We start from the raw sequence: 72,089 nt of genomic DNA on the forward strand, positions 1-72,089 counted from the left end.
TGAAAACCTAAGTGAAATGGACAAATTTCTAGAAACATATAATCTTCCAAAACTGGATGAAGAATAAGCAGAAAGCCTGAACAGGCCAATAACACCTGATGAAATTGAAACAGCAATTAAAAAGCTTCCCACACACAAAAGCTCTGGGTCAGACAAATTCACAGGAGAATTTTACAAAGCTTTTAAGGGAGAGCTAACTCCCATCCTCCACAGATTATTTCAAAAAATTCAAGAAGATGGAAGACTCCCAAACTCTGTTTATGAAGCCAGCATCATCCTAATCCCCAAACTAGATATAAGCATAACAAAGAAGGAAAACTTCAGGCCAATATTGCTGATGAACATAGATGCTCAACAAAATATTGGCAAAGTGCATCCAGCAATACATTCAAAGATCATACACCATGGTCAAGTGGGATTCACCCTAGGGATGCAAGGATGGTACAATATTTGCAAATCAATAAACATAATACAGCACATAAATGAAATGAAAGACAAAAATCACATGATCATATCAATAGATGCAGAAAAAACATTTGATAAGGTACAGCACTCATTTATTATAAAAAACACTCAGGAAAGTGGGAATTGAGGTAGGATTTCTCAACCTAATAAAAGCCATGTATGAGACACTTACAGCCAACATCATACTTAATGGACAAAAACTTAGAGCTTTCCTACTAAGATCAGGAACAAGACAAGGATGCCTGCTTTCACCACTTCTATTCAACATAGAAGTAGAAGTCCTAGCCATAGCAATCAGACAAGAAAAAGAAATAAAAGGCATCCAAATTGGAAAGGAGGAAGTAAAACTGTCATTGTTTGCAGATGACATGAAAGTGTACATAAAAAATCCTATAGACTCCACCAAAAAACTATTTGACCTAATAAATGAATTTGGCAAAGTGGGGTACAAAGTCAATATTCAGAAAACAAAGGCATTTTGGTACACCAACAATGAAATATTAGAAATATAAATCAGGAAAAAATCCCATTTGATATAGCAACAAGAAAATAAAGTGCCTAGGAATAAACCTAACCAAGGAGGTAAAACACCTGTGCTCAGAAAACTAGACAACACTGAAGAAAGAAATTAAGGAAGACACAAACAAATGGAAGTGTGTATCATGATTATGAATTGGAAGAATTAACATCATCAAAATGGCTATAACTACCCAAAGTGATTTATAGATTCAATGCAATCCTTATTAAAGTACCCATGACATATTTCACAGATGTAGAACAAACATTTCAGAAATTTATATGGTACCATAAACGACCCCGAATAGCTGCAGCAATTTTGAGAAAGAAGAACAAAGCAGGAGGGATCACAATACCTGTTATCAAACTGTATTATGAGGCCACTGTAACCAAAACAGCCTGGTACTGGCATAAAAACAGACACATAGACCAATGGAACAGAACAGAAAGCCCAGAAATAAACCCAAGTCTCTATGGTCAATTAATATTTGACAAAGGGGGAAGAAGCATAAAATGGAGTAAAAATTGCCTCTTCAACAAATGGTGTTGGGAGATCTGGACAACTACATGCAGAAAAAAAAATATGAAACTCAAGCACCAACTTACACCATACACAAAAATAAATTTGAGATAGATAAAAGACTTTAAGTTGTGACACCATAAAAGCCCTAGAGGAGAACATAGGCAGGAAAATCTTAGACATTTCATGCAGCAACATCTTCACTGATATGTCCCCTAAGGCAAGGGATATAAAAGAAAGAATAAACAAATGGGACCTCATCAAATATCTGAGGTTTTTTTACTGATCAGACTGGGGTTATTGTTTTGGAGGAAAAGACCACAGAAGTAAAGTGCCATTCTCATCATACCTTATGAACAGTGTATGTTATCCACATGACTTACCACTTTTGATGTTGATCTTGAGATAATATTTGTCTGGTTTCTCCACTGAAGTTACTCTTGTGTTTCCACTTTCCACATGGTCCTCTTTGGGAATAAGTCACTGTGCAACCCACTTTTACGGAGTAGAGAGTTATGCTGTACCTCTAGAGGATAGTTCAGTAGGTAAAATAATACTCTCCCCAGAGATGTCCATGACCTAATCCCCAAACCTGTCAATATATTACACAGCAAAGAGGAATTAGGGATGTGAAGGGGTGGTGAGAAAAAGGAAGAACCAAAGTTGACTTTTAGGTTTCTTGCTGGGACTGCTAAATAAGTGCTATTTATTGAAATCAGGAAGCCTGGGGTAGTGATATGGGGAAGGAGAGAATTAGAAGAGAATATCAAGGCTTTTTTTCAGACTTAATGGGATGTTTAGGAGACATTCAGATGGAGATACCATGTAAATACCTGGATCCAGGGGAATCTGGAATCTCTTAAGGAAGGCATAGGTTGTACATCTGACTTTGAAGGTCATAAAATTTAACACTAAGGAATGAGTAAGACCTCTGTGGAAAAGAATGCAGATATGGAAGATGAAAGAAGCCAGAACCAAGGGCTGAGGAAGAGCTGAGAACAAAAGCCAGGCTGTAGGGGGTTCCATGAAAGGAAGAGTGAACAGAAAGTTAAGTGTAGGTACACATAGTAAAGTACGTATTGTGGTTCTCAAACCCACATAATTATCAGAATCACCTGCAGGTCTTGTAAAACCTCAGTTTCTGAGTCCAGAGTTTCTGACTCAGTAGGTATCTCTAGGATGGTGCCTAGGATTTTGCACTTCTAAAAAATTTCTGGGTGATGCTGATGCCTCTAGCCTGAGGACCAATCACACTTTGAAAAACACTACCAGAATAAACAGTTTTGATATGGTTAGCTATAAATAGGCATCAAAAAACTGGAAGAGGGTGAGGATAAAGGAGGATTTCTAAGGATGAAAGGTAATGGTATACTTGCTTCCTGGTGGAAATGATCTGATAGAGGGGAAGATGGATGATGCAGAAGGAAGGGGGAAAGATAAAAAGACAAAGTCCTTGGCAATTCAAAGGGGCTGAATTTGGCGCATCATGGCAGCTTTCGCCTCTGCTGGAAGAATGGATATTTGCCCCATGGTTACAAGTGTTCATAGGTTTAGAGGTTTAGAGGTAGGAGATTGCACAAGCTTCTATATTCTATATTCTGGAAGCTTCTATATTCTATATTCTGGAAGCTTCTATATTCTATATTCTCAAGGAAGAATGAGGAAGGTAGAAAAAATGGAGGATATTTGAGGCAAAGGAAGAAGGTATGAACTACTTGACTTAGAGAACAGGAAGTCAGATTTACTAGACCAGCCTAATAGCACTCTCTGTAATTGGGAAAATGTTCTATAATTTGTCCTATCTAATATGGTGGCCACTAGCCACCTGAGACAATTATACTTAAATGAATTAAAATGAGCCCTGGCTGGTGTAGCTCAGTGGATTGAGCACGGGCTGCAAAGCAAAGTGTCGCAGGTTTGATTCCCAGCCAGGGTACATGCCTGGGTTGCAAGCCATAACCCCCAGCAACCGCACATTGATGTTTCTCTCTCTCTCTGTCTCCCTCCCTTCCCTCTTTAAAAATAAATAAATAAAATCTTTAAAAAAATACAAATTTAGTTTCTTAGACTCACTTGTCACATATCAAGTGTCAATGGTACACTCCTAGAATAACAGAGCTGGGTGGGCTCTAGAGCAATGTTGAGGGTGTGCTCAAGGTTTATGAAACAAGCCAGACCTGGTTTGTAATTTTTCTTCAGCAACAGTTACCAGCTCAGCAACAGGCCCAGAGGAGGTCAATGATGCAGCCCTTTCAGGGTTGGATTTTTCTGAGATAAGTAGGAAATAAGGAGAAAGGGCCAACGAGTCAAGGGTACTGGGGATACTGTGCTATAATGCAGGACTATGGGATGTCTAGTCCATGACATGAAACAAAAAAGTAATGCAGTCTAAAGGACTCACAAATTGTCCTCACTGTTAAATGACACTTCCAGAATAAAGCATTATCTACTTTTTTATCTCAAAAATAAATCATTGAAAAGGGGAAGTTTCTCTTTATACAGTATTTCAGATAATAAAGGAGTGGTAGAATTAGAGTATTAACCATCTGTAAGCCCCTAATGAAATAATAGATGTAGGCAATGCTCATCAATGGCTGCTAGAACCACTAAAAAAAAGGGACAAAATATTTTGTGCCTCTTGATAGAAGAACTCAACATGACCTGATGTATCCTTGCCTCCTCCCCTCCAAAAAAAATCAACCCTTAGTCTGATCAAGCTCCTAGATCCAACAACAAATTTACAAAACATGTTAGCATCAGGGAGATAGAATCAGTAAAACCTAGATTGTACAAAATTGTACCAGATAAACAACTTGGTTTCTTCAACAAATTAATTGCAAGGAGGAAAAAGAACTGAAGAGGGAACCTAAAAAAGATTTATAAGATAGATCAACAATAATGACATCGTCGTTATGTATTTTAGGTGTCCTTGTATTTCAGTAATATACACTGAAATATTAACAAGTGAAATTATATATGTGGGATGTATTTCAAAATATTCTTAGTGGTGGGGGCATAAATGATAGAGGAAAGGGCTATTTGATGATTGAGTGTGGCTGATGATGCATATCTGAATCTTCATTCTGCTAACTTTTCTTCTTTATGTATATTTAAAATTTTTCATAATAACAAAGTTAAATAAAAATAATCCTGCCCTGACCAGTGTGGCTCAGTGGTTGGGAGTTGTCCTGCAAAGTGAAAGGTTGCAGGTTTAATTCTGAGTCAGGGCACATGCCTGGTTGTGGGTTTGTTTCCTGGTTCAGGCGTGCCTGAGAGGGAACCAATTGATGTTTTTCTTTCACATCGACATTTCTCTTTTCTTTCTCCCTCCCTTCCCTTCTCTTTAAAAACAAGTAAATACAATATTAAAAAAAAATTCTTCCTGTCCTGATTGATGTGGCTCAGTTGGTTGTAGCATTGTCCTTTAACCGAAGGGTTGCATGTTTGATTATCAATCAGAGCACGTACCTGGGTTGCAGGTTTGATCTCTGGTCCAGGTGAATACAGGAGGCAAACAGTTGATGCTTCTTTCTTGCATTGCTGTTTCTCTCTCTGAAAGCAGTGAAAAATGTCCTCGGATAAGGATTAAATAAAATTAAAAAATAATAATCCTACCTACTCTGGATACCGTTTCCAGATAAGAACCTGCCTCTCCCCTTCCTTTCATAGTCAAACATCTTGAAACAATTATCTCTGTTGTTGTTTCACATCCTTACTTTCCATTCGTGCCTCTAACCATGCATCCCTGCATTTGCTCAGGTTTCTTCCCTAGAGTCGATCAGGCTAAATTCCTAGGACTTCCATAGTCAGAAACACCTTTCTGGCTCTCACAACAAACACCTTTGGCAATTTTAGCCACATCCACCTTTTTCTCTCCGTTCTGTGCCTTCCGTTCGTCCTATGTTGTCGGTACGTCTATTTGCTGCTTGTTCTTTCGCTTTCTTCTTTCTGTTCTTTCTTTCGTTCTTTTTCCTTTCTTCGTTTCTTCCGTTCTTCTCTCTTCCTTACTTCCTTCCTTCCGTCCTTCATTCCTTCCTTCCTCCTGCAGTCCGCCTTCCGTCCTTACTTTCTTTCCTTTCTTTCTTGGCTTTTTATTGGGTTGAAATTGTTGTTCAAGTACAGTGTTCTTTACTCTCATCCCCGTCCACACCCCCCAGTGCTCCCCACTCATCCCACCCATTTCAATCCCTCCTAGTTGTGTTCATGCGGTCCTTTAGTACTTTCTCTGTAAACCCTTCCTCTTTCCCCCTGAAATTCCCTCCCCTCTCCCCTCTGGTCACTGTCAGCCTGTCCTCTATTTCAGTGTCTTTGCCTATAATTTGCTTGTTTGTTTGTTTTGTTGTTTAGGTTCCTGTTAAAGGTGAGATCATATGGTATTTGTCTTTCACTGCCTGGCATATTTCGCTTAGCATGATGCTTTCCAGTTCCACCCATACTGTTGCAAAGGGTAGGAGCTCCTTCCTTCTTTCTGCTGCATAGAATTCCATTGTGTAAATGTACCATAGTTTTCTGATCCATTCATTTACTGATGGGCACCTAGGTTGCTTCCAACACTTGGCTATTGTAAATTGTGCTGCTATGAATACTGGGGTGCATAGGTCCTTTTGGATTGGTGTTTCAGGGCTCATAGGGTATAATCCCAGCAGCAGAATTGCTGGGTCAAAAGGCAGCTCCATTTTTAGTTTTCTTAGAAAATTCCATACTGTTTTACATAGTGGTTGTACCAGTCTGCAATGCCACCAACAGTGCACTAGGGTTCTCTTTTCTTCACAACCTCTCCAACACTTGTTTGTTGATTTGTTTATGATGGCCATTCTGACTGGTGTGAAGTGGTATCTCATTGTGGTTTTAATTTGCATCTCTCTGATAGCTAGCCATATTGAGCATCTTTTCATGTGTCTCTGGATCCTCTGTATGTCCTCCTTGGAGAAGTGTCTGTTCAAGTCCTTCGCCCATTTTTTAATTGGGTTGCTTGTCTTCTTAGAGTGGAGTCATGTAAGTTCTTGATTTATTTTGGAGTCAAACCCTTGTCTGAGGTATCATTGGCAAATATGTTTTTCCATATAGTTGGTTCTCTTTTTATTTTAATACTGTTTTCTTTAGCCATGCAGAAGCTTTTTATTTTGATGAGATCCCATTTATTTATTCTTTCCTTTATGTCCCTTGCTCTAGGGGACATATCAGTAAACATCCACCTTTTCAAACTCTCTTCAAACCAGGACGACTGGAGTCAGATAACAAGGGCTCACATCAGCCTGGCCACATCTTGGCTTGATCTTACTAGAAAAGCACTCTCATTCTCCATCTCCCATCTCTAAAATGACAGTAAGAATAGTGTCTAACCTCTCCTGGGTACTGGTATGTAACAATCCACCCAAAACTGAAAAGATTTAAATACAGTAGTAGTTATCTCCTGTGATCCTGAGGGGTTGATGGTCTCAGCTGGGTAACTGTTCCTTGGTGTGCCTTGAATGTTCCCTGTCAGTTGGTTGCCTTCAGTTACATGTTGGACTCTAGTCTGGAGTTTCTGCAGGAGCTGGAGCTGGTCAAGCATCCCTCTCTCTCCATGTGGCCCCAACCTAATAGCTAGCTTGGTCTTCCTCTCAGGATACCTGGGACTTTGTACATTACAGCTGGCTTCCCCCAGAGTGAGCATTCAAGGAAACAGAAATTGGAAACTTCGATCTCTTGCAGCCTGGAGCCTGGCACATCATTTATTCTATTGGTTAAAGCTGTCACAGAGCCTGTCAGGATTCTGAAGGAGGGGACTTGGTGAAGTACCAGGGAGAAAGTCTCAAAGTCATTCAGTTTGCATGCAGCTGTGTTCTTTTCATCGACTTTTCCCAGTGGTAAAATTTTCAGAATTAGAGTATAGTGTCATCAGCAGGATGTCTTATTCTGATTTAACTAGTTTTGCTTGTACTCATTTGTGTGTGTGTGTGTATTTAGTTCTATACAATTGTATCATATACATAGGCTCATGTATCATCTACTACAGATACAGAACGGTTCCATCACCACAAAGATCCTTTTATATGTTTCCCTTTTATAATCCTTTTTTAAAAGATTTTATTCATTTATTTTTAGAGAGTGGAAGGGAGAGAGAGAGGGAAATATCAATGTGTAGTTGCCTCTTGTGCACCCCCTACTGGGAACCTGACCAGCAACCCAGGCATTTACCCTAGACTGGGAATTGAACTGGCGGCCATTTGGTTCATAGGCCAGCACTCAATCCACTGAGCCACACCAGCCAGGGCTCTTTTATAATTCTTAATTTGTGACAGCCATTAATCTTTGCTCCATTTTCATGATTTTGTCATTTTTAAAATGTTATTGAAATGAAATCATACAATCAGTAACATTTGGGATTGCTTTTTTTACTCAGCAGACCTCTCTAGACACTCTTCCAAGTTGTTGCTTGTTGCTTAATGGTTCTAATATATGGGGTTATATTCCTAAACAAGATACTGCTTACTTTGATCTGTTTTTAAAATAGTTTGAATCTCATAGTGCAGTCCTGTAGCTTGTTTTTTTTTTTCATTCAACAATATGTGTTTGAGATTACCTTTATTAATGGGTGTGGCTGTGGGACGTGTATCATCACTGCATGAATTTATCACCACATATTAATTCAATTAGTTATTGATGGGCATTTGGGTTGTGTTGAGGTCTTAACTGGTATGTGTGAGGAATGATGCTACTATGAATATCCTTATTTGTGAGTCTTGGTGCAAAAGTTCAAGATTTTTTCTAGATTACAAAACTCGGACAGGAATTTCTGGCTCATTTAATATGTATATACCTAATTTTACTACATAAAGTTAAATTCTTTTCCAAAATGGTTGAGTCAATTTACATGCCCATTAGGAATGTGTGAACAATCTCATCTGTCCATATCCTCCTCAACACTTAGTATTGTCAGACTTTAAAATTTTGCCAGTCTGGTAAACACAAAATAGTATTTCTTTGTTGTTTTAATTTTCATTTTCTTGTTTACTAATGAGTTGAGCATCTTTTTATATGTTGATGAGCCATTCATGTTTTCTCTTCTGGAAAATGCTTATTTATGCTTCTTTGTCATTTTTATATTGAGTTTGTCTTTTTCTTATTCATTTATTAGACTTCTTTATATATCTTGGATTCTAATCATTTGTAGGATAAATTGCTGCAAAGATTCCCTCAGTTTGTTGCTTAACTTACTCTCTTTAATGTTTTTTATTTTTTAGAGAGAGAGAGAAAGGAAAGGAGAAAGAGAGGAAGAGAAACATCAATGTGTGGTTGCCTCTCATGCACCCCCTACTGGGGACCTGGCCCACAAACCAGACATGTGCCCTGACAGGGAATTGAACTGGTAACCCTTTGGTTCCCAGGTCTGTGCTGAATCCATTGAGCTTCACCAGCCAGGGCCTTATTGTGTTTTTTGATAGTCATTTTAAATTTTTTCTGTAGTCATACTTACCAAATTTTTATGTTTTTTGTGTGTTTTAAGAAATTCTCCTCTATCCTATGCTCATAAAGATATTCTACATTATCTATCTACCATCTTTTTCTTTTTCTTTTCTTTTTTCTTTTGGTATACACACACATTTAAGTGTTAAATCCACCAGAAATTGATATGTGTGTGCATTATTTAATTTCTTCTCATCACTCAGTGGATTACCAAGCTTTCCAGGGCTACATCCACATTATTGAGTAGCACATCTTTCCCCACTCTCTGCAATACTCTCTTTCACAAATCAAATGTCCATACATGTGTGAGTCTGATTCTGGGCTTTCTGTTCTGCACTGGTAGTTTAGCTGTGCACAAATGGCACATTATTTTGATTACTAATTTTTTCTTTTTTCTTTTTTGTTCTTGTATTCTTGTTTTTTTTTCTTTTTCTTTCTCCCCTTTATTCCTCTCTGCCCTGCACCCCTCTCCCACTAGCATCCCCCCCCCTTAGTTCATGTCCATGGGTCACATATATAAGTTCTTTGGCTTCTACATTTCCTACACTATTCTTAACATCCCCCTGACTATTTTTACCTACCATTTATGCTTTTTATTCCATGTACTTTTCCCTAATTCTCCCTGCTCCACCTCCCTGCTGCTAACCCTCCATGTGATCTCCATTTCTGTGCACCTGTTCCTGTTCTACTTGTTTGTTTAGTTTGTTTCTGTTTTTCTTTTTTTAGGTTTGATTGTTGACAGCTGTGAGTTTATTGTCATTTTACTCTTCATAGTTTTGATCTTATTATTTTTATTAATAAATCCCTTTAACATTTCATATAATAAGAGCTTGGTGATGATGAACTCTTTTAACTTGACCTTATCTGGGAAGCACTTTATCTGCCCTTCCATTATAAATGACAGCTTTGCTGGATAGAGTAATCATGGATGAGGTCCTTGCCTTTCATGTCTTTGAATACTTCTTTCCAGCCCCTTCTTGCCTGCAAGGTTTCTTTTGAGATATCGGCTCATAGTCTTATGAGAACACCTTTGTAGGTAAGTGTCTCTTTTTCTCTTGCTGCTTTTAAGATGTTTTCCTTACCTTTCATCTTAGGTAATGTAATTATGATGTGCCTTGGTGTTTTACTCCTTGGGTCCAGCTTCTTTGGGGCTCTCTGAACTTCCTGGAAGTCTGTTTCCTTTGCCAGATTAGGGAAGTTCTCTTTCACTATTTTTTCAAATATGTTTTCAATTTCTTGCTCTTCCTCTTCTCCTTCTGGCACCCCTATAATTCAGATGTTGGAATGTTTAAAGTTGTCCTGGAGGTTCATAAGCCTCTCCTCGTGTTTTTGAATTCTTGTTTCTTCATTCTGTTCTTGTTGAATGTTTATTTCTTCCTTCTGGTGAAAAGTGTTGATGTGAGTCCCGGTTTCCTTCTCTTCACCATTAGTTCCCTCCACATTTCTCTTCATTTCACTTTTCATAGCCTTCATTTGTTTCCTCTAATTTGCAACCATACTCAGACATTTGTGTGAGCATCCTGATTACCAGTGTTTTAAACTCTGCATCTGATAGTCTATCTCTTCACAGCTTAGTTTTATTTTTGGAGTTTTGATCTGCTCTTTCATTTGGGCTATATTTCTTTGTCTTGGCACTTCTGTTATGTTATGGAGGGTGAAGCCTTAGGTATCCGCCAGGGTGGGACAATCCACCTCACTACATTGTGACAAAATCTGAATGTTACATTGGTTGTCAGACTTCTTCATAGTTTGATTTTCTGGCAGTTCTGGTTATTTTTTGTTTTTAAATTTGTTGTCCTTTTGGTTGTGTGAGGTGGCCTATTTTGATTACTACTGATATCTGATAGAACAAATTCCATGCCTTGTTGATCTTCAGGAATGTTGGGTTGTTCTTTCATATAAATTTTAGAACAAGTTTGTCATATCACACAAAGATATATTTTTCAAGTATTTTTAAGAGTTGTATTAAATTTACAGAAGAATTTAGGGGTTTTAACTTCTTTTTCATTCAGAGTCTTCTAATCTATTAACGCAGTAAAATTTCCATTGGTTAATGTCTTTTTTAATGTCTTCCAATAGTATGTTTCCTAATGTAGTCCACGAAGAGCTTGCACAATATTTTAAAATTTTTATTTCAAAACACTTTGGATTTTGCATACAGCTGTAGGTCATTTTTTCATTAGACTTCATTCTTCTTACTGTTACAGACATGTAGAAATACAATTGACACACAGAGTCATGCACACAGATTTTCTACACAACCTTGCTAAGTTCTTATTAATTCTAATAATTTATAGACTCTTTTGAATTTTTCACTTAGACAATCATGTTAACTACAAATAATGGGAGTTTCATATTTTCTGTGGTAAACTTTATATCTTTCTTTCTTTTTTTGTCTTGTCATACCTGCAAGGAAGCCAGTATAACACTGAAAGGAGTGATGAGAGCAAGCAGCTTTGTCTGGTTTTGGGATGCTTCACAGGTGAATTCAGTTTGTGGAAATTTACCTGGCTGTGTTCTTATGATTTCTGCATTTTTTCAAACACTATGTTATACTTCAGTAAAAAAGGTTTTTTAAATTTTATTTAGGAATATTTCCTGAACCCTAGCCTTTTTTAGGTTTATTTACTTTATTTTTAAAATAGTTTGTATTTTTCAATTACAGTTGATCTAACATTTTCTTATAACTGTATGCTGTAAGGGTATCACTGAGCAGGTTTGTACCTGTCTATTTTCAACCTGACTATACATTACTGGAGAAAACAAGTCATAAGTGAGAACACAGATGGATACTTTCATGCATTTCAAGAACTACCAGGGAGAGGGGGTCCAGGCATAATCTCAGCAGTCCCTGAGGGTAAAATGGGGATCGGAGATGAAAATACAGGGAAACAGGTTTCCATAAGGAATGAAAAAGCTTTTAACATCATTGTTTTCTAATCAGAGAATAGTCTGCTTTTTGAAAAAGTGAGCTCCCCAGCACTAGAGTATTCTAGCAGGACTGGACACAGACCTGTGAAGGATACTATGCAGGGCCATCTTCTCTCCCCAGTAGTGGGTGGGGTGCGGTGGTGTCAGCTGTCTTCCAGCTCCAAGATTTGAGATTTTTAAAGAATTGGGTTGATTTCCTATCCCACTTACCCCACTTTTAGAGGGTGTTCTATGAACTCCTCTCATAATACTTAAAAAACTAACTTTACAGAGAAAAGTCAAAGACAAAACAGGTTTTTTGAAAATGTTAATAATATTGATAAACTCCTATCAAGCTTGATCAAGGAACAAAAATATTACATTCGAATTCTTTTTGTTCAGAAACACACAACAAATAACATAATTGGTGTGCATCCAACAATCGTTGAATAAAAGTGTAGTTATCCATTTTTTCATCCTCAATTCCCTAAATATTGCATTTTTGAAGTGTCTAGCTTTGTATCTCAGTGCTCTATAATCTTTTCAAATAACGGACAAAGTGATTCTGTCACTCATCACTTTGAAATTCAGTAAAAAAAGAAACTGTGTAATGGAGTTGATGTGTCTGTAAAATAAAGAATTTTGAACAAAGTGAATGAAATTTTAAAGCTTTTTATGAGATAAGTGATAATTCTGATTTTGTAGTTTGCTTTATTTTTACTTTCATTCAGTTAAACTCCTTTCTAGGAAGTCTCCAGTTTTTTTGGCGGATAAAAATACATTAGAGTCTCCCAGAAGATGCGCCATCAGCCTCATTAGATTAGAAGGAAGCCTCATTTTCTTATGCTGCAGTACAAATGTCTTCCTTCTCCACCCTTCCGCTCCGTCCCCCCCCCCCCCCCGCCCCCCGCCCTTTCCTCTGCGCGCACCTCCACCCGGGTCCGGCTACCCAGATCAAAATCTTTTTTATTCTTGGTTGTTCTCAGAGAAAATCTGGAGTCCAGACAGGATTCAGCCCAGAGACAGCGACCCCTTGAGGGCAGACCCGGAGGCAACGCGTGTCTGTTGCCTCCGCAGTCTCCAGAGAGCTGCGCCTCTTCTACAAGCACGGGTGGCACGCCTGGGGAGACCAGAAATCCGTTACCGGGCGGCTGTGTCCCTAAGGGCTATTCCAGGGCGGAAGAGGACGGGGAAACCGCTGTGTACATTCCCCAGGTCTGTGGGCTGGGCGCTCAGCGGCTCAGGTTACAGACAGGTGAGTCTGGCGGGTGGGCGAGCTGAGGGCGCCAGGGAACCCCTGGGCAGACGCACCCCAGCAGTCCCTGGAGCTGGCACACGTCTGACTACCACCTGGAGAGGCGCGCCGACCACCGCGGTGGAGGCAGTGCTGTGCTTCCCTGGACGCACCAGAGCAGGGGCCGTGGGAGGGTAGTGAATTCCCCAACGCGGGCTGACTGCTCCTAGTAACTTGATATTTTTTGTGTTTCCCTCTCCCCTCCAGGTATAAAGGTAGATAGGAAAATCCAACATCGAAAAATAAATACAAACTCTCCAGCCACCTCCGCAGTTGGGGCAGTTAGGGGATGTAGCCATCTTTATTGGCTTCTTGAAAATGTATTTCCCAGCCTCAGAATTTGGGGAGCACACAGTTAAAGGAGGCTATCATGGCAGTGGGCGAGGAAAAGAAATTCATTTCCAAGCTGCGTTTGAATAACATGCACTTGACTTTTATTTCTATTGTGCTAAAATGTGTGTTGATGCTGCTCTTGGGGTGCAAGGTCTTGGGGTGGAAGCTGCTTCGGTGGAACAAGCTGACTTGTTTTTCTTTCCTTGTATGGCACGAAATAACAATGTGTTCTAAAGATGCTGATTTTTTTTTTTTAGCTTAACTAGTATTACTGTGTTTATTTGGGGGGACTATTGTAGTTGCTGGATGTTTAAACCCCCCAAACTCCCCTTTACCAGATCACCGTCCCGGGGCCTCTCCCCACAACCTCTCCCTTCCGCCCGCCAAGATTTCAACAAGCCCCGGGAACAAGCCACAAGGTCCAGAGGAACTGAGCCATTTTCTGACTTGCTTGTGGGAGACAAAAAACTCTCAGGGGGCGGTGGGGGAGGGCATTCCCAAGAGGACCCAGCTCTCAGGAGGGATGGGAAACCGACCTGGGGGTTACCCGAGAGTTCGCGCACGAGGCATTTGCGATGGGGAATGGTACTGTGGATTGATCAAAAAACGTTCTTCTTTTTTTTAAAAAAAGGGGAGGGGGGAGAATCAGACGTAAATTCTTTTGCAAACATTCATGCCTAAGGAAGGGCTGGAACAAGCAGCCGCGGCCGCCGGAACCGGTCGGACAGGTAGCGAGCTTGTTGACACCGTTATGTTGCAGGGCGCATGCTCACTCCCAAGTTTCCTGGTGCCTTTTCTATTCCACCTTATGAAACTTTTTCCTCGGTGTGGTCTCACCCACGGTTTAAGACATAGGTGTCGCCGAGCCTGGAAGCTGGGAGTCTCCCGAAGTTCGCCAGAGAGGCCGGGGCCGCGCTGCAGCAGGGGGCGGAGGGAGAGGCCAGCTAGGCGGGAAGGTGGGCTCTGGCCGCCAGAAGCCGGGGACCCAGCCATCGCCGCCGCCCATAGGGGGGAGCAGCCGGGAAGAGGGGGCTGCAGTCTGGGGAGGGGCCCCACCATGCCCAAAGTCTTCCTGGTAAAGAGGAGGAGCCCGGGGGTCTCGGTCCGCAACTGGGATGAGCTCCCGGACGAGGAAAGGGCAGACACCTACATCCCAGGTGAGCACGGCGCGGGGGCAGGGCCTGGGCGCGGGGCTCTTGGAGTGCGGGCAGAGGTGACCCGGTCCCCGCTGCTCACTGGCTGGGGCTGGACTCCCCAACCCCTGCTTCTCTTCCGGTGGGTAGTAGGACATCTCTGAGGCGCGGGAAGACCGAGAGTGAGAGGCTGGGAACCCCGGGGCATCGTGCTCCCCTTTCCCCCTAGTGGGCGTCTCTAATTGCCCGGCCGCTGGACCGTTGGCTGCAACCTGGGCCCAGGTGGCCTAGGAAGGGGGTGGGCTTGAAGGCCAGTAGAGGCTACCTCCAGTCCACGTCGTCATGGGGTTGCACAAGGATCCGTGTTCCCCCCTCTGGGGCTGGGTGGGTAGATGCCAGACCCATCCACTCCCAACCCAGGGAGAGGAAACTTGGTGCGGGGGAGTCCCTCAGTTCCTCGTGGGCTCGAGGACGGGGACTGAGGATCGACCCCTAGAACCCCGAGGTCATTCGGGAGGCCGAGCCGTGGGTTCACTCGCCTACCCCTCGGCGTTGCCCACTTGGCGAGATGCCCAGGTTCGGGGCAGGGCGGCAGCGGCCCCGCCCGAAGGTCAAACTAACACGGGCGCCGGGGCCTGACGCCCGCGTGTCTGTGTGTTACGGCTCGGCCCCTCCCTCCGCAGTGGGCTTGGGCCTTCTGTCCTGCGACCCCCCGGAGGACTGCCGCAGCGACGGCGGCAGCAGCAGCGGTGGTGGCAGCAGCAGCGCGGGGGAGCCTGGAGGCACTGAGAGCAACTCTTCCCCTCGCGCCCCCGAGCACGAAATCCTGGCGCCTGGAGACGCGGAGGGCCACGGTGGACACCTGGCGGCGAAGCAGCGCCCGGTCGCCAGGTCGAAAATCAAGGTACGGTGCCGAATCTGCCCCCGCCGCCACCTGCACCACACCCTGGCGTCGGGCTCTCGGGGGGCCGCGCCCTTCCCTGACGCGTCCGCGTCCGCGGCACAGAGGCACTCAGCTCACCCGCAGCGCAGTTCCTGCATTTGCCCCAGGGCGGTGGCCAGGACGCCTCCCCGCGTGCTCCCGCTGATAGGGAGCCAGAGGACTGCGCCGCTAGGCCCCAGTGGCAAGCTTCCCGAGCGGTCACAGTGCACCTGGTGGCCTCTGGAACTACCTGAAAGGCTCGGGCGAAACTTCCTCCCATTCAATGTGCAAGGCGCTAGGAACCAGGCCGCCAGGGTTCCAGTGGTTGGAAAGGAGGGATCCAGACACCCGGAACTCCACCCGCTGAGGCACAATGTCAGAGCGCTACGTGGATTCTGAACATCATACCCTTTCTTGCGTTTTGGAGACAGTGGTGGCAGTTGGGCATACAGTGGACCTCTCACAATGACAGTGATTCCCAGTGCCAATTATGGAGTGAGTGCCCGTTAGAAAAGAGGTCTATGTTGGGCACTTTAAATTTGTTCTGTCTCTCAAATTTTCTTGAATTAAAATGATGAATAAACGAGTTCAACTGCAAATTGCCTCAGTGCCGCGTCCCAGTGGGTTGGAGAGTTTGTACCCCTCTGTCATCACGTTTCAGTCTCCTCCTGTCGCCCCCCACCCCCAGTCTTGTAGGTTATATCTTATCCGGAAGCCCACCTTTGCTTCCATTATTGCCTGCTCAAAGGTATCCGCTACCCCCTAAGTTAAGGAATCCCATTCCACGCACAGCCAGATAGAGTCAGGGAGTGGTGTTTTAAGAATCACATAAACCCAGTTCCTAGCCGGATGGGCCAGAAGGCCCTCGGTGTAGGTGATAATTCTTGGGCGTTCCTTCAGTCCCACTGCCGGGGATTGCGGGAGGGGGCGGGGGAGGATGAGGAGGAACCCCAGCGTTTGCTACCTATTGGGAAAGCTTCTGCTACTTTTCCCTCCAGTGGCTGGCTCTCCCCTATGCATAACTTCTGGCTCCAAGGACTTGGGGGGCGGGGGCGGTGGCTGGGGAAGATACCTAGTGTTTGCTGTGTTTTAGGAAAGTCTCCGTTACTTTTCCTGGGAGAGACCCTAGGCATAGTTCTGATTCCTTGCACCTAGGGCTTGGCTGGAGGTGGGCTGGGGTTCATTTGGTTATGAATTGAGGCTAGAGGCCAGAGCTGGAATCCTTAGGGAAGACATCTTTAGAAGATGTCCCGGCTAAGGCATGCTATTTAGTGTTAAGGGTTCTGCAGAGATTCAAAGTCAACTAGCCTGAGGTTTTTGTGGACCAGATGGGGTTAAGTGGGAGGGCTCAGTTTGCCTGAGGCTGGTAGTTCTACCCTCCAGGAAATTCTAGTGTCCTACTTGCATATTTATCACCAGGATGGAAGGACAATTGCCACGTTGTTTTGAAATGGATTGTAGACAGTTTGCCCTTGGATGCCCAAATTTACCCTCTAGAGAAAGTGGTAGAGGAAAAAATCAAAGCGCTTTCTTTGCTACCCCAAGCAAACAACGCCATTGGATCCCTGACTTAAGGGAATGAATAAACCGATTTTATTTAATTGATTCCTGCCTATGTGCTTTCCCAGGGATGGGGTGGAGCATAGATTTTGCTCCTCAACTGTTAACACAGTTTACTGAGGAGGACAGTCAGGTTCCCCCTCCCCCTCAGCTTTCACCCACAAATAGGAGACATCTTGGCATTAAGATGCTTTGAGCCTCCAGAATTATTAATTGTGATATTGTCCATTTTCAACTGACAGGCCAAATTGCTCGTGATTTACCATGTTCTGTAACTCTAGAGTTCTATGCAAAGCATTAGTATTCTGACCAGAAGATGTGAAAAGCTTCTCGAGGATGAGGCCCATAGATGATGCATTATTTTAATGACTTATTTTCAATGACTTGAAGACACTTTGCAGTTGGCCACTAGGTTCAGAGGAAGGGCAAGTATGACCTGCAGAGAGAAGCAACATCCCGTCTAACAGTATGGAGTACCTGTTGTGTACCAGGCAGTTGGGAGATAAAAATTCTCCCACCCTCGTGTTCCAGAATCTTTGGATAGTAATTCTTAAGCCTCTGGGCTCTGGCTTGGTCGCTTCTTAGCTGTGTAACCTTGGGCAAATTGCTAATCCCTCTGGGCCTCAGTTTCCTTGTCTTTAAAAAGGAGATAATAATGATAGTTATAGAGTTGTGAGGATAAATATGTTAAGAGTGGAAGGTGTAGGTATCCAGGAACTCTAGCTAGAATGATATGGGCTGGTGGGAAGACTCAAATATTTATTAACTCTACTATGGGAATGTGAATGCTAATGCAGAAGCACAAGCAAAGATATGATAAATTCTGAGTGGAGCAAGTTTTTTTAGTGTGGATTTGAGGCCTATGGAGAAGGGGAGAAGCAGGCTTTTCCCCTTAAGGTGGTATGGGCACAACCCAAAACCTGAGTAAGGAAACTACTCTGCTGTGGTGGCTGTGGTGAGAAACTGCTAGGATCAGAGAAAGTTGCAGAAGCTCAAAATGTAATTAGTACAGGGTAGGATGGTAAAGAGCTAAGCTAAGAAGTGTGGAAGTTCCCTTGGGGTGGGGAAGGGCTCTGAAAGGTTTTTGAGAAGGAAAACCTCAGTTAGGTGTATCTTATCAGCTGTGGTCCAGGATTCGTGACCTGTTCTGATTCTCAGTTCACTGATGTGTAAAATGGAGACATTACAGAATTGGTCTCTCAGAAATGTTGTGTAAATTGAAGGAGCTAATGGGTGCAAAAATGTTTAACATTTTTTGCGCATGTATATACTGCCCAATAGGGGGTTAGCCAACAAGGACTTATAGCAGTATTTTGTTGCCTACAGTAGGGATAAGGGATTTGCTAACCTGATTGTGCTGATCTGGAGAGGAGTCATAGGTGCCAGTTAAGAAGTGCTTTTTCCTAGCCTAGCTATCTTTTGACCACGTGCCTTAGGGTAGGTTATAAAATTGTTTCTTTACTGCTGAGGATTCTGTAATATATAAAACAGATTGCAGTGGGGAGTTGATGTACCTCTGGGAAAATGTTCATGCCAGAGGTTTAGGTCACTAAGTCCCTTTTATGCTGGCCTCGCTTGCAGGTCTCCAGTTGTGGGGTAGAGACACCCCCCTCCAACCTCAATCACCACTGTCCTTACAAAGCGTATCAGAAACAAAGTATTTCTGGAGTTAAATTATTTAGTTGACTGATGTTATTTATTCTTGACTCAGAGTGGCTGGTGTGTCTCAGGTGTAAGTGTGGATCAGGAAGTGAATGTCTTCTTACCTCATCCCATTCTTTTCTCTCTTCTTTTGGTTTTTCCCAAGTGTTCTTCAAAAGAATTGAGTTTAGAATTCCTTCAAAAGTATTCTTGGCCTTTTACCTGGCTCTGTAGGCCGAGTTTCTAGTAGTGATGGATGGATGAATGTGGAGTAGTCTTTTTCTTGCTCCATCATTTTTTATTATGATTTTCAAAAGCAGAGTACCTGTCACCTGGCTCCAACAACAATGAACCCATGGCCAGTCCTGCCCATCTTTCCCCCATCCTCCCCCTGGTACTATTTTGAGACGAATTTCAGCCATCATAATATTTTAGAATGTGTCTCTAATAGATAAAGAACCAAAATACATTATTCTATTCATATTAACAATACTGTTCACATTACTAATTGTCTCATAAATGCATACTTTTTTTTTTCACTTTACTGAATCAGGTCCACATAATGTCCACACATTATAATTGGTTGATATGTCTTTCAAGTATTTTAATTTATATATATTTTTCTCCCTCTGTCATAGTTAATTGCTGAAGAGATGGCTAATTTGTTTTGCAGTTTCCAGCAATCTGGATTTTGCAGAATGCATCACTGTGGTGTCTAACACTTTTTAGTCCCCTAGGTTTTCTTTAAATGGTAGTTGGATCTGTAGCTACACTGTCCAAAATGGTAGCCGTAGTCACATGTAACTACTTTAATTTAAATTAAATTAAACTAAAAATTAAATTCTTTAGTTGCATGATCCATATTTCAAGTGCTCAGTAGCCATGTGTGATTAGTGCCTGCTGTATTATACAATGCAGATTAGAACATTTCTGTCATCACAGAAAGTTCTATTGGATAACTAGATGCTTGATTGGGTTTATTTTAGCTAAAATCTGTCACAGTGGGTGGTATCTATTTCCATCAAGAGGTACATAATGTTTGGTTGTCTCTTTGTGATGGTAGGAACTATTGATACTCAACGTCTACATATTTTAGGTTATTAGGGTTTGCAGAACAGTAATATGTTAATTCTGTCCCTTATTTATTAAGGGATTGCTGAAATTCTTCTATAGGGAGATACTTCCCATTCTCTACTATTTGGTTTCCCAGTGAGACAGTTCATTTAGGAAAGGTAAAATAAGATTCCCTTTATTTACTAGTTTTCAGGATAATCAGTTGGTTTACCAGAATTCTCTAGTGGTGGCCAATTGGTTTATTTTTAAATATTGTTGTGAATCATGGATTTAAGTATTTTATAAAAACACATCCATTTGCTATTTGGAAGGGAACATAAGCACTATCCCTACTTGTCTTCTGTTTCCCAAGACAGAACTGGATGCCTCTCTTCCTGTCTCCATTGTAACACACTGATCATCTCCTTAACTGTACATTTGGCCGACCTGACTCCTCTTGATCTCAAAACACCAAAGGCAGGGAGAAAGCCCTATTGGGCTTGTCTCTTCAGCACCTGGCACAGCAGTGCCTGACTCATAGGGGGACATACGTTAACACAGAACAGAAGGACAGGCAGGGAAGAAGGAGTCAACAGTCTATAGATGTAAGTGATAACATTTGGAGGAAAATAGGAAGCAAAAAGAAAAGGGAGATCTGGGGGAAATGCTTAGAATGGATCTCAAAGTTTCATTTAAAGGCAAAAAATGAGGAATAGGAGAACAAAATGTATTAACTGCATCAGCTTTTAATATGAATATAATGAAGTGGGTTTTTATTGTTAGAAGGGACTGTGTGGGTTTAGTTACAGAAAACAGAATCCACTCTAGCTAGCTTAAGCATAGAATGGTTAATTATAGGGCACTAGATGGACTAACAAAAGACCAGGCTGAGCTGCACTGCAGAAATGTGCAATCTAGGGAGCTGCAACTTCTGCCTCTATGGCTGCTTGCTCATGCAGCGTGATGCTTCTGCTAATGCAGAGTGCAAAACAATTGCCACATGCATGCCCCTATTCATTTAACCCAGGTCCAAATTTAAATCTGATAATTCATGTAGTTGGTGGAATCCAAATACCTACTGGGCTACAGCTAGGAATCTGGGAAATGTACTTTCTATCTTACTGGCCTCTGCAGTACAGGAAGACTTAGCAGAAAAGTAGGAATAGAGGCTGAGTGAGTATCCCTAGTATCTATCACAGGGACCTTTAAAGCTTATGTGGGCCAGTCTCCTTATTTTGAATGGGAAAAAGGTAAAAAGTAGAAAGGTTTTGCTGAATTCCTCACAGTTGTTAGTGGCAAAGCCCAAACCAAGGATTCTTATTCTTTTAACTTTATTGTATTGCATTGTGGGAGGTATCTTTAACACTTTAGCCATTAGCATTGACAATCTGACATAAAGGAATTTGAAGCTGTTTCTCACTGTATGAGGCCAACAACAGGGTTCTTCCCTCCCTCTCCCCTACAGTTCAACTGTAGGCACAAGTTTGGCAGACAAACCACATTCAAAATCTCAGTGTGAGTGCCTGTAAGTCATATGGCCATGGACAGTTTACAGCTCTTTGAGCCTCAGTTTTTTTCTGTATTACAAGGATATATTCCTGTCATCATCTCTGCATTTGAGAAGGTTCTCCATTGCCATATAGCGGAGTGGTGAAACCTAAGAAAATGGTACATGAAACCTGAAAGGAAATTTTTTCCTCAAAGGAATTGGGGAAATCTGTTTTGAGCACTCCAGCATAAAATGTGTCAGTGGAAATCTTGTCCATTTGACCATTGGAAGGTAGCCTGGAGTTACAGTACCCTCCTATAGAAAACAGGAACATTAATTTTAACAAATTTGTTTGGTAGAAGCATCAAGAGAAAATAAAGGCTTTTTTATTTTTATTGTAGAAGTTTGACAGGTAAGTGACCTTAGCCAGCTTTGAAGTTGGTCACAGAGCCAGGCAAAGAAGTCCCTACCTCCCCAAATGCTCCTGTAGTTTTCAGCAGCACTGATACAATGATGGTTTGTTTCTGGGGCAGAAGCCTGTGCTTTAGAAAAACTAGAGGGGAACTTTGTGTGAAAGCTGAGCTACTGTAGAAAACAGGACAGCAAGCAAGATAGTGCCAGCTGTGGGGATGGAGAATCGCTTGCTCTGTCTTCATTTTTCTTGCTCTAAGTTAGTCTTCATACTCGTGTCATCTCCCACCCTCCATGGTAGCTTTTTCACTTCATTCAAAGTGTTAATTTCGGTCAAGGGTGAGACTCTTAAGCTTTTCAAAAGGTAACATGGTGTAAATACCACTCCTGGCAGGTCTGGAGCAGTACCCTGTAATTAAACACACGAATAATTTCTGAATTAAAGCACATGAATATTGATACCAAATGGGACAAAGTCTGTAGCTCCATGTCTGCTTGGGTCAGATTTTAGTGCCAAAGGAGATGGGAGAGATGTCAGTTTTCGGAGCTTTTTGGACCTCAGTTTCAGATGAAGGACTGGGGATTTGTGGCTCACACTGAAGGTTAATCCCCTTTTTCTTTCATCAGAGAGAGACAAGTTCAAAAGCTAAATGGATAAACAAGGGGGTTTGACCAATTGACTTTTAGTTAGGATCACAAAATTTTGGAGCTGGTCTAACTATAAGTTAGGACTTATCCATCACTTCTTTTTAAGTAGCTTTTCTTATTTAATTTGTTAATAATCCCAAGAGGCAAGTCACTATTGTCTACATTTTACTGGTGATGAAATTAAAGTTTAGAGAGGTTAAATAACTTGCCTACATCCCACAGTCTGTAAGTGGCAGAACTGGATTTGATCTTAGGAAGTTGGAAAACAGACTCTACTCTTAGCTTCTTATTCTACTGAAGAGCTCATCTAATTCCCTTTTGTTATTTTTACATGTGGGAAATTATGGCCTGGGGATATTACATGACATCACACAACTGACCAGGTCTAGGTTTTTATTTGATCCTCAGCATTTCTGTCTCAACATTCCACTCTCATTGTGTAACTACAATGACTGAGGTATAACTAGTTTTGGTCTACTACTTGCAGAATACAGTAATAAGGTACAATCAGTTAACCCTATTTTGAAACCTTAAGAGGTATAGTGTTAGCTATAAACCTGTGTAAACATGGTAAAGATGGCCTAGTGGGCAGAGATGTGCCCTGGGAGGGACTGCTGGTCCTTTGGCTCACAGGATGTTATTCCAGGCATCAGATGTGTCTTCTGTGTTATGTAGCCCATGTTGAGTTAGAACATTCAGAAATGTGGCAGGTCTGGTGTTGTGGAGAAGATGTGATGCATGTGTTACTATTCCACTTTATTTATTGCTGCTTCACAAATAACCCCAAATTTAGCACCTTAATATAATGTATCGTTATATCTTCTAGTTCTGCGCAATGACTCATCTCTGCTGGGCGGGTCTTCCTTGGGGCTTCTCTTGCTATTGCAGTCAGATGACAGTGGGGGCTGGACTCTTCTGAGGGTTTTGACTGGGCTGGACATCCAAAAGGGCTCACTCACATGGCTGACAATTGAAACTCCTTTCTTTTTCCATCTATTTTGGTTAAATGGTTCTATTAAAAAAAAACAAGTTTCTATTGATAGACATATAGGTGGTTTCCAGGCTTTCACTATTATAGACCACATTTCAAGGCAGATAGCATGTGAAATTCACTCTGTGGGATAAATATCACATGTAGGAATTTATTCTACACAGGTCCATTCCTTCTTTTCTGAGAAGTGAACTAGTATGACAGAATCTGGCTTCATCAGCCATAATCTCTTGCCATTTAATTAGCCTTACATCTTGTTTCAACAAGGCTCTCTTAAAGCTTCAAATATAATTTGATGTGTGGTAGCTAGATTGGCCATAGATGTGTGTAGGTGGCAAGTAACATTTCATGAATCACAGGATGTACTGTAGGGGAATTCCCTAAATGAGCCACTTTGTGCTCAGTTTTCCACACTGTGTAATGGGGGTGTATAAGAAGGAGAAGAAATGGAAAAATTGCCTTTGCTGAGGTATATTCCAAGAACTTCTATTTTGGCTCCAAGTAAAGTAGAGGAAAGCTCTCCTTGGGAATGGGGTGCTCTCATTCTTCATCCCCTCTCCCCACTGTCATTTTCTGGCCCTGGCTGGCATAGCTCAGTAGATTGAGTGCGGGCTGCGAATCAGGCATTCCAGGTTCGATTCCCAGTCAGGGCACATGCCTGGGTTGCAGGCCACGGCCCCCAGCAACCACACATTCATGTTTTTTTCTCTCTCTTTCTCCCTTCCTTCCCTCTCTAAAAAAATTAATAAATAAAATCTTTATAAAAAAAAGAGTTTTCTGTATCTTTGTCAGATGATCCACTGGCCCTGGACTTGCTTAAATTGTCACTAATCTCCCATCCTTCTTCCCTTTGAGATTTTATTTTTTTCAAACAAAATAACACCAGTTATTTGATATTTTTCATCCTGCACTACATTAGAAGGCATCTATATTACATGCTAAGCATTTAAAAAATAGGAATTTACCAAAATGATTAAAGTAAACAAGAAGTCAGTTTTGAACTGTAGTTTGTGAGTCCTCAGGCACATTCTACAGGACTTTCAAGAGATGATTATAGCTTTCTACATGTTTTTAATCAGACTTAGCAGGGTCACTTATCTATATTCTATTTTATTAGCCCTTCACTACCTCTCAAATGACTTTTACCCTGTAAAGCCTAGGCCTTGAGAAGCTCAAAAACTCGGTTTGCCAAGATGTGGGCCATCATTAGTCTTTTCACATCTCTTCAAGGGATGCTGAACCAGAATGAGGACTACCCAACAAGGAGGAGACCATGACCTGTTCTGGTGATGGGAATACAAAAGCCTTGACCACAGCTGGGTCTCCCTGAGGCTGAGTGCCAGGTCCTATCCCTCTGGGAAACACATGGTAGAGGTGGGGTGTGAGGCAGTTGGGAGCCTAGGACAGCCACCTATCTGCATCATCATACTCAACCCCTGTACCTGTCTTCTTTTCAGTGTCCCTCCACCTCCTTTGAACAGAGTCAAGCTTACCTCCCCCCAAGGTAAAGCCCTAAGGGAGACCCTGCCCTTCTCTGCTATCATAGGTCTGTTCATTAACTGCTTTCCTGGGGCTCAGGCTAGCCATGTGAAAACACATACAGTCCCCCTGTTTCCTGCCACCCTCTCCTGGAATATTCTTTGCCATTCCTCCTCTCTTTCTCCTTACTTTTGCCTGGCTGAGGAGCTCACTTCCTCTAGAGGTACCTTCCCTCTTGCCCTATGTCAGGGGTAGGTGCCCCTTCAAAGTGCACATTGCACCTGGGCTTCCCAGATGTCAATGGCCTGTTGACTGATCTGCTCCCCCATTAGACTGGCAGTTTCTTGGGGACAAGTCATCCTTGTGACTGTACTCCCTACAGCTCTGAGCACAGGGACTGTTACAGATCAGGCACTAGGCAGTCAGCTGAGACAAATGAAGCTCTGAGCAGATAAGGAAGAACTGGTACAGAGGAGGTTAACTGGAAAATCCAATTCTGGAGTTTTGTGCATCCTTCAGGTCTCTTTGTATCTCTTTGTATCTTGCCACCTGTGAACCCACTGCCCATCAACACTTTCTGAATGTGCACTGGCCCGAATCTGGGCTTGAGGGGCAGGAATGTGCACAAACACTTGCTGACTCAGGGCACTTAGTTAAAGACAACCGATGAACTCTGAGGAAACATTTTTGTGTAAAGGAACCCTCTGGAATGAGGTGGAATGAAGTACTGAACTGCATGAGGGCCAGTGCTCCAGCCTCATGTCTCAAGAGTGGAGCTGGTTAGAAATGCAGTGTGTAGTCCCCACCAGATCTTCTGAATCAGAACCTGAATTTTAGTAAGACCCTCAGGGGATTCGTGTGCACTCTGGGTTTGAGAGGCACTGGTCTTGTGGGTCAGACAACAGTGTAGGCAGGGGCTACAGTAGTTACAGAAGTTATGTCAGGGAGGGAACAGTTGAACTGGGTGTCAACAGAGGGCAACACCCAGTATGGATGAAAGGAGAAGGGTATTTGAGGCTAGGAAGATTTCGAGCCAAGAAAGGTCCAATTCTTCTTGCTAATAATGTCAGTCTAAAAATACATTTTTAGGCTCTTTTATGAGTAGAATTTTGGCAGAGCAGTTGGATCATTCTTCTAAAGGATCTTATTTGGCAACTAGGAAAACTTTTTTTTTTTAATCAATTGGTTGCCTCCCACACACCTCCAACAGGGGACCTGGCTTGCAACACAGTCATGCACCGCAACCTGGAATCAAACTGGCAACCCCTCAGTCTTCAGGCTGGTGCTCAATCCAATGAGCCACACCAGCCAGGGCAGAAACCTTTGATGAATATATATCTGGTGTTTTTCACCACATAATTATAGATTCAGTTTTCTTTCTTAGAGATGGCAAACATGGCTGAGAGAACACTGGAGTGAGAGCCCAGAGCCTGCAATTTGGTTGTGGTTTTGCTGGTAGTGAAGCTGTGAGATCCCCACCAAGTCACTTCCCAAAATGATCTCTTTTTTATTCATGATTTTGTGCATCAGGAACTGGGGCATGGCTGAGCTAGTCAACTTTACTCCAGGTGGTATTGTTCGAGGTCACTCACTCAGCTGGTGGCAGCCACAGCTAGGCAGGAAGGTCCAGTGAGGCTTTGTTCGTACCTGGCACCTCTGTGCTCCTCCATGGCTCCTTTTGCTCTCCATGTGGCTGCTTGGACTTCTTCACAGTTTGGTGGCCTTGGAGTTGTAGCAAGGCAGCTGGCTTCCTAGAGGGAGACCATGTAGAAGCTGCATGGTCTCTTAATACCTGGAACTGACACATTATCTCTGCATCCCTGTTGGTCCACAGGGACAGGTAATGGCACTCATCTCTTGATGAATGTAGCAGCATCCAGGCTCAGGGGAGGAAGGAATTGATTGTGGCTGCCTTTGGCGACTTTCTATCACAGGTTTCATGTCATCAGGACCTAGACTCTTCCTTTCTTTCTGCTCTTCTATCCTCAGCACTGGCTTTCCTTCTCTAAGGGGCAACATCCTCTCCTCTTAGAGAGAGTACATTTCATCAGCCAGGTAGTCATAGAGTCATGACTTGCTGGGAAATGAAGATGTTTACCTAGGGGCAGAGTGTCCTAGAAATCAGAGGTTTGTTCTAAGGAAGAAAGGGAGAGTGAGTGAATGTTGGGAGGAGCTGTCAGTTGTTCCACCTTCCCTCAAAGCCAAAACCTGCTTGGAATTTTTAGGATGCAGAAGGCCCCAGCCAGGACAAGCCTAGAGACTTAGGGAGGTGGACTCCCAGAGTAAGCTTCTGGGATGTGCTCCCCTGCACTGTGGTCCTCACAGCTTCTCTCCCTGTCCCAGTTCACCACAGGCACATGCAGTGACTCTGCGGTTCACAGCTGTGACCTGTGTGGCAAGGGCTTCCGCCTACAGCGTATGCTCAATCGTCACCTTAAGTGCCACAACCAGGTGAAGAGGCACCTGTGCACCTTCTGCGGCAAGGGCTTCAATGACACCTTCGACCTAAAGAGGCACGTCCGCACACATACAGGTGAGGAAGGGGTGTGTGCTTAATTTTAGTTTTGTTTTTCTGACCAATAGTTCCTTCTGTTTCTTCCCCACCAAAAAACCAGTTGACAGCATGAAACAATGTTGTATTTCTGGAAAGATCACAGATCTTTCTGGGGCGTTTGGGCCAGCCCAGCTTGGTTTACCTCCTGGCTCAGCCACCTTCCAGCTGTGTCACCTTGGCCCAGGCAATCCCCCTCTCTTAGCCTGTTTTCATCCCTGTAACATGGGGATAATGATACAAGTTTTAGCATAACTTAAGACAAGTCACTGGCTGGAAATGTTCTGAGAATTGTGATGTGTGATGCAATGCTGTGAAATATAGTCTGATCCCCTCAGTCCTGCCTGACTTTAGGGATGTAGTTCCTGTGGTCCTGCTTGTGCTTTTATGCACCTTTCTTGGGAAGTAAGCATTTCTCCAAATAGCATCATGTTCCAGTAAGAACTCAAAAAAAAGAAAGAAAGAAAATGCACACTGAATTAGAGTTGTCTGAGCCTCCTGCTTGAGCCTGGCAGGTGAGTGTCTTCCTCCCCTTGGGCCTTCCTCAGTTTCCCTTCTCATGAACTGTGAATCTGGGACCTTTCCAGCTTATTACACAGAATCCTGGGGGTGTTCGTGGGCCTTTCTCCATGCTCTTCTAATTGGTGACAGCCTCATTTATTTTATCTTAGAAAACAGCTGGCCTCCAAGCTTCTCCTTGAGGTTCATGGTCAACACCTTTGCCAGAGTGATCCCTTGAGGAGAATTCTGAGGATGCCACTTCCTTGCTAAAAAAAGTCTCCAACTCTGGGCAAGAAGAAATCAAAACTCCTGGTCTTGATGGGCTTCATGTAAAGCCCCTCAGTATCTAGGTCCCATTTTCCAATCCCCATTCTATTCCAGCCCAGCCCAATTCCATCCCATCCTATTCCCTTTCATATCATTTAAGGCTATCCCATCCTAATCCATTCAGCTTCCTTCTGGTTGCTACCCACCCTGTCTACATCCTCATAGAATTTACTGTATATTGTGTCCCTGATCCCTGAAGCCTTTTCAGAGGTTAGGGTTTCCTCTCTCATTTAATGGGAGAATGTCCGTGGCTCCCTCCAGGTGCCCACAGGACCCTTCTCAGATCCTCTAATTCAGATTTCTTTCATGGCCCTTATGCTTCTTTATTTTTAGTGTACTGGCCATATGTTGCCTCCCTAGCCTGGGGAGAGTATCCTCCACCTTAGACGGTGGGCTAGCATACTAAAAGGTTTCCTTTTCTTTCTATTCCTTTTTTAAAACTTTTCTGAATGGAATTTTATATTTAATGTAACATGCATCCAGAAAACTGTACAAATTATAAGTGCATAATTCAACAAATTTAGGAATTTTCACAAAGTGAACACACCCATATAACTAGCACTTGGGCCAAGAAAGGGAATATTTCAAGATCCTGGAAATTACTGTCTCCTCCCTTGTGCCCCATTCAAAGCACTATCTCCTTCCTTCCAAGAGGCACCTAGATCATGACTTCTAACAGCTTAAATTGCTATCACTTGGTTTTGAACCTGATTGAATGTGAGTCTGGGTATAAGGCTTCTTTTATAGCCCCTCGCACCAGTGAATTGGTAGGTTTACCTCTGTGTGGCCAGGCTGGTAACAGGTTGGGGCGAAGAGAATGTTTAGGGACTGTCAGGGTGGGGGAGGGTCCTTTGAGGGTAGGGAGGAAGTAGATGGTCCTGTAGGTGGTGGCAGGTCCCAAAGCTATGAATGGATCCATCAAGTGAATGCAAATCTAGGCTCATAGAGAATTGACCCAAGGGCTGGTGGGAATTGGGGCCCACTCATGCAGTCATTTGTCATTGGTTGTCCTGGAGAGTTCCACAGTCTTTCATCTCTGTCTGAGGATGTCCTTGAGGGCATGCCCTATTTCTTCTTTTCCTGGGAGGTTCTAGGGTCACTTCCCCCATTTTATCCTTTAAGATAAAGTGAAGGGGTCTCAGGGAGCATTGCTGGTCTCGGGGAGCATTCTCCATTGATGGAGAACTAACCAGGAAATATTAGAAACGAACTGCCTCTCAGGGAAGAATTTGAAAGTTGAGTCATGGTTATAGTAGTTAAGAACTCTAGATCTGAGTTAGCTATGTAAGCAGTTTATTTGGGAGACGGTCCCAGGAGGCACAGTGAGGAGAAGACAGCCTATAAGTGTAAGTTAATGAGCAGGTTACCACTGTGGGCAACTGGTGCTCAATCCCATTGGAGTTCCTCTGAAGAAATATGTAGAATGCACTATAGAGTTGCTCCAGGAGTAGGAAAGCTAGGGTATTGATCTATCAACTCTTATCCTTTCTTGCTTGGAGGTTCATTCTGGGACCCTCAGATCATAGGCAGCCCTCGACTTCCAGCCCCTTGCAGGCCTTATGTTTCCTTGAGAACAACCTCAGGCAGGAGATGCTGGAAGCCACTGGCTTTACAAGAACTACCTGAGATAACCTAGCTGGAGGCTCAGGGGATTTGGGTGGAGGGTTGGGTGGGCTAAGGGGATTTGGGTGGGTGGCTGATAGTGTCTTCTCAGGAAAAAGGGTTAGCAAGTGAGGGAAATGGCTTGGCAGAGAATGGAGACCCTGCAAAGGGTTACCCAACTTCCTCATAAGGCATCAAGCCACAAATGGTCACTTTCCTTCATCCCAGACCCTCAGCATTTATCATCTTATCCGAAACACTTCACAGATGAGGAGAACAAGTTCAGGTAGCTCAACAACCAGAAGTGGTGGAACTGAGAACCAAACTGGTAGGTTCTGAAGTTCACATTCTTTTATCTTCTGTATCCCCTTCTCTGCCCCTTTGTCTCCCAATGTCTTCCTTAGCTTTACCCCTAAGACTGGGGCCTCACCAGCCTTCCCCATTTCAGTTTCTAGAAGCCTGCTTGCTCTGCCAGAAGGTGAGATAAAAGAGGAAATTCAGACCTGGTAGACACTACACACTCTAGCCCAGGGTTTTGCAGGTTGCAGAGGAGCCTGAGCATGTGTATTCATTCAGTGGTGTCTAATTGTCCTCTGTCCACAGAGTCAGCAAGAAAGGGGATGGCTTGGGCCTTGGCTGGTGTGGATCAGTGGATTGAGCACTGGCCTGTGAACCAAAGGGTCACAGGTTTGATTCCCAATCAGGGCACATGCCTGGGTTGCAGGCCAGGTCCCTGGTAGGGGACATGAGAGAAATAGTTATACAGCTATTGGCCATGTGTGGTTGCTGAGCTGCCACAATGTGGCTAGTTCTACTGAGACATGCTGTAACTATAAAACAGACACTAGGATTTGAAAACTTAATGTAAAATATCGTAATTTTAATGTTAATTTCATTTTGAAATGGTAATACTTGAATATATTGGGTTAGATAAAATCTATCATTAAAATTAATTTCACCTGTTTCTTTTTACTTATTTTAATGAAGCTACTAGACATTTTTAAATTACAAAGTGGCTTGCATTCTAATTTCTACTGGACAGCATTAAGATCATTGAAATCTATAGATAACCATTTTTAAAAATCTTAATCATAATTTTGACTCTTAAATTGATCAACAAATAGAACTATGAAAATATCTCCAACCAGTTTTTCCTGTCCTGGTTTATTTTCTGATGGAGATGTGCATTCAAGTAATAATGAACCAGAAAGAAGACCCACAGACTTACTGCAGATTAGCTGGGGGATGCTGCTGTGCCTGGAGCTAGAGGAACAGGCCTGGCCTTCTGGTGTGAGACAGCTACCTGCCCTGCCATTTCTTGAGCTCAGTGCAAAAGAGATAATCTGTAAAATGAGCAAAATTTGGGATTTTCAGACATATTTTTTTTTAGTTTATGGAACAATCTCCCTGTTTCCAAATGACGTCATCAGAATTCTGTGTCAGTCTTGCTTTTGGTTGAGACATGAATGTTGGATTTTGCTTACAACTATTAAGTGAATGCTGTATTTAGACCAGAAGCAAAAATATGGACACTGTTAACACTGTTAACACAAACACAGTAGACAGTTGAGCAAAGGGTGTGTTTGCTAAGTCTGATTAGCCAGGCCACAACTGATTCAAAGACTTCTCTGGGATCCCAGGACCCTTCTGAGATTGTACCTACAATATTGAGGAGGTAGGTAAAGATAGTGGGATCATCCAAGAACCAAGATTAATTCCCCACCCCCTCACCCTCATCTCCTTTTGTGCCCTGTAACTACTAAGGGGACAGGGCATCTAAGGAAAGACTCAAAACACCTGGGAACATCTTGGAAAAGATCCAGGGAAACTAGAGCCTGAAAGTGTCTTACCTTAATATTCAAGCAGATGAAAGAAAAGATTAAGACATCATTTTTGGATATTACTTCTCAAGAAAAGAGTAAATCAGAGGAGTGTGTGTGATATGGGAAACAGGGATGTTAGCCAAGTGATATCTGATTCAAGATTGGAAGAGAGAAACTAGAGTAGAAAAAACTCCCTAACAGTTTATGAAAATATTTCAGCAAACGAATGGCTATTTTCAATACAAATTATCTTAGGTTGGGTTCACTAGAAGCAGAATCTTATAAAATGATTTCTTGAGGGAGAGCAGTCAGAAGAAATATGTAAGGGAGGAGGGAATGGGGCAGGGTAGAGGATGGAGCAGGACTGTGCCCTCAGCTGGAATCTAGTCCCAGCCTTATCCTGCTGTGATTTCCAAGTGTGGACAGCACCACAGCCTTTTCCTGTCTATCGGCAATCAATCTATAAACATATCCACATCGTGTCAGTTAGGCTTTGGCTGAGGGCTGCCTCTTCCCTGGGCAGGGAGGTCAATTACTCAGTGCCCATTCCTTGGAGAAGTGGGCAGCCAGGCTCTGTTAGCTCACTAAACACATGACAGTTGGGGGACAAGGTGCTGGCTCGGAATAAGGGTCTGGAGTGGGGACCAACAGCATCTGGTACACATATAATAAAGGGACTTGCTCTATTTAAGGTGACCGGATTGCTGAGGCCAAGAATCATGACTCTTGGTCCACCTCAGGTCAAAATGGATGAGGGATAAAGTGGAGATATGAGCTAAAAACCAATGTATGTTCAGTTCACAGCCGATGAAAACCATCATAGGCCTGTTTTTAGAGAATATTCTTTAGAATTTAAGTGTTTAGGTTGAACCAACTGGAATGCATTCTAAGAATAGCCATCCATTGAAGGAATGGTTTTCTTTTGATGGGGGGAGATCTGTATTTGAGTAAAAAATAATGCTACTAACAATTGCTTGTGCCGGGTTCTGCACTCTGTCTATGCCCTCATACTCAAAATTCATGTCATCCATGCACCAGCAGCACCTGGGAGCATGTTAGAACCACAGAATCACATTTATTGAGGGCCACATGTCAGCCATGGTCTGGACACTGTTTACTAGTATGACTAGATGTGCCAGGCTCATGAAACAAGTCCAGTTTATTGAAAGTATTTAATTTTTCTCCTTTGTATAATGACTTCAGTCAATGTAAAAGCTATAGGGAAGGAAGTGTAAGACACTATAAACAGATGAAAAGACACAGACATCTGTAGGATCTCCAGCTCAGTTTTCTGAGGTCAGGGTGCCAGGGGATATAGCCATGTTAGTTACAGCCTTACAGCTCTGACAGCATTCGAGGAGTTGGTTCAAGGTTCCTGCCATTCCTGGTGAGGCTTCTGAGTTCCACAGAAAGAAGGTGAGGATATTCCCATTCTGAGGTCAGGGAAATAGGGAGGGAGCAATGGCCAAAGGGGAATATTTGCCCCACCCACTAGGATGACTTCTATTTTACCTTCCTTCAGCCACATTGAGAGGGACACAAGGCAAACAAATCTCATTTTGATTGAAGAAGAGGAAACAATAGTGTCTTTGTCTGGAGCCTAAAGGGAACGGTTGACTGGATTGGGGAAAATGCAGATTGGGAAAAGTTTAAAGCAGGACAGATAGAGGAAAAAGAATAAAGTATCCTCCACCTCTAGCCAGTTGAATGCTTGTCTTGTGGGATTGCCTCATTCACTCATCAACCCATCCCTCCTCTATTTTATTTTGACTTATTTTTTAGCTAAAAAAGTAACATGAAAGGGAAAACTGGCAGAAAAAAAAGTAAGCCTCCCTCCTCATGCCTTTGTTCCACTCCTGAAAGTGAAGCACTACTTTAAAATAAAATTTTAGAAATTTTAAGTACACATTGCTTTTTTAATGTACTGTATATCTTGGATATTGTTTCACATCTGCACAGGTAGACACACCTTACTTTCTTTAATTGTCAGAGCATTTCTTAACATGAGATTATGACATAATTTCAAATGTAGAGGCACCACCATTTTCCCTGTTCCCAATTGATGACACTTATATCCAATTTCAGCATTTTTCTTTTTATTTCTTTTTTAAAATTTCAGACAGTAGTACCACAAATACCTTTGTTTACCATTTGCCTACCTGTGTAATTTCTCTGTAGATAATGTTCCTGAAGGGGGGGCCAAAGGGTACACAGTATGAATTTTCATGGGTATTTCCTTCCAAAGAGGTCACCCTAAGCATCCACTCCACAAGGAGACCTGTAAAAAGTTTCTCACTGGCGTTCATGTTTGGATAAAGTTCAATAATGGACCACTTAGCTATAGCAAGAAAGGCAAGCAAAAGGCACCAATAATGAAGAATTTTCTTTAATGATTTAAAGCTTGATTTTGGTAGTAGAAATAGCAAATGTGAAAAGGAGAAACCCTTTTTGATAACCCAACACACAATATTTTTTGGACTAGGTAATACAGGCCTACTGCACAACATTCAAGAGAAGACAATGAAGGAAGTCCCTTCCCTCCTCTCTCCACTTAATCACCACCATTTTAAAAATGACCCCCTCCCACACCCCTTTTTTTACTGTTAAATAAGTAATAAATTCCAAAGTGCATACAATTATAAATATATATATATATATATATATATATATGTACAATTTAAAGACAAATACTAAGTGCTCACATCCCCATCAGCCAGTTTATAAATGGAGTGTATCTGTGTTATTTTGAGCTGGACTGTAAGCTCTTGCAGCTGTGTCCTGTTGAGTACATAGTATGTGCCATCCCTTTGCATGTGATGTCTCGGTTAATCCTCAGAGCATCCTTACAAAGGGGTATGAATATTATCCCCATTTTACAAGTAAGAAAACTGAAGCTTGTGGAGGTTTTCCAACAATCTGACCCTGGACTGACTCAGTTAACGAGTAGCAGATGTGTGATGCCTGGGTTTTTAGTGGCCTTGAACTCTCTTGCTCTCTAGGTGTCAGTAGGTTAATGGTGCCTAGAGCAGGGATGGTGTTTTTCAGTGTCCTACTCCAGACATAGACAAGACTGGCCTTTGCTCAAAAGCACTAAGGTGGGTTTGGCCACAATGTTGGGGAAGCCTTGGCATCGGTTCCCCTTGACCAGGGCACTTGTCTGGCCACCTTTACCTCCCACCAGTGAATCTGTGGAGGATGGAGGCTTCAGGAGGCAGAGGCTTATTCCCAACTCCAGAAAGGGTCACCAAAGGGCTGCTGCATCACAGTGTCTGCCTACACCAATGGGTGAGGTGTGAAGGCGGTACTTAAGGGAGAGAAAGCAGGTTTATAAAAGTAAGAATTGCTATAACTAGAGTTTTCGGGGCCTACTGTTTCCTTTCCATCTCTGTGTCTATCAGTCACCCTTCCTCCAAGCCATGCTTATTCCCACCCCTCCCTGCGGGTGGGGGGAAAACCCATCCATGCTGTAGTCACCCCATTCTCTTCATTGTCCAGAAGAGGCAGGGCTCTGAAATCTAGCATTTGCTGTGCAGGCCTTGCACGGTGCTCTTCCCAAAGAAGACACTTTTGGCTGACCTACTGAATGGAGAGAGGAAGGAGGCAAGACCCGGTGCTCACCAGAGGTGGTCCTGGCATATTGGCCTCTCCCAGGGCATAGGGATCAGGCAAAGTGGTACAGCCATTTCCAGGCCATTGCTGTAAGTTTGGAAGCATCTATTTCTAGGAACTCTGGAGTTTGTTGCATCCAAGTTAAAGCCTGGTGTAAGTGTGCTGATTTCTCCATGTGCTTAGTTTAGGTATTTTAAAATCAGGTTTTTCCATTAACTATTGAAAGGAGCAACTGGTCTCTGGGTGAATTTCTATTTTGAAGGGCTGTGGGTTTGAAATCAGATTTGTTGCTTTATTTGCCAGAGGTGGGGGGAGCCAGCTGCCATGTATGTGGGCATATCATTCCTTTGGAAAGGTCTCATAGCCTTTAAATTTCTAGAAAGCTAGCTCTGAAGATGTGAATTCTTGTTCATTCAATTTATTTCAAAATGTCTCTTTAACTTTTGGTAGTTTTTCTACAGTGTGTGAAATATAATACAGGCCTGCATTCTGCTTCAGTAGGCTGGAGTAACATCTCACCATAACACTGATCCAACACAGTTTTTATCACAGAGTGTTAAAGGAAATGATGTGTGTTTCTTTACTGGAAGAAAAGTAAATGCCTTGATTTGTTCAGGTTGTTGGACAGGAATAGGGGGAACTTTTTATTTCCATTTTGACTTCTTTTATCATCTATCTACATTAAAAATATTTATGAATGGAACTCTCTTGGAGCTCTCTTGGCTTCCCTATCCCATCCACATACCACCATTAAGGAATTGGTGGCATTTAACCTTGAAGAGAAGACATTGGGAGGTGTGTGGGGCATGATTACCTTACACTTAATTTGCTAAAGTTTCTATACAAGCATCTTCAGCATCACTTGGGAAACATGTTAGCAATGAAGTCTCAGCCTTATCCCAGAGCCACGAGTGGGGCTTTGAACTTGTGTTTTGACAACCCTCCTGGGTTGAAGAGCCACAGCTTTTGCATTTGCCTCAGTGTGTCTGAGTGGGACCTAAGACTGTGTTTCCAGTGAGCTTGCAGGTGATGCAGTTTGACCACTGGTCCATGGACAACATTCGAACCAAGCTGTACAAGGCAGTATGGCACATGATGTGAGGGTGTGGGCTGGTGCAATACTGCCTCAATCTCTATAGTTTTAAAAGACGGAATTTGGGTACAGCTGTACAACAAAATGATGTGATACTCTTAAAAAGGAGTGAAATCCATCTGTAAGCACCAAAATGGAAGAAACTCCAGGAATAGTGTTAAGTGAAAACATTTTGAAAATCTCTTTGATAAATATATCCATTAAAGCAAGCATAATAAAACCATAATAAATTCCATTATTGTAAAATAAAACAATTTAAATGTAATACAACTATTTATAAAATACATATATATTTATATATTTTTATATAAATATTTTTAAAAATATATATTTTATTGATTATGCTATTACAGTTGTCCCATTTTTTTCTCCCCTTTATTCTCCTCCGTCCTGCACCCCCTCCCACCAGCATTCACTCCCCCTCTCCCTTAGTTCATGTTCGTGGGTCATACATATAAGTTCTTTGGCTTCTACATTTCCTACACTATTCTTAACCTCCCCTTGTCTATTTTGTACCTACAATTTATGCTTCTTATTCCCTATACCTTTTCCCCCATTCTCTCCCCTCCCCTTCCCCACTAATAACCATCCATGTGATCTCCAATTCTGTGGTTCTGTTCCTGTCTAGTTGTTTGCTTAGTTTGTTTTTGTTTTTGTTTTGTTTTAGGTTCAGTTGTTGATAGTTGTGAGTTTGTTGTCATTTTACTGTTCATATTTTTGATCACTTTGTTTTTCTTAGATAAGTCCCTTTAAGATTTCATAAAATAAGGGCTTAGTGATGATGAACTCATTTAACTTGACCTTATCTGGGAAGCAATTTATCTGCCCTTCCATTCTAAAGGACAGCTTTGCTGGATAGAGTAATATTGTATGAGGTCCTTGCCTTTCATGACTTTGAATACTTCTTTCCAGCCCCATCTTGCCTGCAAAGTTTCTTTTGAAAAATCAGCTGATAGTCTTATGAGAACTCCTTTGTAGGTAACTGTCTCCTTTTCTCTTGCTGCTTTTAAGATTCTCTTTATCTTTAATCTTGGGTAATATACTTATGATGTGCCTTGATGTGTGCTTCCTTGGGTCCAACTTCTTTGGGACTCTCTGAGCTTCCTAGACTTCCTGGAAATCAATTTCCTTTGCCAAATTAGGGAAGTTCTCCTTCAGACTTTGTTTAAATAAGTTTTCAGTATCTTGCTCTTCCTCTTCTCCTTCTGGCACCCCTATGATTTGGATGTTGGAATATTTAAAGTTGTCCTGGAGGTTCTTAAGCCTCTCCTCATTTTTTTTGAATTCTTGTTTCTTCATTCTGTTCTGGCTAAACGTTTATTTCTTCCTTCTCTAAATTGTTGATGTGAGTCCTGGTTTCCTTCCCTTTACTGTTGGTTCCTTGTGCATTTTCCTTTATTTCACTTTTTGTAGCCTTCATTTTTTCCTCTATTTTGCAACCATACTCAACCATTTCTGTGAGCATCCTGATTATCGGTGTTTTGAACTCTGCATCTGATAGGTTGGCTATCTCTTCATTGCTTAGTTTTATTTTTGGAGCTTTTATCTGTTCTTTCTTTGGGGCCATATATTTTTGTCTCAGTGTGCCTATTACCTAGAATGGGGTTGAGCCTTAGGTATTTGCCAGGGCAGGGCATCCCAGGTTGCTGCTTGTTGTGGCACTTTATGTGGGGGAGAGTCTCAAGAGGGAACAATACCACTTGCTTGGTTCTCAGTTGGTTTTCAGTGACTTCCTCCACTACCCAGATTCAAATCGAGCCTTCTGGTGCTGGTTCCCGTGTGGGTGAGCTTGTGTTTATTCTATGAGCCTGTGGGTATCTCCAGTGAATTCTCCTGTGAGGCTGGGAGTTTCTCCTGCTGCTGCCATACCCACAGATTTTTACAGCCAGAGGATTTGAGGCTTTATTTCCCTGTGCTGGAACCCAGGATTGTGCAGTCTGTCTCCCTCTCAAGTTGCTCCTCCTGGTTTATCCACATACAAATGTGGGACTGCCCAGTCCACCATTCATTGCATCCCCTGCCCAGTCCTCCATCCACCTCCTTTCCTCACATTCTGTCCACCCTGGCTGCCTGTCTCTACTACTCCTATCAGTCTGAATGAATGTTTCTTCTTTATCTCCTTGGTTGTTGGACCTCCCTGCAGTTTGATTTTCTGATAGTTCTTGTTATTTTTTGTTTTTAAATTTGTTGTTCTCTTTCTTTTGATTGTAAGAGGAAGCAAAGTGTATCTACCTACACCCCCATCTTGGTCGGAAGCCCTACACCTACTTTTAATTTAAAAAAAACTTAATGACAGTTGACATTTAATATTATTTTATATTAGTTGCAGGTGTACAGTATAATGATTAGACATATATAATTTACAAGGTAGTTTCCCCAATAAGTCTAGAACCCACCTGGCACTATGCATAGTTATTACAATGTTATTGATTATATTCCCTATGCTGTAATTTACATCCCCATGACTATTTTTTAAATACCAATTTGTACTCCTTATTTCCTTCACTTTTTTCACTTAGCCCCTCAATCCCCCTTCCATTGACAGCCATCAGTTTGTTCTTTGTACCTATGAGTCTGTCTGTTTTGTTGTTTATTTATTTTTTCTTTAGATTCCACATATAAGTAAAATCATGTGATATTTGTCTCTTTTGGGCTGACTTATTTCACTTAGCCTAATACCCCTCTAGGTTCATCCATGTTGTTGCATATGGTAAGGTTGCATTCTTTTTTTAATTTCTTTTTTATCCTCACCTGAGCACATGCCTAATGAATTTAAAGAGAAGGGAAGGGAAGGAGAGGGAGCAAGAAACATCTCAGTCGGTTGCCTCTTGCATGCACCCCCACTAAGAATCAAGCCTGAAACCCAGATATGTGCCCTGACTGGGAATCAAACCTGTGACCTTTTGGTTTACTGAATGATGCTCCAATCAGCTGAGCCACCCTGGCCAGGGCTGCACCACTTCTTTACCCGTTTGACTATCAATGGATACTTAGGTTGCTTCATATCTTGGATTGTAAATAATGGTGCAATGAACATAGGGGTGCATATATTTTTTGAATTAGTGTTTGGATTTCTTTGAATAAATACCCAGAAGTGAAATTACTGAGTCATAATGTAGTTCAATTTTTAATTTTTTGAGAAACCTGCATACTGTTTTCCATAGTGGCTGCATCAATTTGTAATTCCACCAACAGCACACAGGGTTTTCTTTTCTCCACATCTGCACCAACACTAGTTTGTTGATTTATTGATTTATTGATGATAACTATTCTGACAGGTGTGAGGTGGTATCTCACTGTGGTTGTGATTTGCATTTCCCTCATGATTATTGATGTTGAACACCTTTTCATCTAACTGTTGGCCATTTGTATATCCTTTTTGGAAAACTGTCTGTTCAGTTCTTCTGCCTGATTTTGAATCAGGTAGGGTTTTGTTGTTGTTTTTTGTTTGTTTGTTTGTTTGTTTTGTGGTTGGGTTATACATGATAATTGCTGGTGAGCCTAGCTAGAAGACCCTGGATTGGCCATGACAAACCAGTGATGTGTCTGCCCTTTGCCCTTGCAGGCATTCGCCCCTACAAATGTGACATTTGCAACAAAGCTTTTACCCAGCGATGCTCCTTGGAGTCCCACCTGAAGAAAATCCACGGGGTGCAGCAACATTATGCCTACAAGCAACGCCGGGACAAACTCTATGTCTGTGAAGACTGTGGCTACACAGGCCCCACCCAGGAGGACCTGTACCTGCATGTAAACAGTGCCCACCCGGGCAGTGCATTTCTCAAAAAAACATCCAAAAAACTGGCAGCCCTTTTGCAAAACAAGCTAACATCCACACTCCAAGGGAGTGCCAACCTGAGTGAGGAGGAGGAGAAATGAGGAGGAGAAAGGGAAAGATGCCAGTGCTGACACATTTACACAGATTTTTTTTTCAAGGGCCCCACTGGCTCTTTCTAGTTACAGGTGTTCGGTTTATCTGTCTGTCCTTTTGGGGCCTCAGCAGGGGGATCTCTTCTGAGACTGTCAATTGTAATAGTGGTGTCAGGTCTCCTTTAACCCATGTCCTATTGAACACAACCATATCAGTGAAATTTAAAGGGTGGCTGTGGTCACTGTGCAGGACTCTTCTTTATTTTTTTAGGATTTTCACACATGGAGCCAGAGGTGTTCTTAGAGAAACCATCATGTTATGGTGCCTTGAAATAAAAGTACTTCCACTTGAAATGCTACTTAAGCAAGAAAAATTAATTTTACTATCCCAAAAGAGTTTATAGGAATTATTTTAATAAATGAAATATCCTCATGAAACTTTCCTTATAATAACAAAACAAGAGAGCATTGAGCTATATAGTTCCTTATTTCAGGCTAATTGTGACATCTGACTTCAGGTTATTTGGAGCTTGGTTATTTTGTTTCAGTGGGTGGGCTTGAAGAGGCAAATCTTAAGTGCTGGGTAGGAGCATAGACAGCGGATGAAAAGAAAACACTGAACAGCTGACTTCCACACTGATGGGCAGAGGCGCGTTGAGTCAAATCAGGAGGTAAGTCAAACATTTTGGTCACTTTTTGTGGCCATGGTGTTACTCCAGAGGTGCCTCTGGCTTTCTGGGGCTGGGACTTGCTGGCTGAAGGCACTTCTCCCTTCCGTGAGTCCAGCACTGGGGACAATGTGTGGTAAACATTGGAGTGTGAGGAATGCTCACAGGCACACACAGGGCACACGTGGGAGGGACTGCAGCAGCAGCATGTGACTGCTGAGTATAGTGACCTTTAACTACCTGCATCTCCTCTCCTAGGAGGCCTAGGAGGTTAACAATAAACAAACATGAGACCATGATAGACCAAAAAGAAGGCAGTAGGACATGGGGGAGGAGGTGGTGAGGAAGTTTCAGGGTGTTTCCATGCCTGGCAGGGGGCAGTAAGAAAGGCCCAGAAGCCTCAGGAAACCATGGTGGGGTGGGGGAGAGGTAGTAAGCCTGTCCCTTGAACTGCAAGGGACGTGAGGTGCTGATCAGCTGCACCATGTTGTCCTGCTCCTTGTCCCCTGGGCACTGCCTGGCCTGAGTACCTCAGGTCCATTTCCACCCTGGAAGAAAAGAAAATCTTTCTTTGGGACCAGGTTGCTCCTAGGTCAAGGGAAACATTTGGGTGATGAGGCTGTTTTCTTATTTTTCTCTGTCTCCATCTTCCATCATCTCCCTTCTTCCACTCTTCCCTTTCTGTCCTCTCCCTCCTTTCCTTCCACCTTCTTTCCCTTTTCTCTTCTCTCATACTGTGGACCAGACATTATGACAATGTCTGGACAATAGCATATTCTATAACACTTCTCTTTTGAATTAGCACTTTTCTTTCAAAAAGAAGGAAATCTACCCTGTTTGCAGGACACCTACAACCTGCGGGGCACTGCACATGTTCCCTGGAACCATCCTTAGAGCACTAAGGGTCAGCTCTCTGTGCCTGTAAGCAGATGAGGTCACAGCAGAGGCCAGCAGTTGGTGGCAAGAAAAAGCAGCACAATGGGATGAAGTGCAGCCTACAGGCACAGAGCCTGTTCAGAGGGCTCGACCCTGGCTCCATGGGCAAATTGCTGACATTATGTTGTGTCTCTTAACACTTGATACAGAGGAGAGCGAAGCTAGAAGGTGGTTGATTTGCTTTCCTCAGTTATCTGGGTCTTTAGACAATAAAAATGAACATTCCTATAAAGGAATATCTAAATCACTCTGACTGGGGCAGCTGACTGTGAGCTGTTTTGTACAGGGAATTGTGAACTAGCTGATATGATGTTCTCTTTAGGATCAGATTTTTAGTAAACAGAACTCTTTTGGTTGCAAGTGTCAGAAAGTCAGTTTAAAATGTCCTTAACAGAAAAGCGAATGTATTAAAAAATAAGTCTAGGGTTGTTCCCACTTCAGGGGTGGCTGGATATAAGTGCTTAAATGTGTCATCATCCTTCATCTCTTTCTCTCTTTTACCAGGTTTCCCCCCAGGTGGCTTCTTTCACAGGCTGGCTCAATTAGAAGTTGTATGACCACCCCCACTGGATTTCTATCCTATAGTGCAGCAGCCTAGCAGGAGTGGGGTTTGTCTTTTAACCAAAGATTTTGGGTTGATACTCCTTATCTCTGATTGGCCTGATTTGGCTCTTGGGCCTGCCCCTGAGCCAATCATTCTGCTGTGAGAGATATGGGACACTCTTTGCCTGGGCCTGAGTGATAAGCTTCCTGCCTCCCCTGAGCAGGAGTAGAGAGATCAGGGCAGCTATACCTCTGGCCTGGAAGTGGTGGGAAAGTGGTTCCCCAGCAGAAAGGTAGGGTGCGGTAACCAGACAGAAAATTGATGTTGGGCAGGTATACTAGCTAAGGCAAGGTGCAGCTGCAGTAACAAAAATTTCTAAAAAGTGCTGTGGCAGGAAGAAGGTTATTTTTTTACCTAGCAGTTCTGGGTTTATGGGTGACTCTCCTCCCTGCCATCACTTGGGGACTGAGACTTCTTCCCTTTGTTACTCTGCCAAGTCCTGGGACATTGTCAACATAGGCATGGTTGAAACTGGGTTTCTGTGGGTTTCAGCCTGTAGGAGAGTTATCTTGGTTTGAGTTCCTCCAGAAGCAGATTCTGAGGCAAGGGTTCAAATTCAAGTCTATCGCTATGGAAGGTGATCCCAGGAAGCATCTGTAGTGCAGTAGGGAAGTGTGACAGCGATGGGAAGACAACAACCAAAGGGAATAAAATAGAGAAAGTTACTGCTATGGGCAACTGGAGCTTATTTGCTGCAGGAATCTCTAGGAAACAGTACAGATGTGCCTCAGAGTTACCCCACATGAGCATAGGAAAACATTTGTCCACTACCTCCCCATCCCTGGGGATTTAGTTGAGGTGGTGGCACTAAGGACATTCATTTCTGTGCCCTTCCAACCTTCCCTGTGCACGGGCTCCCTGGGCATACTTCCTGTGCCATGAAAAGCCCTCAGGCAGAGTGACGGGTTGGCCATAAGCAGCCTTCAGCACATAGAACCAAATGCTGAGGAGGCCTGGGTAGGGTAGCACTAGGTCTGGTACATGTGTGGAAAGGTCACCCACTCTGAATCTGCTGGCCTGGAGATGGCACATGGCCCTTCTATTCATTCCAGGGCAAGGGTTTTGCCATATCACTTGGGGTTGGGAGTTGAGGGGAGTGGTGGTTAGTGAGAAAATGCAGCTTTCTCAGGCATAATGCTCTTTTATGCCAGAATGCAGGAATGGGTTGTGGTGGATAGCTTGCTTTCTCTGCCATGGGAGGCCTAACCAATGAGATCCACCTTAGTTTTTGACTCCTTTCTCTTCCCAACCCTGTTTGTCTCTCCTGCTCTCAGTCAGTGGTCGGGAGATTCAGCCAGAGTGTGCTGGGTCATGACTTAGGGCACTGGATCTCCAGCTGGTGGCCCTGAAATCTTAGGTCCGTAAGTAATAGAGGTGTAGATCGATGAATCATTGTCTGCATTTTATAACCCTCATTAGAAGCCATTTATTAGCCTGTACAAAGTCTACCCAGCAGTATCTTCGCTTTTGGCTGACATTAGTTCAGCCCAGTGTGGAAACTAATGCTTGTGCTCATCAGAAGTGTCTACTGATGATTAATTTTGGAGAGAAGGATCTGTTATCAATCACTGTGGTTTATTTGGTGATCTCTTTATTTTTTAATTTTTCAATTACAGTTGACATACATTATTATATGTCAACTATTATATGTCAACTATATGTCAACTATTATTAGTTTGAGATGTACATCCCTGTGATTAGACACTAAATGACTTACTAAGTGATCATCCCAATAAATCTCATACCCATCTGATACCATTCAGGGGTATTAGAATATTATTCACTGTATTCACTGTGTTGTACTTTACACCCCATGACTATTCTGTAACTAACAATTTGTACTTCTTAATTTCTTCACCTTTTTCACATATTCCCCAACCACCCTCCCATCTGGCAACCATCTGGCAGTTGATTTTATCCATCTTGAGTTTATTTTTGTGTATGGTGTAAGCTGATGGTCAAGTTTCATTTTTTTGCGTGTAGCTTTCCAGATCTCCCAATACCATGTATCCTTCATTTTTGACTAGTCCCTTTTTACACTATTGAAGTTCTCACTAATGATTGAGTGAGAACCCTTATAACCAGTGTTTTGAACTCTGCATCTAGTGGAATGATTGTGTCCATTTTGTTTAGTTATTTTTCTGGAGTTTTGTTCTTTCATTTGGGACAGTCTATGTCTTCTCATTTTGGCAGCTTTCCTGTGTTTGTTTCTGTGTATTAGGTAGAGCTGCTCCATCTCCCTGGCTTGGTAGAGCAGCCTAATGTAGGAAGTGTCCTGTAGGGGTCCAATGGCACAGCCTCCCTAATTACGCAAGCTGGGCACTCGAGGTACAACCCCCATGTGGGCTGTGTACACCCTCCTCTTGTAGTTGAGACTTGATTGCTTTGGGCACATTGATGAGAGGGATATACTCCCAGGCTAATCAGCTGCAAGGACTGGCTGTGACTACCAACCACCATGGAGGACCAGCTGTGCAATGGCCCACTTTACAGAGCAGGGCTCTTGTGCCTACTGAGTCTACCCCTTGAGTGTGTCACTTGTGGATGTGGTTGGCTGGTGGTGCTTAGATGTGTTCTGTAGCTGTCTACTGGGTTCACTGACTCTGGCACCTCCAGGGACCTGCAAGCCAAGGTCAGCCCCCACTCTGTTCTTCCTGGGGCCACCCAGCATGAGCAACAAAGTGATCTGTAGATGGCTGGTACTTGTACTGAGTTTGGAGGTGCCTGGGAGAGGTACCTGCTGATGCTAGTGCCCAGCCTGAAGCTACCTAGCAAGAGGTGCAGAGCAAACTGAGGCCAGATGCTGCTTGTTTGAGAGATTTTAGGAAGGTCCAAACCATGAAGCAATAAAAACAATTTGCATGGATAAGCCACTGGAAGTGGCTTAGGGAGCCGCAATGTTGTGTGGGATGTGGCCTCAGGGAATCACCAGGGCTAGACAAACAATGTGAGGCATATTGATGGATTCTCCGACAATGGTGCCTACTGGATCTGTGATGGGAGGTCTCATCAAAGGAACAATGGCAGCACTTTTCTCTGGGAGAAAGCTGCCCCCACCCCAGCACCCACCTTATGTCAGACAATTCAGTTCCTGCCTGTATCTCTGGTTCCCAGCCTTTCAAGCTGCTGTGCCAGCATTGGAGCTCAGAGGAAGTGAGTCCACGTAAGTCCATGAGTGGGTCCTTTAAGAGGAACTGTCTTGGACTCCATAAGCCCTCAGTGTTCCTCAACCTTAATCCTGGTTGGTTATTATAGCCAGAAATTATGGGGATTTTTCTATCTGGCACTGGAACCCTTGGCTAGGGGGCCCAGTATGGGGCTGGAACCCTTTGCTCCTCAGGATGGACCTCTGCAGCTAATAGCCCTCAAGATTTTTATCTGCTACACACGGGTGTAGGATCAGCTCAACTCTGCATTTCTGCCCTTCCTACCAGTTTTGATATGGCTTCTTTTTTAATACCCTAGTTGTGGGGCTTCCATTCAGCCAGATTTCAGGTGGTTCTGAATGATGGTTGTTCTGTAGTTCATTTGTAATTTTGATGTGGTTTGGGGAGAAGGCAAGTACAAAGATTATCTATGCCACCATCTTGACTGGAAGTCTTGATTGATTTCTTAGGTTGAGTTCCTACAGGCAAAACCTGAGAAAGATTCTGAGGCAAGTGATTTATTGGGGGAGGCTCTAGGGATAAACCAATGAGGAAAAGGATCAAGGTACTATAGACGAGGAAATTAGGCAAAGATGTGGGTTAAATTGCAGTCTAGCCTCAGCCTGATCTCACAGAAAGCTTGGCAGTATGAATGGCAAAATAGACACTGTCTAATGTTGAGGCCAAGGGCCAGTCATTGGCTATGGGTACCCCTTGGGGAGAGGGGAAAAGGCATGACAACCAAGCTGTTTAGCAGCCAATGTTCTAAGCAGCTGAGGCTGGTTCACTTGGAGGTTTCCAAGGTAAGGAAGAGAAATCACAGTAGTGGATTCTTTTTTAAAAAATGTTTTAAGTTCTCACCCAAGGATATGTTTATTGATATTTAGAGAGAGAGAAAGGGAGAGAGAGAGAGAAACATTGATCAGTTGCCTCCCTTACATGTTAACATGCCCTGACTGGGGATGGGACCTGGAACTTAGGTATGTGTCCTGTCCAGGGATTGAACCTGCAACCTTTTGGTGTTCAGGACAATGCTCCAATAAACTGAGCCATGTGGCCAAGATCAGTAATCGATTCTTAAGAGTAAAAAAGATGGAGGTACTTTAACTTCAAGCATTCCAACATTCACATCATAGGTATACCAGAAGTAGAAGAGAAAAAGCAAGAAATTGGATATCTATTTGAAAAATAATGAAAGAAAAGCTCTCTAAAATCTCAGGGTCAGCAGACCCAGTGGACAACTACAGACCACATCGAAGCACCACCACCCTGCCCCTGCACAGCTGATCCTCCATGGATGGTAAAGGCTGGTGGTCACTGGTCACAACCACTCCTTGCAGCTGACTGGCCTGGGTAAATCCCTTCCATTGATCTGTCAACAGCAAAGAAGTCTCAACTCTAAGAGGAGGTGGTACTCAGCCCACACAAAGGGCAAACCTCAAGTACCTAGCTTGTATAATAGGGGAGGCTGTGCCACTGGACCCCAGAGGACACCCACTTTATTAGGCCACATTACCAAGACACAGAGTCAAAGCAGCTCTACCTAATACAAACAAACACAGGAAGGCTGCCAAAATGAGGATACAAAGAAACATGGCCCAAATGAAAGAACAGATCAGAACTCCAGAAAAAATGCTAAACAAAATGGAGATAAGCAATCCTTCAGATGCAGAGTTCTAAACATTATTTATAAGGGTGCTCAGGGAACTTAGTGAGGGCCTCAGCAGCATAAAAAGCACCCAATCAGAAATGAAGGATACACTAATTGAAATAGAGAACAATTTACAGGGAAACAACAGTAGAATGAATGAAGCCAAGAATCAAATCAATGATTTGGAACATAAGGAGGCAAAAAACAACCATGCAGAATAATAATAAGAAAAAAATAATAAAAAGAAAAATGAGAATAGTATAAACAGCCTCAGGGACAACTTATAGAGGTCCAACATTCACCTCATAGGGGTGCCAGAAAGAAGAGAAAGAGCAAGAAATTGGAAATCTATGAAAACTTCCCTAATTTGGTGAAGGAAATAGATGTGCATGTCCAGGAAGCACAAAGTATAAATTATGATGGATGCAAAGAGGCCTACTCTAAGACACATCATAATTAAAATGCCAAAGGTTAAAGATTACAAGAGACTCTTAAAAGCAGAAAAAGAAAAGAAGTTCACTATTGTTTGCCAGATGGGAGGGGATGTAGGGAAATGGGTGAAGAGGTGAAGGGATTAAGAAGTACAAATAGGTAGTTACAGAATAGCCATGCAGATATAAAGTACAGTATAAGAAATGGAGTAGCCATAGGACATATATGCATGACCTTTGGACGTGAACAATGGTGGGCAGATTGCCTGAGAGAGAAGGAGGCGGTGGGTGGAGGGAGGCAAAGAGGGAAAATTCAGGACAACTATAACAGCATAATAAAATATAATTTTTAAAAAAAGTTCCCTAAGTTTGTGAATGAAATAAACATGCAAATCCAGGAAGCAGAGAGTCCCAAACAAGATGTGTGCAAAGAGGCCCATTCCAAGACACATAGTAATTAAAATGACAAAGGTTAAAGATAAAAACAGAATCTTAAAAGCATCAAGAAAAAAGAAATTAGTTACCTACAGGGAAGTTCCCATAAGACTGTCAGCTGATTTCTCAGAAGAAACTTTGCAGGTTAGAAGGGATTGGCAAGAAATATTCAAAATGATGAAAAGCAGGGACCTACAGTCATGATTGCTCTACCCAGCAAAGCTATCATTTAGAATCAAAGGGCAGATAAAGACCTTCCCAGACCAAAAAAAAAAAAAAAAAGCTAAAGGAGTTCATCATCACCAAACCAGTATTATATGAAATGTTAAAGGGACTTAATTAAGAAAAAGAAGATCAAAACTATGAACAATAAAATGGCAATAAATACATATAAGCAATTGAATCTGAAAAAAAAACTAAGCAAACTAGAAGAACAGAAACAGAGTCATGGATACAGAGAGTTTTCATGGTTGGTAGATGGTAGGGGGTTGTGGGGAAAATGGGTGAAGAGGTAAAGGGATTCAGGAGTACAAATAGGTAGTTACAGAATCGTCATAGAGATACAAAGTACAGTATAGGAAATGAAGCAGCCAAATAATTTATACCCATTACCTATGGACATAATCAATGGTGTAGGGATTGCCTGAGGGAGTGGGGAGTGTTGTGTGGAGGGTGGCAAATGGGGAAAATTGGGATAATAGTAATAACATAAAAAATAAAATATAATTTAAAAAAAGATAGGCCTGGCTGGTGTAGCTCAGTGGATTGAGTGTGGGCCTGCAAACCAAAGGGTCACCAGTTTCATTCCCAGTCAGGGCACATGCCTGGTTTGCAGGCCAGGTCCCAGTGAGGGGCACACAAGAGGCAACCACACATTGATGTTTCTCTCCCTCTCTTTCTCCTTCCCTTCCCCTCTCTCTAAAAATGAATAAATAAATAAATTCTTTTCAAAAAAATGATGGAGGTCATTAAGCTCTGGGTCCTTCTCTATGAAATATTTACATTTAGGTAGAGAACCTCTTTTGAAGCTAATGGAGTGAATCACTTATGGGAAATTATGTGGTATTTGAGAGGGAAACAAAAAATATTTTCAAATGTATACAGAAAAAGATTGCCCCTTTAAATCTGTCTCTCATCTGTCAAGCCCCTCCTCTCCATAATACCAACCACTATTAACTTTTTGTGGAACTTTCATGAGTTTCTTTATTCATATTTAAGCAATTATAAATATTATTCTTGTCTTCTACTGTTATTTTTTCAATTGGCAGATAGCATTATGCATACTATTTAGAGCTTGCATTTTTCTTTTAATAATATATCTAGGAGTTTTTTCTATAATAAAACAAAAAAGTGTTCTCATTCATCTTTACAGCTATCTGGTATTGCATTGTGTTGTATGGATATAGTATAATAGAGGATATCTGTCTTCTACTGATGGACATTTATGTTATTTCCAAGGTTTTGTTACTATGAAGAGTGCTAAAGTGAGTAAATTTATACATGTCATTTCACATATGTGCAGACATGTCTGTGGGGTAAGTTTCCATAAGTGCAGTTGTGAGAGCTAAGGATATGCTTACCACAGTGTCAACTGATTTGTCCAGTTCCCTGGCACAGAGATATATCACTTTGCAGTCCCACTGGCAACATGTAAGAGTATCCCTCTCCTCATCAGTCTGCCAATGTTGTGCTATCATGGTTTGGAATTTGAACCAATCTGATAGGGGAGGAATTGATTCTCAGGGTAGTTTATGTTCTATTTCTCTTTTTATGTGTGAGAGAAAGAGATTGCATGTCTTCTGCTATGATCAAGGACCTTTTGTAGTTCCCTGTTCTGAGATCCTCCTGAATGCCCATGTGTCTACTAGATTGTTGGCCTTTTTTTTTCCTGCCCAACTTCTAGGAGTTTCTTTGCTGTTTTTTCTTGGCCAAGCAGAAGTTTTGTGATTTTTATGAAGTTTGAATTGATTCATCTTTTTCTTTTATGGGTACTAGAGACTGAGGTGCAGTTAGAAAGACGATCCCACTCCAATGTTATATCAGAATTCTTTCATGTCTTTTTCTAGGGCTTTACTGGTTTCACTTTATCATGTATGAATCTTTGATCCATTTGGACTATTTCCTGGATTATAGTGGGAGGTATGGATCCAACTTTATCATTTTCCAGATGGCTGCCAAGAAGATATTTTTTAACAGAGAGCTCGTCCAAAACACACCAGAGAATGGTTTTTTTGGGGGGGGTTGTTTGTTTTTTTTTTTTTGGAAAAGATCGCGTGCCTTAGCAGATGTTGCAAATTATAGTGAGGACCCATTTTCTTTAACTAACAAAGATTTGTATACTCAATGAATATTTGCTCAGTACCCACTGTGTACCAGGTACTTTTCCAGATTTGAATGCTCAGACAAAGTAGACACAAGTCCCTGCCCTCTAGGAGCTCTCATTCTCTTGGGGACAGACAAGAAATAGGCAAGTAAATATATACTGTTAGCTAGTCTAGAGAAAAGTCACATCAGTGTAACAGTTATTATGATTGTGTAACAAATTGTGCTAAAACTTAGGGGTTCTGTGGGTCAGGGATTTGGACAGGTAACAGCACAGGGGGTGGTTTTCCTCTTCTACATGATGTCTGGGGCCTCAGCTAGAAGATGGTTAGAAGGCTTCTAACCATCTGAAGGCTTGTTTGCTCATGAATTTGGTGGTTAATGCTGGTTGTTGGCTGGGGTCTAGATTTTTGCCCACAGGGGGCTACCCTTATGGTCTCTCTGTGTGGGCTAATTTGTGCTTCCTCTGATGTGATAGGTTTCAAGAAGAATGTCCTAGGAGTCTCCTAGGAAGTGGAGTCTGTATCACCTATAAAGAGCCTGCCTCCTGAAGCATCACTTCTGCTCCATTTTATCTGTTAGAAGCAAGTTCCTAAGGCAGGTCTATATTGAAGGGGTGGAGAATAAGGCTTCCTTTTGATGGGAAGAGTGGTTCTAGAAGAGCTGTGGGAACATGCTAATTGTTGGCCATTTTTATTTTTAAATATATTTTATTGATTATGCTATTACAGTTTTCACAATTTTCCCACCTTGTCCCCCTCCACCTGGCACTCTCATTCTCTTCAGTAATCCCATTAGTTCATGTCCATGGGTCATACATATAAGTTCTTTGGCTTCTCTATTTCCTATACTATTCTTAACATCCCCCTGTCTATTTTGTACCTACCAATTTTTTACTTAATCCCTGAACCTTTTCCCCAGTTCTTCCCCTTCTCCCTCCCAGCTGATAACCCTCCAAATGTTCTCCATATTTATTATTCTGTTACTGTTCTGCTTGTTGGTTTAGTTTGTTATTTGGATTCAATTATTGATAGTTGTGAATTTATTGCCATTTTAATGTTCATTATTTTGATCGTTTTTCTAACATAATTCCCTTGAGGATTTCATATAATAATGTTTTTTTAGATTCAGTTGTTGATATTTGTGCATTTGTTGCCATTTTAATGTTCATAGTTTTGATCTTTTTATTGCATAGTTCTCTTTAACATTTCATATAATGATGACTTGGTAATGATGAACTCCTTTAGTTTTACCTTGTCTAGGGAGCACTTTATCTGCCCTTCCATTCTAAATGAAGCTCTGCTGGATAGAATAATCTAGGTTGTAGGTCCTTGCTTTTCATCAATTTGAATACTTTTTACCAGGCCCTTCTAGCCTGCAAAGTTTCTTTTGAGAAATCAGCTTACAGTCTTATGGGAACTCTGTTGTAGGTAACGCTCTGCTTTTCTCTTGCTGCTTTTAAGATTCATTATCTTAGCCCTGGCTGGCATAGCTCAGTGGATTGAGCACGGGCTGTGAACCAGAGTGTTGCAGGTTCAATTCCCAGTCAGGGTACATTCCTGGGTTGCACGTCATGACCCCCAGCAACCACACATTAATGTTTCTCTCTCTCTCTTTCTCCCTCCATTCCCTCTCTAAAAATAAATAAATAAAATATTTTTAAAAATCTTGCATTAAAAAAGATTCTTTATCTTTAAACTTTGGTATTTTAATCATGATATGTCTTGGTGGGGTCTTCTTTGGGTCCAACTTGTTTGGGAGTCTGTGCTTCCTGGGCTTGTATGTCTACTTTCTTCACCATATTAGGGAAATTTTCTTTCATTCGTTTTTCAAATAAGTTTTTTATTTCTTTCTCTTTCTCTTCTACTTCTGGTACCTCTAAGATTCGAATGTTGGTATGTTTGGAGATGTCCCAGAGGCTCCTTTTTCGATCCTTGTTTTTTTGAATTTTTCTTTCTTATGTTCCAAATCATTGATTTCATTCTTGGCTTCATTCCCTCCATTGTCGTTTCTCTGTGGATTTTTCTATATTTCACTTAATACAGCCTTCATTCCTGCCTGGGTCTTTTTTATGCTGTTGCAATACCCAATGAGTTCCTTGAGCATTCTGATAACCAGTGTTTTGAACTCTGCATCTGATAGGTTACTTATCTCCATTTCGTTTAGTTCTTTTTCTAGAGATTTGTTTTGTTCTTTCGTTTGGGCCATATTTCTTTGTCTCCTCAATTTAGCAGCCTCCCTGTGTTTGTTTCCATGTATTAGGTAGAGCTGTTTTGACTCCCTGTTTTAGTAGTGTAACCTATTTAGAAAAGGCACTTGTAAACTGTGTGGGGTGGAGCCCTAGGTAATTGCCAGGGTGGGGCAACCCATTTCACCACTTTGTGGCTCTGTGTGGGTAGGGTTTGGACAGGGAATAATGCTTCTGCCTGGCTTCTGAAGGTTTGCCCTGGGGGAAGCTGTCTCCTGGTCTCACCCGGTTACCAGTAACTTCACTTCCTCCCTGTATGCCATGTGTGCCCTTCCAGCTATTGCCGTGGTGCTGAATCCCAGAAGGGGTAGGTCTACCTAAGTCCTGAGAACTTTGTGGGCCCTTTAAGAAGAGTCTCCTGAGAATCCTGCAGTTTCTTCCACTGCCCCATCCCGCACTGGTTTTTATAGCCAGAAGTTATGGGGACTTAATCTTCCTGGCGTTGGAACCCTGGGCTTTGTGGTTTGGTCTGGGGCTGGGATTACTTGCTCCAAAGGTATCCATCCTCCTGATTTTTATTCACCACCTGTGAATGTGGGACTGCCCATTCCACTGCCTCTCCTTGCCTCTCCACCTCTCCATGCCTCTTCATGTCTCAGCTCCTCCTACCTGTGTGGATGAATGTAGTTTCTTTAAATCCTTGGTTGTCAGACTTCCATACAGCTAAATTTTCTGGTGAATCTGGGTGATACTATTCTGTAGTCTAGTTGTAATTTTTGCTGTAGTTGTGCAAAGATGCAAAGTGTGTTTACATATGCCTCCATCTTGATCCAAGTCCTCAAAGAAGACACTGTGGCTATTCTTAGAAAATAAAATCTTTCATGTAAGGCAAAAAGGGCTGGAATGAGGATGGGTATGTAAAGTCATTGGAGATCAGGGGCTCAGGTATGTGCGACCTGAAGGAAGTGAGGGAACAAGCTCTGTGATTATCTGGCTAAGTGTCCCAGACAGAAGGTACAGCAAAGGCAAAGTCCAGGAAGTAGGGGTATATTTAACTTATTTGAAGAGCACAAGGACAAGCATAGCTTTGTCAGAGTGAGAAGAGAAAGGGAGAGAGTCTGTAGACAAGGAGAGAGATTGTAGGGAGCCTGTCACTAGTGCAGGATATTGTAAAGACCTTGGCTTTTCTCCCTAACGAATTAGGAAACCATTGAGAATTTTGAGCAGAGGAGTAACATGATCTCACTTATGTTTTAATGGGCTTATTGAGGATACTGTGAGAACAGATTTAGAAATGACAGGCATGGGTGGAAGTGGGGAGATCAATTAGGAGGTCATTGCAATAACAAAGGCAGGACACCATGAATGCTTGGGCCAGGGTGATAGTGCAAGAAAAGGTGCTGAGAAGGGCCAGATGTTGGATATGTTTTTAAAAACATGTTAATTAGGTTTGTTGATGAATTGGATGTGGGTTAATGGACAGACCATGCATCCTTACTTGTCTGTGACAGTTCCAGTTTATATAATGAATGACATGGTCACACTGTTTATACTAAAAAGAGAGGAGTCAAGAACGGCTCCAAAGCTTTTGGCCTGAGCAACTACAAGAGTTGCTGTGCCTGAGGAACTGGGTCAGGGGAGAAATGGGATCAGGAGTTCTGGCTGGGATCTTTTCAAGACACTTAAGAGATTTCCAAGTGTCTGGTGAGCACAAGGACAATTGTAGGAGGTGGGAGTTTGGGGACAGGGCATAAAGTAGAGATGGGAAGTCCAGTGGCTGCTGGACCACAGAAAGCATGAAGCCATAAAGCTGGAGGCAATTATTTCAGTGATGAGAAGAGCCCTGGGCACACTGGTGTTGCCACTGGGGACTGAAGATGAATCAATATGAAGAACAAGAAGGAGCTGCCATAGAAAAGGAGGTTGGGGGTGGGATGGGGGCTGGAGCCCTTTGAGAGGTGTTTTCTGTCACCACCAGAGTGCCCGCTCTTTGCTTTGAATGAAAATCTTTCTTGTATATGTTTACTTCTTCATATTAAACACAAGACAGTAAACCCCATCTGCTGTTAAAAGTGACATAGTCATCATTGTAAATATTGTCCATGGTCATACCTTTTTGTAGGCATGGCTTGTCCCTGTGCCCTACAGCCCAGTCTGTTCTGCATCTTCAGTTTGCATTTTGAGTTTTTGGTCACTTTCCTTTTTATTGTATTGCTGCCACTCCTCCTTTAATCTAGGGCTTTCCAAGTTACAATTTTTTGCTAACAGGTTTATCAAGCACACTAAAATTATAGGTGAAGTGAGGGGCTGTCCTGTGACCATTAGTCACTACTTAGGCTGCTTAAAGGGCTTGTTGTTTCTTTTCTTCACTTTTCCTGGATAATTTCTTACTGGAAGGTAACTTTTAGACAAGAGGAGTGGAACTATAAAAATTATTTTGTTGCCAAATTAATCAGTCATTCAGTATTTACTAGGTACGCCCACCCTGTGTGTCCCAAACATTGTGTTATACCCAGTGGGGGTCTACAGAGAATGACTTACTAGTTCATTCATACAAGTATTAGTTGTGGGCCTACAGACAAAAATCCCTGCCAGTTTTGAGTTTATCTTCTGGAAGCAGAAGGTAGAAAATAGATAAGATAAATTAGTAAAATATGAGAACATAGGTGGCACTGTGGGAAATAAGGCTGTGGGAAATCATCAAACATAGAAGGTGCAGGGAGAGGAAGCTGCAGTTTAAACAGGGCGGTCCTGGGAAGCCTCGATGAGAAGATGAGGGGGAGTCTCCACCCACAAGCTTAGGATCCAGCGGCATCCACTTCAGGTGACTATTGACAATCCTGGCACACCCAGGACTTCCCATCACACTATGCATAACTCCCAAATCCCTTTCCATGGCCCGAAGCACTGAGGGGGTCTGGCCCCTGGTTGCCTCCTGACTTCATCAATCACATTCTCAGCTCCAGCCACCATAGACTCCGCTTTCCTCACACATTCCAAGAACATTCCTGTTTCAGGGTCTACACAGTGAACTCTGCCTCTCAGGGGTCACCTCTTGTGCCAAATCTATGTTGGTCTTGTGACTTACTTTAACTGACCAAATATCAGAAGTGATGTTGGACCAACTCCAGGCCTAAGCCCTACAATGGCCTGGCAGCTTCTGCTTTTGAATATGGGGAGTGCTGAGCTGCCATGTGAGAGGTCTGACTAGTCTGCTGGAAAGGCCATGCGAGAGGCCACATGGATGGGTCACCTGGAGAAAGCAAGGTCCTGAGACTATATGGGCATGCCAGAGAAGCCCAGCCCTCTCACCCTCCCTGCCAAGACACCAAATGAGCCAGCCAGACAGTCCAGCTCAGTAAAGCTGCAGTACCCTGCAGCCCCAGCAAAAATCTGTGAAGAGCAGAAGAACCTAGATGAGCCCAGTCAGTAGACAAAACTTGAGAGATAATAAAATGATTATTGCTTTAATCACCTAGTTTGAGCAGCAACAGGTAATTAGAACACTTCCCCTGACCACCTCAACGCAGATCGTAGCCTCTCTCTATTTCCTTTCCTTTGTTTTTCTTCACAGCACTGAAACTTTCCTGACATTTAACATGCATTTGTTTATTGTCCATCTATCCCACTGGACTGTAATCACTGTGAAAGTGAAGAATTTTGTTTGTTCTGCTCACTCCTTTATTCTTGGACCTCAAGATAGTGCCTGGGTCCTAATAGACACTCAATAAGTATTTGTCCAATGAATGAATATATAAGTATCCACTCTTCTAAGACCAAAATAGCCTTGCTATTAGAATGACCCTTTCCTTCTGAGGAAAAAAAAAAAATCTAACCCCCAGCTCTCAGGGACAAACACTGTTCTGTTTGGAACATCCTAAAACTGGCCATAGGCATTGAAATCCACACATTTTTTTTCAACTCCTGCTACATGGAAGGCTGATTGGAGAACTAACAGGTAAACATTTAAAAATAACAGCAACTTTAGACTTCTGACCAAGATGGAGGCATAGGTAGATATACTGTGCCTCCTCACACAACCAAGATAGGGACAACAACAATTTAGAAACAGAATAACAACCAGAACTGACAGAAAATTGAACTGTATGGAAGTCGGACAACCAAGGAGTTAAAGTAGACACGTTCTTTCAGACCAGTAGAAGAAGCTGAATTGGGCAGCCAGGTGCAGGGCAAGGCGCAGAGAGCAGGGAACGTTGGAACAAGATGCGTAAGGCATCTGGGGCACGAAAGACTACAGAGGGTGGACCCTGGGTGGCAGCTGGCAGACCCTGGCCGAGGGGTGGCAACGAGCAGACAGAGTGAGGCGGCAATTGTGAAGCAAGGCACTGCGCGCAACCCAAGATCACAGTGCTGGGAAATAGAGATTTGAGGCACTGACTGAAAACACCTGTGGGGGGTTGAGGCACAGGGAAAGACTCCCAGCCTCACAGGAGAGGTCGATGGAAAGTCTCACGGGGTGCACAAGCCCACCCACACAGGAAATGGAATGAGAGGGGCTCAGTTAGCTCAGGGGAAGCGGCGGAAGGGACTGAGGTCTGACTGAGAGCGGAGCAAGCACCATTGTTCCCTCTCTGACCCTGCCCCTACATACAGCTTCACAACCCAGTGACTGGGGTGCCCCACCCTAATGAACACCTAAGGCTCCACCCCTCATACATAACAGACGTGACCAGACCAAAGCGGGGGGGGGGGGTGGCGGGGGAGTGTCTCAAAGAGAAGAACAAATGAAAGCTCCAGAATCAGTACTTTTAAGCAACTGAGAGAGAGCCAACCTATCACATACACAGTTCAAAGCACTGGTGATCAGGATGCTCACAGAATTGGTTGATTTTGGTCACAAATTAGATGAAAAAATTAAGGCTACAATAAGTGAAATGAAGAAAAATGCACAAGGAACCAATAGTGATAGAATGAAAGCTGGGTCTCACATCAATGGAGTGGACCAGAAGGAAGAAAAAAAACAACCAAACAGAAAAGAATGGAAAAATAAGAATTCAAAAAAATGAGGAGAGGCTTAGGAACCTCCAGGACATCTTTAAATGTTCCAACATCTGAATTCTAGGGGTACCAGAAGGAGAAGAGGAAGAGCAACAAGTGGAAAAGTTGTCTGAACAAATAATAAAGGAGAACTTCCCCAATCTGGCAAAGGAAATAGACTTCCAGGAAGCTCAGAGAGTCCCAAAGAAGTTGGACCCAAGAAGGAACACACCAAGGCACATCATAATTACATTAGCCAAGGGAAAAATGAAGGAGAGAATCCTAAAAGCAGTGAGATATGGGGACAGTAACCTACAAAGGAGTTCCCATCAGACTGTCAGCTGATTTCTCAAAAGAGACCTTGCAGGCAAGAAGGGGCTGGAAAGAAGTATTCCAAGTCATGAAAGGCAAGGACCTACATCCAAGATTGCTCTATCCAGCAAAACTTTCATTTAGAGTGGAAGGGCAGATAAAGTGCTTCTCAGATAAGGTCAAGTTAAAGGAGTACATCATCACCAAGCCCTTATTTTATGAAATGTTAAAGGGACTTATCTAAGAAAAGGAAGACAAAAAAACAAATATAGTAAAATGACAGCAAACTCACAATTATTAACAACCACACCTAAAACAAAAACAAACTAAGCAAACATCTGGAACAGGAACAGAACCACAGAAATGGAGATCACATGGAGGGTTAGCAGCAGGGGGTGGGAGGAGGAGAGAGGGGGAAAAGGTACAGAGAATAAATAGCACAGATGGTAGGTAGAAAACAGACAGGGGGAGGGCAAGAATAGTATGGGAAATGTAGAAGCTAAAGAACTTATGACACATGGACATGAACTAAAGGCAGGGAATGTGGGTGGGAGAGGGTATGCATGGTGGAGGGGAATGAAGGCGGCATAATGGGACAACTGTAATAGCATAATCAATAAAATATATTAAAAAATTAAAATAACAGCAACTTTAAACAAATTCAGTTCTGTGTTTGGAGACTTGCTTGTGTTCCCAAAGAGGGCACAAGAAGTAGCTGATGCAAAGCCAGCTGGAGGAACGAGTGAAGAGCACCAAGTACTAAGGAGGAGATGGGTGAAGGGAACTGACCCAGCTGTTCATGACTCCCAGGGCTTGCCCCACACTCCTGCTACCTAGTAATTCCTTTAGGGAGACATTTGGGCTCCAGGAGTCCTGCTATCTATGTAAAGGGGGAGATTTGTGTGGCCACCACCATGGTCTACACAATTGCTCTTTGGGTTCTCTCCTCTTCTATAGACTTGATGTTTTCTCAACCAATTCTAAGCCCAGTGTACTGTTTTAACTGCAACTTTTGCCTGCCCTGCAGCCAGATAAAACCTTCAGGCAGTTCTCAGGTTTATCTTAGAACCCATCTGTCTTAGTCAGCTTGTGCTGCTGTAAAAAAGTACCATCGACTGGGCAGCTTATAACAGTAGAAATTTCTTTCTCTCAGGTTGCAAGTCTGAGATTGGAGAGCCAGCATGGTTGGGTTCTAGTGAGGGCCCTCTTCTGGGGTGCAGACTGCCACTGACTCCTTGTTGTGCCTTCACATGGTGAAAAAGAGAGCAAGGTAGCTCCCTGCTTCTTATAAGGGCACTAACCTCTAACCTCATGACCTAATCACCCCCAAAGGCCCCATCTCCAAATACCACCACATTGGGATCGGGGCTTCAATCAATGAATTTCTGTGGACCCAAACTTCATTGAACCATCATCTGGGAGCAAGTACAGAGGGGAGATGGACAGGGCAAGACAGTGTTGCTACATGAACCAGCACAGCCTATGTGTCTGCCATGAGTCAGGCCCTTTGCAGAGGAAATATGAAACTGGACCATGCTCACTGCCCAGTGGGAGAGGTGGATGTACAAGTAGATGTGAACACTAACACAGAGGCCCATGTCAAATGCTGTGGGAGACAGATCACCACTGAAGAGACCGGGAAGCTTACAGAACAGGGAACATGAGCTGAGTCTTGAGAGCCAGATACAAGATGAGGGTCACATATGTGTCATTAGCAGTTCAGAGTCTTGCCCTGGTTGAGTGGTTCAGTTCGTTAGACCTTTTTCCTGATATACAAGGTTGCAGGTTCAATCCCCAGTCAGGGCACATAGAAAAATCAACCAATTAATACATAAATAAGTGGAACAACAAAACAATGTTTGTCTCTCTCCCTTCCTCTCTCTAAAATCAATATAGAAAAAGAAATATATGTTAAAAAAAACAGTTCAGTGTCTCTGCACTTATGTGGTAGCTGCCGTCTGTGATGTGAGACAGCTAGAATTCCAGACTATGTTAATGATCCCCAGGCATTTGGAAGGAAAGCTACACCAGAAGGGGGCGAGGCCTCTCAGTGCATTCCAGGTGGCATGTGAAAATAACTCTCAGCACACAGACTATACAAAAATAGCCAGCAGGCCAGACCTGGTCCATGGACCATAGTTCCATGGTCTCTGCCTCAACTCTTGCCACTGTTTTCTATTCTCCAAGCAAGACTGATCTTGAAATGGGATGGGATCACTTTATTCCCCCGCTTAATCCATCTTTCCACCTTCCTTAGAATATATCAGATGTCCTTTTATAGCCTATTAAGTTTGGCATCACCTGACTCCCCACCTGCTCCTAGTCTGCCATTCCTTCCTTTTCCTCACTGCTTCCTGACCTACCCTGTTGTCTTACTGATGTCCCTCCTCTAGATTGTAAACTTTCTTCCTTCTAGGCTTTGAGATTACTCTTCCTGTGGCTTTTTATGTTGGCCAATTTTCATCTTTCAGGTTTCATTTTACATGTCACCCTTCAGAAGAATCCTCTCTGACCACCCGATCCAACATTGCAATCCCTTGGCTGGCTCTGTGATTCTGGTTCTTCATGATGCCCCTCAATCGGTAATTTTCTTACTACTTTTTCACACATTAATTGCCTGCCCTCCTATAGACCATAAACTCCATGTCCATCTAGATCCTCAGTGTCTTTCACAAGCTGGCACAAAATAGGCACTCAATTTGTGGGTTGAAGGGATTAATAACTTCGAACTCACAACCCTGCCCTTTTTTTTTTAACCACCCTGTCCATCTCTGTTGCTGCACAAGCCCCATTTTACAATTGTTACTTCACTGTCTGGCTCTTCTAGTTCTGCATCTACTTTCAAATCACTCAGCTCACAGAACCCACAGACTCTTAGCAAAGGGCTGCCCAGAACTAACCACAATGTCTCTGGTGGGCCAGTTGGAGCCCCAGCTCTTTTTCTATTGTTCTGGGCCAGGGCAATTCCCCTGTGTTGTTTGTTTCCTCACTTATCTCTCTTAAAACTGTTCTGTGTGTCTTTTGTCTACTTCTTCCACTTGCTTTATTTTATCATTTTTAAAGTATTTTTTATTGATTGTGTTATTACAGTTTTCCCAATTCCCCCCCTTATCTCCCCTCTGCCCTACCCCCACAACCCTCCAACATTCCCCCACCCCTTTAGTTCACGTCCATGGGTTGTACAGATAAGTTCTTGGAGTCATCTGTTTCCTATACCGTTTTTTATCTCTCTATTTTATGCCTACTAATTATGCTTCTTCTCCCCTGTACCTTCCCCTCCATTCCTCCCTTCCTCCTCCCCACTGAAATCCCTCTATTTGATGTCCATTTTACTTATTCTGGCTCCTGTTCTAGTCGTTTGCTTAGTTTTTGTTTTTGTTATTTTTCTTTTAGGTTCATTTGTTGATAGTTGTGTTTGTTGTCATTTTATTGTTCATATTTTAGATCTTTTTCTTAGATAAGTCCCCTTAACATTTCATATAATAATGGTTTGGTGATGATGGACTCCTTTAACTTGACCTTATCTGAGAAGCACTTTATCTGCCCTTCCATTCTAAATGAAAGCTTTGCTGGATAGAGTAATCCTGGATGTAGGTCCTTGCCTTTCATGACTTCAAATACTTCTTTCCAGCCCCATCTTGCCTGCAAGGTCTCCTTTGAGAAATCAGCTGATAGCTTTATAGGAACTTCTTTGTAGGTAACTGTCTCCTTTTCTCTTGCTGTTTTTAAGATTCTCTCCTTATCTTTAATTTTGGGTAGCTTAATGATGATGTGCCTTCATGTGTTTCTCTTTGGGTCCAACTTCTTTGGGACTCTCTGAGCTTCCTGGACTTCCTGGAAATCTATTTCCTTTGCCAGATTGGGGAAGTTTTCCTTCATTATTTGTTCAAATAAGTTTTCAATTTCTTGCTGTTGATTTTCTCTTTCTGGCACCCCTATAATTTGGATTGGGAATGTTTCAGGCTGTCCCAGAGGTTTGTAAATCTCTCTTTGGTGGGAACAAGAAAATTAAGAACTAAATGTGACCTTAGTAAACAGGAACCACATTGTAGCTAAAAGGAACTAACAAGGGAGACAGAGTGTAGGATATAGTTAAGCAAATGGCTTGTGTCATGCAAATATTCTCCCCTGGGGTTGCTAAATAAGCAATGCTTTGTTTAGTTTTAAAAATTTGAATTTTACCCTGTTCCCGCTAGAGGTCTGTAAGCAAATAGCTAACTGCCACATCAGCTTCTGTAAAATGCTTGCTTGCTCGCGCCAAAACCCCTATATAAGAACCGAGCTGTGAGCGCTCGGCGCGATTCTTTCATCTGCAGCCCCTGTGGGTACTGTGTCTCCGGACACTTTAAGAGTTCGCCCCTGCGCAGGTTAAACTTGGCCAATAAAGCAACATCTTTGATATCCTGAAAGTCTCCGACATTTGTCCTTGCATTTGCTGAATATAACACTCTTCACTTTCTCGAATTCTTGTTTCTTCATTCTGTTCCAGTTGGATATTTATTTCTTCCTTTTGTTCCAATCATTGCCTTGAGTCCTGGTTTCCTTCCTGTCACTGTTGGTTCCTTGAATATTTTGCTTTATTTCATTTTGGGTAACTTTCATTTGTTTTTTCATTTTTTGACCAAGCTAAATCAGATCTGTGAGCATTTTCATTACCAGGGCTTTAAATTCTACATCAGATAGGTTGGGTATCTCCTCATCACTTAGTTCTCTTTCTGAAGTTTTGCTCTGTTCTTTCATTTGGGCCATATTTCTTTGTCTTGGAACACCTGACAAGTTGTAAGGGGGCAGGGCCTTAGGTATTCAAGGGAGCAGAGCAATCCTCCTTGATGCCCTGTTGTGCTGCCTGTGGGGGAGGGGCCAGAGAGGGAACAATGCAGCTCACCTGCTCATCTCTAGCACACTTTCCAACGAACTCTTGTGTGAGACTGAGACTGAGACTCCCACTGTGGCAACCCCTGCCTTAGTCCACACTCAGCTCTGAATCTCAGTTTCACCTTCAGCCAGTCCTGCCCACGTGGTCCGCCACCTTGCCTTGGTTTTTCTGAGTGGGCCTGGCATGTGCAGTCTGCCGCCTTACTGGTCTGGTTGTTCTGGTTGATTTTTAATTTAATTCCTTGGTTGTTTGAGTTCCATGCAGTTTGATTTTCTGGTGCTTCTGGTTGTTTATAGATTTTAGATTGGTTGTTATCCTCTTTTTGGTTGTGTGAGGAAGCAAAAGGTTTCTACTTATGCCTCCATCTTGGCTGGCACTCACTTGCTTTATTCTGAATTCAAGATGCACCTAGTTCTCTCAATCTATGACCACCTGTGCTGTCTATCCTGTTCTGTAGCTATTACCCAAGTCTTGTTTGAAAAAAAAAAACCCACTCCTTATGTATAACTGCTGATTATGGTAATGGTAAAGGAAGTATTGACAGGTAGGACAGTTTCTTCTTTTTTTAAAAATTTTATTATAATCATTGTTGAAATACAGTTTTCTCCTTTTTACTCCCAGTCCAGCCCCCCGACCCCTCCCCACTTCCCTCCCATTACCACCCTTCTCCTAGTTTTTGACCATGTGTCCTTTAAGTTTGTTCCCGTGAACCCTTCCCAATGTCCCCTGAAATTCCCTCTACTCTCCCCTGTGGTCACTGTCAGCCTGTCCTCTATTTCAGTGTCTTTGCCTATAATTTGCTTGCTTCTTTGTTTTGTTGTTTAGGTTCCTGTTAAAGGTGAGATCATATGGTATTTGTCTTTCACTGTCTGGCTTGTTTCGCTTAGCATGTCTTCCAGCTCCACCCATGCTGTTGCAAAGGGTAGGAGTTCCTTCTTTCTTTCTGCTGCATAGAATTCCATTGTGTAAATGTACCATAGTTTTTTGATCCATTCATTTACTGATGGGCATCTTGGTTGCTTCCAGCATTTTGCTATTGTAAATTGTGCTGCTATGAACATTGGAATGCACAGGGTCTTTTGTATTGGTGTTTTAGTGTTCTTAGGATAGAGTCCCAGCAGTGGAATAGCAGGGTCAAAAGGCAGATCCATTTTTAGTTTTCTGAGGAAGTTCCATACTGCTTTCCATAGTGGTTGTACCAGTCTGCAGTCCCACCAACAGTGCACTAGGGATCCCTTTTCTCCACAACCTCTCCAACACTTGTTGTTTGTTGCTTTGTTTATGATGGCCATTCTGACTGGTGTGAAGTGGTATCTCATTGTGGTTTTAATATGCATCTCTCTGATAGCTAGCGATATTGAACATCATTTCATGTGTCTTTGGATTTTCTGTGTGTCCTCCTTGGAGAAGTGTCTGTTCAAGTCCTTTGCCCACTTTTTAATTGGATTCCTTGTCTTCTTAGAGTGCAGCCGTGTAAGTTTTTTATATATTTTGGAGACTAAACCCTTGTCTGAGGTATCATTGGCAAATATGTTTTCCCATACAGTTGGTTCTCTTTTAATTTTGATACTGTTTTCTTTAGCTGTGCAGAAACTTTTAATTTTGATGAGGTCCCATTTGTTTATTCTTTCCTTTAAGTCCCTTGCTCTAGGGGACAAATCGGTAAAAAAATTTCTTCGTGAAATATCTGAGATTTTCCTACCTACGTTCTCCTCTAGGACTTTAATGGTGTCATGTTTTATATTTCTTTTATCCACCTTGAATTTATTTTTGTATATGGTGTAAGTTGGTGTTCAAGTTTCATTTTTTTGCACATGGCTGTCCAGTTCTCCCAACACCATTTGTTGAAGAGGCTATTTTTACTCCATTTTATGTTGTTGCTTCCTCCTTTGTCAAATATTAATTGACCATAGAGACTTGGGTTTATTTCTGGGCTCTCTGTTCTGTTCCATTGGTCTATGTGCCTGTTTTTATGCCAGTACCAGGCTGTTTTGATTATAGTGGCCTTGTAGTATAGTTTAGTGTCAGGTATTGTGATCCCTCCTACTTTACTCTTCTTTCTCAAAATTGCAGCAGCTATTCAGGGTCATTTATAATTCCATATAAATTTTTGAAGTGTTTGTTCTATGTCTGTGAAATATGCCATTGGTACTTTAATAGGAATTGCATTGAATGTGTAAATTGCTTTGGGTAGTATGGACATTTTGATGATATTAATTCTTCCAATCCATGAACACGGTATATGTTTCCATTTGTTTGTGTCTTCCTTGATTTCTTTCCTGAGTGTTATGTAGTTTTCTGAATACAGGTCTTTTACCTCTTTGTTTAGGTTTATTCCTAGATATTTTATTTTTCTTTTTACTATTTCAAATGGGACTTTTTCTTTGATCTCTGCTTCTGCTGTTTCATTGTTGGTGTACAGAAATGCCTTTGATTTCTGGATATTGACTTTGTATCCGACTGTTTTGCCGAATTCATTTATTAGTCAAGCAGTTTTTTGGTGGAGTCTATAGGATTTTCTATGTATACTATCATGTCATTTGCAAACAGTGACAGTTTTGTTTCCTCCTTTCCAATTTGGATGCCTTTTATTTCTTTTTCTTGTCTGATTGCTGTGGCTAAAACTTCCAGTGCTATATTGAATAGAAGTGGTGAAAGTGGACAGCCTTGTCTTGTTCCTGATCTTAGTGAAAAAGATTTTAATTTTTGCCCATTGAGAATGATGTTGGCTGTAGGTCTCTCATATATGGCCTTTATTATGTTGAGAATGCTCCCTCTATTCCCACTTTGCCGAGTGTTTTCATCATGAATGGGTGCTGTACTTTATCATGTGGTTTTTGTCTTTGCTTTTGTTTATGTGATGTATTACATTTACTGATTTGCGAATATTGAACCATCCTTGCATCCCTGGAATGAATCCCACTTGGTCATGGTGTATGAGCTTTTTAATGTATTGTTGGATGTGGTTTACCAGTATTTTGTTGAGGATTTTAGCGTCAATGTTCATCAGTGATATTGGCCTGAAGTTTTCTTTCTTTGTTGTGTCTTTATCTGGTTTTGGAATTAGGATGATGTTGGCCTCATAAAAAGAGTTTGGGAGTCTTCCATCTTTTTGGATGTTTTGGAATAGTCTGTGAAGGATAGGGGTTAGCTCTTCCTTAAATGCTTTGTAGAATTCTCCTGTGAAACCATCTGGTCCAGGGCTTTTGTGTGTTGGGAGTTTTTTGATTACTGCTTCAATTTCTTTTGCTGTTATTGGTCTATTCAGGCTTTCTGCTTCTTTTTCATTGAGTTTTGGAAGATTATATTTTTCTAGAAATTTGTCCATTTCACCTAGGTTTTCAAATTTCTTGGCATACATTTCTTTGTAGTAATTTCTTACAATCCTTTGTATTTCTGTGGTATCTATTGTAATCTCTCCTCTTTCATTTCTGATTGTGTCTATTTGGGTCTTCTCTCTTTTTTTCTTGACGAGTCTGCTTAAAGGCTTGTCGATTTTGTTTATCTTTTCAAAGAACCAGCTCTTGGATCCATTGATCCTTAGAATTGTGCTTTTAGTCTCTATGTCATTTAATTCTGCTCTGATCTTGGTTATTTCCTCCCTTCTGCTTGCTCTGGGCTGTCTTTGTTGTTGTTCCTCAAGTTCTTGTAGACGTAGGGTTAGGTTGTTTGTTTGGAATGTTTCTAACCTTTTTAGGTGGGCCTGTATCGCTATGAGCTTCCCTCTCAGGACTGCCTTGGCTGTGTCCCATAAGTTTTGGGTTGTTGTGAGTTTGTTTTCATTTGTTTCCAGAAACCTTTTGATTTCTTCCCTAATATCATTCTTGACCCATTCATTGTTTAATAGTATGCTATTTAATCTCCATGATTTTGAGTGTTTTGGGTTTTTTTTCCTTGGGGTTGGTTTCTATCTTCAGTCCCTTGTGGTCTGAGAAAATGCATGGTATGATTTCAATTTTCTTGAAATTCTTGAGGCTTGTTTTGTGTCCTATCATGTGGTCTATCTTTGAAAATGTTCCGTGTACAATTGAAAAGAATGTATATTTAGCTTCTTTGGGATGGAGGGCTCTGTATATATCAGTAAAGTCCATTTCATCAAGGGTATTGTTCAATGCCACAATATCTTTGTTCATATTTTGTTTGGAAGATCTGTCCATTTTTGATAGTGGGGTGTTAAAATCTCCCACTATAATTGTGTTGCTGTCCATATCTTTCTTGAAGTCCTCTAAGATTTTCTTTATGTATTTGGGTGCTCCTATGTTGGGTGCATATATATTTACAATATTTATGTCTTCTTGGTGGATTCTTCCCTTGAGTATTATGAAGTGACCTTCTGGGTCTCTCTTTATGGACCTTTTTTGGAAGTCTATTTTGTCTGATATGAGTATTGCTACCCTGGCTTTTTTTTCCTGTCCATTTGCTTGGAAGATTTGTTTCCCGCTCTTCACTTTCAGCCTGTGTAGGTCTTTTATTATGAGGTGGGTCTCTTGAAGGCAGCATATATGTGGGTCATTTTTTCTTATCCATTCAGCTATTCTATGTCTTTTGATTGGAGCATTTAATCCATTTACGTTTAAGGTTATTATTGATAGGTACTTATTCATTGTCTTTTATGTACGTGTGTTCCTCTCTCTCTCTCTCTCTCTCTCTCTTTTCCTTCCCTTCCTTAAAGCAGTCCCTTTAGAATCTCTTGCAGAGCTGGTTTAGTGGAGGTGTATTCTTTTAGACTTCTTTTGCCTGGGAAGCTTCTTATTTGGCCCTCTGTCTTGATTGAGAGTCTTGCTGGGTAAAGTAGCCTTGGTTGGAGACCTCTGGTTCTAATTACCTGGAGTATTTCTTGCCATTCTCTTCTGGCTTGAAGTGTTTCCATTGAGAAGTCACCTGTTAGCCTTATTGGGGTTCCCTTGTATGTTATTTCCTTTTTCTCCCTTGCTGCCTTTAAGATTCTCTCTTTGTCTTGAAATGTTGCCATTTTAATTATGATGTGTCTTGAGGTGGGCCTCTTTGGGTTCCTCTTGATTGGGACTCTCTGTGTTTCCTGCATTTGTGTGACTTTTTCTCTCATCAAATTAGGGAAGTTCTCCTTCATTACTTTTTCAACTAGGTTTTCAATCCCTTGTTCTTCTTCTTCTTCTCCTTCTGGTATCCATATTATACGGATATTATTATATTTCCTGTTGTCTTGCATTTCTCTTAATCCCTCTTCATTCTTTCTGAGCCTCTTTTCCTTTTCTTGCTCTTTCTGGGTGTTGTTTTCTATTTTGTCCTCTAGCTCGCAAATCTAATCTTCTGCTTCATGGATCCTGCTTTTCATTCCTTCTACTGTGTTCTTCAGTTCAGAAATTGTATTCTTCATTTCCTCTTGGCCTTTGTTGAGAGTTTCTATTTCCTTTTTCATGTTTATATAGTTTGCAGTGAGATTGATGTAGTTTCCCTCTAATTTCTGATAGCTCATTGTGAGTTCATTGAACTTCCTGATAATCATTGTTTTGAACTCACTATCTGATAGTTGAGTTGCCTCTATTTCATTTAGCATTTTTCCTGAGGCTTCCTCGTTTCCCTTCAATTGGGGGTTGTTTCTTTGTTTTCTCATTGTTCGTGGGTTTCTTCTTGTTAGCCTCTGTTTCTTAAATTGATCTGTTCTGGTTCCCTGCAATTATGGTGTGGACTTTTGTGGTAGAATACTTGTGGGATTCAGTGGTGCAATCTCCTTCGTGTATCCTGGTGTTCACAGCTTCCCCCTACTCTTTTCTTGTGATCAGTTGGAGGAGTAAGGCGAAATGGTTTAAGACAGCAAGACAGCATACTATGATATTTACATTAGCAGCCAGTAGAGAAGAGATGGGTTATCCTTTGGCTCCTCATAGTGTTAACCGTGATCCTCCACTCCACTATCCACGTTTTAGAAAGGATGGAAAGAGGGTAAGACTCTTATTGGGGACGAGAGGATTCATAGTTGGATCTAGAAAGCTGTGAGGCTGTGGGAGGTCAGATTCTAAGGTAGGGTTGGATTGAAGATTAGTATTTAGGAGTAGTGTGTAAAAGAATAGAGATAACCCCCATAATAGTATAGTTCAGGAAATTGCAAAGTGGGTTGAGATCAGGTAGGGGTATTGAGTAGTATTTACAATTGTATGGACTAGGTCTTATTAACAGTAATAGTAAAGTGACAGTCTTGTGGCAGAATCAATGAGATCTAGATAACAAGAATAAAGAGTATAGAACCTTGAGAGGTATATTAATGGAACACAGATGAAGGATAGTAAATTATCAACACACTGTGACTGAGATACCAGGGGGAACCTATCACATGACAGTATAACCAGCCAAGCAAAGAAGATTATACAAAAAGAAAAAGAATACCAAAATATTATTAAAATAAAAAATGTTGGAAAGGTGAGAAAAAGATAATACAAATTTACAGTAACTTGCAAGATAAAAAAAAAGGAAAGAAAAGCAGAAGATGGAGTGCAGGAGAGATAAATTTGGATTGGAAAGAATATTATTAGGATGAATGGAAGAGAAACATAAGGGATTGCGAGATATAAAAATAGTAAGAATTGAAAAATAAAATGTCACTTAAAACACAAGATAAAATCAACCATCCAACAACAGCCACAAAAACCAAACCAAACCAAACCAAACCAAGCAAAATAAAAACAAAAACAAAACACCTCTTGTTGGTTTCTAACTGGCCAGACCAGTTTATCTGATCTTGCTGGCTTCAGCTGGCTGAGGGACCTTCGAAATGCTTCTCTCTCTTCCCAGCTAGATCTCAGCAAGTCTCTCAGGAACCCTGGGCGTTCCTGAGCACACTCCCTCTCCGGAGCTCACTGCCACATTCTTCTGGACTCCGGGGTTCCTGCAGGGTTCCAGCTCTATGATCTCAGGAGGCACCTGCGAGGTTTTGGGATTCACTGAGCCCTCCCTGGGAGTCGTAAAAAGGCGTGCCCCTCCACTGAACTTTTGAGATTCAGGCTATAGGAAGGCACTAAGCACCCATCCCTTCCAGGATCACAGCGTGCGAGTCAAGATTCCCGATGGGGCGTTCACGTCCCCAGATCAGAACTGCTGCCTCCCGAGACCTGAAAATGCCCGAGCCCCTCCCGGCTCTGGGTCCTCCACTGATCCGCACTTCCACTGGGCTAGGGGTGCAGGCGCTCTTCCTGGCTGCCCCTGGTCATGCCGGCTGGAGGCCCTCACTTCTCCCAGGTCTCTGGGTGGGTGTTCATAGTCCCTGGGCGATTTCCTCCCAGTCCAACTGGCCAATCTGTGCCTTCAAGCAACAAGCTCTCCCCTGGAGTTGCTCAACCCCCGTATCCAGGGGAGGGAGCAGCAACTCCCTTCTCCTGGGAGCCCCGAGGTAGACCTGGGAGCACCGGGCCTGGGAACTGCACACCCCTAGTCCCCGCACTGATCCCTAGGTCCCTTTTGTCCTGAAGCAGTCTCCTTACCGTCTGGTTTTTCAATGATCACAATAATTTTTGATGTCCTGCTTTCAAAAGTGATTCAGTAACCTAGTCCACTTGCTCCACTTCTCCACCAAACCACAAGTTTCCCTCCTCTTCACAGAAGCCGAGAAACACGCTGCCTAGAGCAAAGCTGCCGTCTTCCCTGCTCAGGACAGTTTCTTTAACAAGCAGTATATATGTGGTGAATGCTTCACATTTGTCCAGTGCTGTTGATGTATCCCAATGACTAGGGAGATGATATACACATCTGAAATGGTTAAGTTACAGAGATAGAATACAAACAAGAATACAAACAAGATGGTAAAAATAATGGCCCCTTAGGAGTTTCATGAAGGGTGGAATTATCATGTGCTGATTGCAGTCAGTTTCAGGGAGGAAAGAACAAATATGTGCCCAGAGCTAACTCCAACAACACTGGGGTCAGTACCATCCCCAAATTACTGAAGAGAACGTAGGTATGAAGAAAGGAGATGACTCAGCTAACACTGCAGGGCTGGGATTCCAAGACTGATCCTGAGGCTCCTACTTTCTCCACTTTCAGCATCTCCTTTCAGGAAGTTAGAAAGACTTGAGTTGGACATAAGGTAGGATTAGCATTCAGGTCCAAGCACTTAGAAACTTAAGATTCAGCTGAACAAAGGTATGAAAGGAATTATTTTAGGCAAAAACATCATTACAAACAAGAATCTGGTGCTGTGAACTACAGTGATCAGTCTGAATGGATGTTTCTAATTACAACTGAACTTTGCTTTTTGTTTAGACTCTTGTTTCCTTTTCTTAACTTTTAGTATAGTCTACTAACTTAGTAATTTCACTTATTTAAAGGCATGCATGCTATATAACAGTTCAACAATGCTGCTTTTTTTTTACAGTCTTGTCGTTCATGGAACATTTTTGTATATATCTTTTAAAATGTATCTGTGTCTTTGATGATTAATATCTAACATTTTTGTGCACCCTGAAATCTTTTTAGACTATGACTTTAGAAGTCTTTGCAGCAGACAGTCCAAGTTCATGATTTGGAAAGAAGTTAACTGAGATTCTGAGCTCAGCCCTCTATGGTGATTTGAGGAAGCAACCCTGATGCATGCACTTGACCATCTCTCCACTAGTGAGTTAGGATTCCTCAAGAATAGCTTGCCCTGCTTGGATCCACAGTCTCCTGCCAGTTTGTAAACAGCCTTGTTCCTAATTTATCTCACTTCTCTTTTCTGAGCCAGTGACCCAGCTTCATTTAGTTGTAGGAAGCCTCACAGGGCTATGCAGACAGGTCTCCATGTTGCCATACTAGAAAAAGTGAGAAGAAAGTCATTAAGCTGCCTAAAAATGGGGAGAAGATAATAGAAACACTCTCATCCAGTTACTTTAATTCAAATCAGACCTGTGATAAAAACTAAATTGCCCCAATTCCTGGAGATGCATATGTATCTACCCATATTTGGCCTTTACCCCATAACTGCAGTCTGCTTTGCCCACCACTAGATGGCAATTGTGTTTTCTTAAAAAAAAAAAATTTATTTATTTATTATTTATTTATTTATTTATTTATTTACTTATTTATAAAGAAAGTGTAAGGGAGGGAGAGAAGCATTGATGTGCGAGAGAAACATCGATTGGTTGTCTCTCCAATGCCACTACTTGGAGACCTGGCCCACAACCCAGACATGTGCCTGACTGGGAATTGAACTAGCAATCTTTTAGTTCTTAAGGCTGGTGTTCCACCTACTCAGCCACATTAGCCAGGGCCAGGGCAGCAATCCTATTTTCAAGCATATTTCATTTAAGCAATAATGCTGTTCAAACCAAAAAGTGAAAATGAATTGTGAATTGTTTTCACCCCATCATGTTGGGGAAAAAAAA

At 42.3% G+C, this 72,089-nt stretch overlaps 1 protein-coding gene across 2 annotated transcripts; it reads left to right on the forward strand.

The window, feature by feature from the left end:
* The first annotated feature begins 12,870 nt into the window (after positions 1-12,870).
* OVOL2 (ovo like zinc finger 2) lies at positions 12,871-40,549 on the forward strand. Of its 2 annotated transcripts, XM_028524257.2 has the most exons (4): positions 13,974-14,644; positions 15,304-15,524; positions 27,158-27,347; positions 39,886-40,549. In XM_028524257.2, exons 1-4 carry the CDS (start codon positions 14,161-14,163, stop codon positions 40,197-40,199), a joined length of 1,209 nt encoding a protein of 402 aa, XP_028380058.2. In that variant the 5' UTR covers positions 13,974-14,160; the 3' UTR covers positions 40,200-40,549. The 2 variants fall into 2 exon arrangements, with proteins under 2 accessions (XP_035865393.1, XP_028380058.2); XM_036009500.1 differs by lacking the exons at positions 13,974-14,644; positions 15,304-15,524 and adding an exon at positions 12,871-13,115.
* The last annotated feature ends 31,540 nt before the right edge of the window (positions 40,550-72,089 follow it).

The sequence above is a fragment of the Phyllostomus discolor genome, chromosome 9 (assembly GCF_004126475.2).
Source record: "Phyllostomus discolor isolate MPI-MPIP mPhyDis1 chromosome 9, mPhyDis1.pri.v3, whole genome shotgun sequence".
Lineage (NCBI taxonomy): Eukaryota > Metazoa > Chordata > Mammalia > Chiroptera > Phyllostomidae > Phyllostomus > Phyllostomus discolor.

Bases quoted from the DNA above. Each gene is read 5' to 3' on its own strand.
- OVOL2 (XM_028524257.2), top strand. From the start codon at position 14,161: ATGCCTAAGGAAGGGCTGGAACAAGCAGCCGCGGCCGCCGGAACCGGT. The intron at 15,525-27,157 runs GTACGGTGCCGA...TCCCTGTCCCAG, and splicing joins TCGCCAGGTCGAAAATCAAG to TTCACCACAGGCACATGCAG. The intron at 27,348-39,885 runs GTGAGGAAGGGG...TTGCCCTTGCAG, and splicing joins GCACGTCCGCACACATACAG to GCATTCGCCCCTACAAATGT.